Consider the following 72,089-nt stretch of genomic DNA (forward strand, 5'->3'; position numbering starts at 1 on the left):
AATACAATGACAACCTTCAATTGCACTCCTCTTCAACACACTAGACTGGTCATAGCATACATAAATATGCTTAAATATTGGGTGACACATACACATGCACTTATATCCCAAATAAGAGAGCTCATATTCTAGTGACATAAATTAGACACAATAATAAGAAAAAGACCATTCATGTCATCATTTGTTGAAGATAAATGTCAATACCTAGCAAATAGAGGAAATGGAATGGAGAAGATGCAATGGAGACAATGTGAAATGGAGAACAAAATGGAAAGTGTGCAGGCGAAGTGAAGAAGACAAAGTATGAAGGTGAAGTGGAGAAGACGAAATCCAAAGGCGAAGTGGAGAAGACAAAGTCTGAAGGCCAAATAGAAAAGATAAAGTCTGAAACTGAAATAAAGAAGAATCAGAGACACAATACAAATGAAATAATTAAAAATTAGGTGGAAAAATATTATAATAATTATCGACGGTTATATTCCAAAACCGTCAAAAATTTATCTAAAAAAAAGTTAACTATGATTTCTTCCTAAAATCGCCGGAAACTTATTTAAAAAAAACAAAACTTAATCATCGTTCCAGAATCATCAAAAATTTATTTAAAAAATAAAATATAAAAACTTTTAGTAAAATCACCAAAAATTACTGAAAATTTCTAAAACCGTCATAATGAATCTCTCCTATAGATTATTTTTGTAGTGGTTACTTATGATTCATTATCGTATAAAAAAAATCAACAATGAAAACACGTATAATTTTGTTATGATTAAAACAACCCATTTGATGAAAAACATATACTAAGCGGTGACACGTGATTAACACATTCTGAATAGATGATCAATTAATATACATAGCTACACATTTTAGGATATATTTTTTTGTTTGAGTGTGTTGTCACTCACATTCCAGAAATATATGAATGCATGCTAATTAAGAAAACACCATAACTTAGCAGTTTCAATAGATTGGTCCCTTTCCACCACACACTAATTAACTTTCATTAATAAAGAAATTTGATACTTTGATTTGTAAGCATGATTAGACTGCAGCTACCATTTTGATGGGAACATGATGAAGTGGAGGGTTAGAAAAGGGTTGTTTTCTAGTCTATGCACCCAACAAACTCATTTCTCCATCATTAACTAGCCCCAAGAACTTCTTCATCACTCACATCACATGCAATTATTCTATACTTTTCATATACTAAATATACAAATTGGTTCATCAGAAAGATATGAAGTTATTGGTTTTGAATTATTATTTTGTATATAAGTTTTTTATTTTAATTCTTAATCGAACTTCATCTCATTAGTTAAGTTTCATTGACTGAAAACCTTGTATATAGAGAGAGAAGATGAATGATTTAAAGACTCGTTTGTGAAAAAAAAAAGTTATTCATAAATCTATCATTTATCATCGGTTAAATATTTGCTCAATACTGAACTTTTTCTTTTTCTGGTATCCTTTTTCTAAAACTAGTTTTGCGTGCTAAGTAAACAGGGATGAGGAGTTTGTTGTAATTTTAGAATAAAGGTTTGTTTATTCTGTGTAAAAATCTTTTTATTAAAATAAAAAATGAAGTTAAAATAGGTTTGGTTGAAGGGTAGAATATATTTTCTTTGAAAATATTTTTAAAAATAAATTAAGATTTAAAATTGATGTTCCCTCTTTTTTCTTTCTTTTTGTGTTCTTATCAATATCATTTCTGAAGCTGTGTTCTTGGTGAAATGTATTTATAACAATAGAACTATTTTATTTATTTTTCATTTCAACATTTCTTTAAACTTTAAACTTTACTATTGTGTTGTTGGGTAAGAAAAAGTAAAATAAACATGTGACATTAAAATACGTATTACTATTATAAATGACGTCACGTAACACGATTCATCTCGGATGCATGAAAATAATATAAGGTAACATTTTTTTTAAAATAAGTTAAACTCTTTTACATCAAATTGTTCGGGTCTAATTAAAACTTAATATTTATGTCAAATGACTTAAATGTTAATTTTTATGTCGAATTTCAAAATAATATGATGTAAAACGGTTGAAGTTAAGGTTTCTACGCAATTTCTCCATTTTTTACTAGTGTAAGGAAGTTTTCTTTAAATCGTTTAAAAAAATTCTTTATATATGTTTTTGATATAGATATAGACAGTATAGAAAGTAAAAAAAATTTATACTTTTCACAATCGATATAAAAAGTATAATCTTTCTAGTTTTACAACTGATGTAGAAAGTGTCACTTTTAACTACTAAAGCCACAACTAATATAGAAAAAACACAGAAAATGAAAAATCACACATAGGAGAAGTACGAGAAAGATAAATCTAAAACCAAATTTTGTAAATAAGAAAGCAAAACCAAAAATTAAGACTACATAAATAGAAATCAACAAAATGAATGATAGAGTAGGTTGATGAGGTCTTTCATGATAATGTCATCCCTTAAGTGTTGTCGGGGCGGCTACTCAAACGAACTAGAGCTTTTCGCTAGGATTTGGGTTGGGGCTTCACACTTGATGGCATACCCCCTAACCACGGTCCAAACACATTTAAGAAGAGCTAGAAGTATCTATGTACGGTGAAGCAAAGTTCTTTCTCTTAAGCCATCATGGAGTAGCTCTAGTAAATTAAGAATATTTAGACCTTGTGTTAAGGATTAAGTAGTGTATGATTTCTTTTTAAGCCTTGTATTAAAGGCTAAGTAGTGTAGGGTTTTTTAACAATCTTGCTTAAGTTATAAGATAATATTTGCACCTAGCTTAAGCTAATCTTGGGTGATTAGTTTTGTATGTTAGGACAAAATCATATATACGTCTAAATACTGTCATGTTTTGAAGTTTAATCAAATAACATTAAACGAAATAAGAATCTGAAAATACCATAGGTAGAAACATAAGCATTAGGTTCGAAATTCCCAACAACAAAAAAGTCTTAGGAAAACACCTAGGATTGTAGAAAACACAAAAACACCTACCTAGACGCAATGCTAAAAACTAATAAGTCAAAGCGTCTAAGAGAGTTATGCTAAACGTGTAAGCTATACTGTACCCAATGAGTATTCAGTTAAACACTCAGAAAAATAGAAAAAGTGTCAAGACTATGTCTTTAACAAAAACACTATAAAAAGCTTAAACCTAAAATGTAAAAGAAAACACAAATTGCTAAACGCTTTTGCTCTAAAAATAAAAAAATATAAAAAGCGTTTACATCAGTCTAAATGATACCATGAGCTAAAACTGTTACTTCGTCCAACGATGAAGTTCTTTCTCAACGCTTAGTATCTTTAGAAGAAAAACTTAATTGTCAAACGCTACCTCTACGGTAGAAAATGAAAAGCACTTTGTTGTTCTAAGCAAACATTCAAACATTAAATTGTTAGCAAAATGATGAAGATGAAGTTTTGATGATGTCCAAATCAAGTCAAGACCAATCAAGAATCAAAATGATTTGAAGATTTGTATTGTGATGGAAAGCTTTTGTAATACTCTTAGAAATATGTATAGGACTTAGATAAGAAAAAGAAAAGTGTTTTGTAAAATTACTATAGTAAATCATTGCAACAAAACACTATAGTACTATTCACATGAATAGTAACACTATTCACGTGAATAGTGACGGTTAACGGGAAGAGTATCGCACTTAACACGGACGTTGGAGAAACTAGTCGTTGAAGAAACTAGTCGTTTATGACCATTGAAGAAACTAGTCGTTTGTGTCCGTTGGACAAACTAGCCGTTTATGGCCGTTGGAGAAACTAGCCGTTAAGTTTGTCTTTTAGTGAATGGAAGCCTATAAGTATAATGGAAGGCTTCATTTCAAAAATATCCAGAGACACAGAAACTCTTCCCTTGTGCTCAAAATACTCAGAAATTCTTGAGACTTGTGTGTTCTTGTTCGGCTTGTGAAACTCTTGTCTGTGGAGCTGGTGAAGTGCTACTACGGTGATAGAGGAAATAGCCGGTTCATCCTTGGTGTGTCTAAGGAGGTGTTCGGAAGAGAATCATCCTTCGTGAAGTATTCGGAGGAGGTGTTCATCCTTTGTGAAGACTCAAAGGAGGTGTAGTTTCATCTTTTGTGGTATCAAGAGAGGTGTTTTCTAAACTCTTACAAATTGTATCTTTGTGATTGTAGTTTGTAATTGTTTTGTGTTAGTAAAAAGGTTTATCTTGTTTGAGATAAACGACTGGACGTAGGATTGGTAAGATCCGAACCAGGATAAAATCATCTGTGCAAATTTCTCTCAACCTTACTCTTGCTTTATTTGTCTTTGTTAATTGCTAAGTAAGTTTAATTGAGTAGAAATTAAAAGGCACACGTTAGTATTAAAAACCCTCTTGGTTTGTTATTCCACGCTAACCATTCTCATCTCTTGTGGTATCAAGAGAGGTGTTTTCTAAACTCTTACAAATTGTATCTTTGTGATTGTAGTTTGTAATTGTTTTGTATTAGTAAAAAGGTTTATCTTGTTTGAGATAAACGACTGGACGTAGGATTGGTAAGATCCGAACCAGGATAAAATCATCTGTGCAAATTTCTCCCAACCTTACTCTTGCTTTATTTGTCTTTGTTAATTGCTAAGTAAGTTTAATTGAGTAGAAATTAAAAGGCACACGTTAGTATTAAAAACCCTCTTGGTTTGTTATTCCACGCTAACCATTCCGCTGCAGCCGCTCCTGACATAAATGACAATAAATGCTTAACGTTCAAAAACAACAAAAGTTATAAGAGATAAGACATATTTGGTGCATGCACAATCTACTCTATTCTTTGCAGATAACCTACTCTACACGCATCCATATGCTTTATTGAAATATCAGAAGTGGATGTCAAAGACAAAAGAGATATTCGCGGAATGTTCTATGCTTGAGAAGCAGTGCCTACAATAAAGTACAACCTACTTCAAGCAAAGTATTGAAAAAGTAAGTATGTTTTGACAAGTTGACTTTAACCAACGACTATTGTACATGAAGAAAGAGAAGACACAAGAATCAAGGCTAAGATCTCAGTCTAACGGATATTTCTCCAAGAGCCTTTAAATAGAAGAACACTCAAAGCAAGAATCAAGAGGATAGCTTACAACGAAAATATTCATAATGACAAAAGCATTCAAATGAGAAACACATAAGAGCTTAAGCAAAAGAAAACATCTAAGTAGAAAAAGGAAAAGAAGTCAAACAATACTCTTGAGCTTCATTGTGATATTTGCTTATTGTTGTAAGAAAGAGAGAAAAAGAGAAAAAACATAAACACCTGCGAGTGTTTAGATTGTATTGTATTGTACTCGTATCCTCTCTGCGAGAGTAGTAGTCTAAACGACTTGTAAGCAATCGTTGATTGCAATTTCTGAAGAGAAATAAAACACTTGTTGAACTCAGTGGAGTTAAGGAATCTAGCCAAGGTTGTTTACTACCAAGAGTGGTGCGAATACTCATATAGTTTAGGGTAATGGAAGGTTATTCGCTGACTGAGAAAACCAAGAGTGGTGCAAAAACTCATTTAGTCTAGGGTAACGGAAGGTTATTCGTTGACTGAGAAGATGAGAAGCGGTGTGAATACTCATCTAGTCTAGGGTATCGGAAGGTTATTAGCAGACTGAGAAGACCAGAAGTGGTGCGAATACTCGATTGTAATCTTGTTGAAGATTATAGTGGAACCTTCTATAGAGGAGACTAGACGTAGCTCAGTTGGAGTGAACCAGTATAAAAATGATTGTGCAATTATTGTTTACCTTTGGTCTAAATCCTTCTCTTATAAAACATGCAACTGCATTTGTTTGACAAGAAACTTCTGCATTAAACGATTCTTATTCAACTGATGAAGTTTTTATAACAATTACAGTGTACGTTCTAAATAGCACGTAAAAAGAAACTATCATATATAATCATTTACAAGGTCGAGCATTTAAGTACTTATTTGAAAAATCTAATACTCAAGAAACGTGTTACATTAAAAGGGTTGCTAAAGTGGTTTTTCGCATGATAAGCTCTTAATGGAGAGTTTTTTTACAAAGGTAGTAGTCATATGTGGAGAAACTTTTGCTAAACTGACTTTCCACGTGATGCTCTAGGAGTAAGATAGGATTTTTAGTAAGGGTTTGGTTTATTTGGAGTACCACATGTGAGGCTTAGTAAATGACGTGGCAGCCATTTTATATGACGTGGTTTCCCATGGCAGTGAAGCAATTAAGGTTTTTTGGTTTCTTATGGCAGTGAAGAAATTAAGGTTTTTTGGTTTCCAATGACAATGAAGCAATTAGGGTTTTCTAGTTTCCCATGATAGCGAAACAATTAAAGTTTTCTAATTTGGGTTTTCGGTTTGCAGGTTGTTGTTGTTTCGTGGTGGTTCATGGTGGTTATGCATTGTAGGTGCATGGAGGAGACGCGATTTTATGGTGGTCTTCCCTTGTGATGCTACGAAGCATTGAACTCGTGATTTGAGATTTTATGGTTTGGAGAAGATGAGAAATGGTGTTGTGAATGGTGAATGTAGATAAGTTTCGTCGTTGTTTGGAAAGGGAGAATTGTGGTAATGCAAACTAGCGTTGCAATTTGGGATTGCAAGTTTGGGATGTGATTCACGATTTTGGGTTCTCACGATTTTATGGTTTTATTTTCTTTTCCTGTTTGGGGCTTTCTACTGCAGGTTGGGATTCCTGTTGTAGGATGTGATTTTGAACAATGGTGGCTTGCGGTGGTTCTATGTTGCTATGTGGTGGTTGACAAAGATGGAAGGTGCAAGGATGGCGAATCACCAACGATGGTGGAAGGAACTATGGTGATCTAGTGGTGAGAGTTTGAAGATGATGAGGTGGAAAGAGACCATGGGAAGTCACGTTAGAAAAAATGGGTAGTGTCATTCATTGAGACTCATATGGACATTGTGTCATTAACGATTTAGACGCCATTAAGAAAAATGACTAAATTGAACAAAATTTAGGACCACTTTGAACACCGAAAAAGGTCAAGGACCACTTTGAATAAAAGTTACGAAAATAGAGACCAAAATAGGTATTAAGCCTAAACAAAATAAGAAACTACTTTCTATATTGGTTAAAACTAGAATTGGCATGAAAAGTTTTCTTCTTTATTATAAAACTATTACTATAATCACTTTCTATATCGGTTATAACTAGAATTGATAAAAAAAATTATTGTTTATTAAAAAAATATCAATTACCAGTTATACCTACAACCGATATAGAAAATAGTATTTTATTTACAGTTGTGTCGCTTGTCACTTATTATAATGGGTGGATTATAACTAATACAAAAAGTCATTATAAAAAGTGATTTTTTTATTAGTTATCCTTCTTCGATAGTAGCTATGTGTATGTTGGTGGATGTTTAGAATGTCGCTTTTGTGGTATGAACCAATGATTGTGGGTGTTTATAGTTGTGAGCGCTTTCCTCCAACTATATTGAAGTTTTTATAGGTCTAAGTACGTTATCAAGTTAGGTGTTTGATGAATGCATATTTATGTCCTCATTTAGCCTTTAATATTGGACTTTTAATTAGTTTTTGTACTTTAATAGAATATTTTAATTAGGATTTGCTATAATTGGGTTTATTTAGCATGGGATACAAAAATATGTTAAAATTAGCTTTTTATTGCATAATGTTCTTTGGATATTTTGAGGTGTGTTAGTGCAACTGCAATTAAGTTGAGCCCATTCAGGTGTGGAAATAAATTGGTTAAAGTTTCATAACACCTTAAAGATAAATCCAAGAATAGCATATAATCAAGACCATAAGAAGTCAATCCAAGCATAACATGAAGAAGTGAAGAAATTTGGCTAAGCTAAGAAGAGGGAACAAGTAACAAAAATTGGATCTTGCGGTTTTCTCTAGTTTTTTTTACTAAAAGGACTTTGATAATTGATAAATGTTTATGATTAAAGATAATTTGGAGAAAATGTCTTAAGATATTTTATTTGATATTATTAAATAATTACCTTATTTATATCAATAAATATCAAAAGATAATATTTACCAAATCTTTTTTAATCTAGGATATATCTTCTCAAATATTTTTAGATCTCCATAACAATCAAATATATTTTGACGATATTGGATCATTTAGAAGATAATTAGAGGATATTACATTACCATAAAGAAGATTACAACAACAAAAAAGCCTGAAACAAAGACTAATCCAATTTCTATATAAAGAGACTTAGGGAGACACATTGGGGAGCTTAGGAACCCTTTGAGGGTTCAAATTTCATCCACCCTTTCTTCTCACATGTTCTACACCATCTCTTCTTCTATTTTCATGTTATTTCAACATTTCATGGTGTGATAAGCCATTGAGATTGATTCTACTGTAATTTCTTAACTGAATTCTAAGGTTAGATGACTAAATTTGTTTGTTTTTTTTTCTTCTAATTGTGATTTATTTTTATCTATGTTTTTTGCTTCTTAATCAAGTAAAAGTAATGGTTTTTACATTATAGCAATTTATCATGGTGTCAAATCTACATAATATATCAATCATATGAGTCCAACAGTTTTTAATTTTAATTGAGAATTTACTTTGATTAAAGTTAGAAACTTTGATATGATTGAATGTGTTTTTGCCAATAATTGAGAATGTACTTTGATTATTGGTAAAAACTTTAACAATAATTAATCAAGAATGTACTTTAATTAATTAGTTTTTTACTTGATATAAGAGGTAAAAGAATAGACATGATTAATTATAGTAATATTTAATTGAGAATGTACTTTGGTTAAATTTACTATGATTAATCTACAAAGTTCTTACTTTTAATTGAGAATGTACTTTCTTTAAGAGTGAGAACACCAACAAATTAATTGAGAATTTACATTGATTAATTTGAAAATCTAATATAATAATTAATTGAACAATAATCTTTAGATAACTAATGATGAATCCTATTTTAAAAAAGGAGTGAAATCAACCTATTTTTTTTTCTTTTTAAATATCTTTATATTTCTTTCTTTCTTTTGTTACTTCGTTCTTTAATATTTTTTATCTTTATCCTTTTTATTATTTTACTAACCCTTTTGTATAGTTTTTACAAGAACTAATTCGTTAATAATCAATTATGTGTTCGTTAAGAGACAACTTATGGTTAAATTTATCCTTTCTATTTTGTTGGCTATTATCTTAGCAATACTGAAGTTGTTATAGTTTAGTAATATTAATTTGATTGCGTTAACGACAACATTATCAATGTTCTATATTCCATTATAATATAAAAACTGAATTTGTGATTGATTTTAGGATCTCTATCATGACAATATATAAATGTTTCCATTAAATTTGTTTGTTGGTGTAGTTTTTATCTTCACCAATTTAATGTTAGGAAACTTATCATTTTGTTGTATTTTTTTTTTGTGTGTTTTTACTCGATTTTGTAAAAATCATTAAAATAGCTAAATATTGATTTTAAACCTAATTTTTTGGTATTTTCTTTTTTTATATATTTGATAATAGAGTTATTGCATATGATAGAATACTCATAAATTTTGAGATAAAAAATTTGGTAAAATAATTCAAATACACATAACCTCTTACAGAGAGCTTGGATGAAGATATAATAAAAATAAAAGTTGTTGGAGAGATAATATGCTGACTACAAGTTTTTCATTATTTTTTATTATAAAAGTTGTCCATTTAATACAAGTTCTTTTTTATTTCTTTAGTAGTTTTTAGGCATTTTTTTAGATTTTACGCTTTTAGTTCACATATATATACTTTGTTAGAAAATTTTGAAATGTTTTGTAGTATTTCCTTATGCCAAATAGAGATTTATCAAACCTTTATATCTTACATTTTTATAATTTCATGTTGTTGATATTTCCCTTTTAGGTATGTTTAAATAAGATTTTATATGCTCATTTTTATAACATAAATAAGAACATAATAGTTAGTCATTATGTGTTTTGATAGTGGTATTGTATTTTTATTTGGATTATGATTTTTATAATACTTTGTTCACTCTAATTATGAAAACTAATGGTCAGACCTAACAAACAATTAGTTTTGTTAAGATAGGTTTTAGCTCATGACTTTGATATTATGTTAAAAATAAACTTTAAGTGTAACTTAATCTCACAAAATTAATTTTTAAGATAAGGTTTGCACCTATTTAAATATTTATTTATATATTGTAAATTTGTTTTATTTCTTGAAACTTCTAACAAAAATATGAATCATAATAATAATAATAAAAGAAGTTTAAAGTAAGTGGATGCATCACATGTACTTATTGTAACATCTCATTTAATAGAGTAATCTACTAAACAAAATATTATAGATTTGATAAAAACATAACATATAGACAAGAAAACATATAGTTTATCGTTACAGTTATCCAAAGTGGTAATTATATCCATAAAACACATATTTTTGGAACCTCCTAAATACAAAGTATCTCCAAAAGAGGTAAATTGTTATACAAAACGTGTAAGTATTTATATATTTGCATCTATAGACATATCTATATGCTAAAATCCAAATATCACTCGACGATATCCTCTGGCTCCTTCAACAGTAGGCTGAAACCTAGAACATCCTCTACTCACACCAAATGGTGATCATTGCCAAAGAGATTATAGTACACAAACAGACAACACAAAAACAAGGGTAAGTTAGTATACAAAGAAATCAACATATTACAATTTAATATAAGAAATCATATATCAACATTTATAACAACCCATCAAACACTTTATCATATCCCACTTAAACCTCTCCACTCGATGATCTAAATCCGATGCTGACATAGACTTCGTTGAAGGTTTGCACACATGGTAGTATTTATACTTTGCAGAGTCATAAACTAGGGTCACATGACCTACTTCCTCATGAGGTTAGTCTTCCCTTACACATCCTAAAGGGCGATCCCTTACCCAAACGATCCCTTACCCAGACAATCCTTCACCAGACAAATTTTACCCAAACAACTCCCCACCTAGCGAATCTTACCCAGATGATTTCCCAGACGACTATTACCCAGACGACTCTTACCTAGACAATCTCTTACCAAACGATCTACCAGATTTTAGTACAATAAGAGATCAACTAACCCCTAAATGACCCCAAGACAGTTCTCAAAACTGTAGATTTTTCCTTAAACTATGATCTTAGAATCTTACTTGTTAAAACCCTCATTTTTATGCCAAAAACTCACTCTTTTTTACTACTATATTCCACACCCAAGTTATGTAAAAACATATAAGCTTAAACCCACTAAATTCACATTCACAAATTCATTCAATAAACAAATTTTAACAACAACAAACTAGACACCCAACATGCATCAGTTTTCAATTCAACTCACCACCTTTCTCATGCACCAAATTATACCAAATTTCACGATTTAATTAAAATTCACAACTCAGTCATCACATCATTATATAAACATTAAATATTACATGCATACCAAATCCAAACCAAACAAACTAGCTTCCCTTATTTGGTTGTCACTTCGGTGGTGCTAAAAACTCTAAAATTTCTCTACGGCTCCAAGATCTCTACTTACTCCTACATTTCATGATAATTTGATCATAGTATACCCATAGTATCACTGATCGATAAAGAGTCTTAGAGAAGACTCATACCCCAAAATAGTGAAGAAAATCCTTACATGCAAAGATACCAAAAGTTAAGGAAAAATGGTAGAAATAAACTTACTCTATAGTTGAAACCAATCGATTAGAAATGAAGATCTCGCCTCAAGGAATCCTCAGACAGTCTCTGATCTTTCAACAGATAGGTAGGGAGTTAGGATTTCTAGAGAGAAGGAAGAGGAAATTTAAAAAAAGAAGTTTTAAAAAAATAAAGTTTCTTAGATAATGAAACTTCTGATTAAGAAATTTTATTTTTACTCTTGATATTTTTAAAATAAAATAATGAAGTATATTATTTAAAACACTCTACTACCTCTAATACCATATTTTTGAGGGTCTTACACTTATATTGTATATAAATGAATATTAATATTATTTTTACTTATTTTAGATTTTGACCTTAACTAAAATCAATTAAATTTTAAAAAAAAATTACATCACGCTTCCTATATAATTTATGTAATGTAATTAGTCTTAAATATTCTATATAAAACAAACTTTCTATACTAACGGGATTGAAAATAAAGTTTTCAAAAATAAAAAATGACTATATAATGACAAATAATTAATGAGTTTTCCTAAAAATAGTCTAACTTTTTAAAACTAATTTGATGTAATTGTTGAACTCACAGGTTGAGTGAAAACTCAAAACTCAATGAAGATAACACACACTCTTAAAATAGCATCGAATTCATGGAATTTAATGTTCATAACATAAATTAAACATCATAATTAAATTGTTAGTGTCCACATCTTATTTATTTACCATCTACCTCAATGTTAATACATTCAAATACAATACTAAAACTAAAGTTAAAAAAAGAACATAAAAATATATTTTCCTAGTATAGAATATTTAATCAAATTATCTCAATTTAAAAAGGTCTACATTAATTCTATTCATATTTCTAATTCTCCTTCTATTTCAATTTCATGATTAAAATATTTTTACTTGTAATTTTTCATAATTAAAATTAACATAATATATTAAATCACAAATTAATAACTCCAATAGTCAATGTAATATATATCAAAATTTATTTATAATTTGCCCAAAATTTAAAACAAAAAAGTTGAAATCATATATCAAACTTTAAACCCAAATAAATACCACCAGAGATCAACCAAAACACACAAATATAATCACGATATGAATCTAAAATATCAATATTTCTCTATTAAAAAATCAGTAAAAACTTTCAAGTATTTATATATGCGATCAAAATATTATGAAACATAATATTTTATATTAAATAGAAACTTCTTCAAAATAAAATATTGATAGATAAAAAAATTACTCATTTATCCAAAAAATTGAAATAGAAAAAAGTAGAAGGAAACGAAATACAATACAAAGAAAAAGAATGTTACGAAGGAAGAAAAAAAAAACGTAGATTAAAATAAAATTCATTGAGGGACCATTACATAGAGAGTAATTCAGTGTACATGATGGGAAGAAAATTTCAAACAGAATCTGCCAACATTAAATACCAGTGAATAATATCATTTAAAAAAGTGGCTTGGGACCATTGGCATTAATTCATTCTGAAAAGAAAATTATTATTTTAACATTTTTCTCATCATTATACCTTTTGAAGAGGTCTTTTATTCTATAATTTCTCATGAAATTATGAAAAAGAGACACAACTAGGTTGAATAAAAATGATTGGAAGACATCAATTTGTCGACACACGTATGGTCCATTCGTTGGAGAGAAAGGTGAAGAAATAAGAGATAAAATCAAATAAAACTATTTCATAAAATTAAGAAAAAAGAAAACCGTTCAATATATGATAAAAGTTAACAATCTTCAAAATAAATCAAAAGAAATAAATTTTCATCCTCTTAATATCAAATGTATTTTAAAAATAAAAAATTCTAAAAATAGAATTTAGATAAATATTCTAAACAAACTTTATAACAAAATTAAACACACTTAAATGATAAGAAAGAAAAAAGAAATTTGAAAAGTCATTTATTTGGAGAAGTGAGATGGTTGTGGTTGCTAAAAGGAGAAGAATGTTGGAAAAAATAGATTGTTTATTTATTATGCATATTGAAGACGAAGAATGAGTAATGAGGGAGAGTAGGTAAGTTGCATGTCAAGCACGGGATTTTTAAGTCAAAGAGAGGCATCTAAGAAAACCCCATGAAAGTGATCAAAAGGCCCATTTTTTCAAACCATTTTCATTCATCGACTCTCTTTAGTTACATTTCCAATCATCCCCTGCGTCATTGCCTTCTTATTAATTTTTCTTTTTTCTTTTTACTTTTACCTTTTTCTTTTTTTCACAAACAAACAAATTCTACTCCCTCACATTTTTCTACTCACATTACCAACGGTCCAATAACCCTTTCAAACATTTTCTTTTAATAATTCATATATATCTCACTTATTCCTCAAGGTCAACACTACTATTTATTAAGAATCATATTGTCTCTTCTAATGTATATGACTCAGTCAATATCACAAATTGAAAGAGTGCAAGCTTTTAAGTCTCAATCTCTTGGCAGCCAAATCATAATTTCTTAAGAGCTTCAAATCTAATGGTAAGGTTATGGGGTGACTCATGTTCATTCATTCCTTTACTTTTTTCTTTGAAACGCAAATTTCGGAATCTTTCTCTACGAGATCAAGGCAGAAAAAATACATCAATATGTATAATAGGGATTTAAAAATCAATAACACTTTCTTTCTTTTACTTTATATTCTTTGTTGCAAGGAGGAGCAGCAGCAGCAGGTCATCTGAAGGAATCTTCAACCCTACCATGGATGCAATATTTCAAACACCATTCAATGTTGAAACTTTGGTCATCTTTATTTCTTCAAAGAAAAAACACAAGACCCCACCATAATTAATCTTATCATTTTATCTGTGCACCAATTTATGGTGCAGACTATATGCACCATTCCTTGGGAGGAAGAACAAGGTGCTTTGGGTCCCATGCATGAATCAGAAGGGAAAATTTCTAGAATTAAAGTGCAGGATTTTTTATACTCATGTTCAAAATCTCTTCACTTCTACACTATTTTTTTCCATCTCATCATTTCTGTTTTATCTTTTTTTCCAATTTGCCATTCCTGTCTAGCATTCTTCATGTAATTTTTTCTTCACAACATTCTCACATAGAAGCATTTTAGTTATGGTAAGTTATAATATTATATATATAAACATTTCTTTTTATAGGAATTTAAGTCATTATTTTCTGTGGGAACTATTTTAATTAATTAAAATAACTATGAATTCAATTAAAAACTTTTTATGATGATATATTAAGAGTTTATAATATTTATACATTGTTAACTAATATTCATCATCATATACGTTTATACGTGTAAAAACCTAAAAAATAGAGTATTAGAGTTGATAAGTGTAATAAAATAATTAGACCGAATATTTTATTATAAAATAATCTTATAATATAAATATAATTTTCTAAATTTGTCTCATTATCTAAAATATTGTCTATCTTTCTAAACTCTTTTCTCTTTGTTTTCTCTCACTTCTCTCTACAATTTCTTACTCCTAAATCATCTGTTCGACGATTAGGAGGTGTCTAGGTGATCCTTGCGACAAGGGTTATCTTTCCAACCGATCAATTTGTTGAGTTGAGCAAGTAAGTTTCATTCCTTTTTTCTTAGTTTTTCCCTAAATTTGTGATCATGCAAAGAAGCTAATTTTGCATGTAAGGAGAGTTTCTCTTTCTTGGTTCTTAGCTCAATTTAGGTTCTAAGGTTTGTTTCCTATCATCAATCGATGATTTGTAGGTTTTTCTAGAGTTTCCTTGCAAGGGAAGCAACTGTCGGGGTTTTATAGAGTTGTGCACGTTTTATTGAGGTAAGGGAAGTTAGAGGTTGTTTTAATTGATAATTAATTGTGTATGTTGATGAGTACAAGAATATTGAGTTGTTTGAACTAAAATCCTGTTTTAGGATAGATGTATCATATTCAATTTGACTGCTTTTGGAGTGTGAAATTATGAACTGTATGGAATAATGTTTGATCTGTTATTGAATGTATAAAATGTTAGAAATATGTGATATGATTAGTTGGTTATGAGTAGGTATAGTTTATCCTTGTTTAAGAGCTAGTTTTGAGGAAGTGGAATAGTGAAAACTTGAACTAGGAGTTAGGTGATCAAATGGTCAGTTGGGATAGTCTTGGTAAGTCATTTAGGACTTGTTAGAGTCCCTAAGTTTCTTGAAATTGTACCAAAAGTGGTAGAATTCAATTTGAGTCCATAAGTTGAGGTTAGTAGATTTTGAAGTTTAATTTGGTTAATAAACACTTTAAAATGAGTTTAGAATGGTTTAAACACAATTGTTCAAGCTTAATTGATTATATAACACGATCTAGGAGAATTAAAAGTTGGGAAAAATATTTCAATTTGGTCAAGTTGGGTGTAAGTTGCAAATTCTGCAGTTTAGTGCTAAAGAATTATGTAGACTCGCTGAACGACTCGCTTAGCGAGTGGTTGAAAGGTCTGGACCACTATCTGTGGATTCGCCTAGCGAGTTGGGTCGTTGGGTGAGAGGGTTTAGGGTCTAGACCATTATCTCTAGTCCCGCTTAGGGAGTTGGGTCGCTGAGCGAGAGGGTTTAGGGTTTGGACCATTGTCTCTGGTCTCGCCTAGCGAGTTGGGTCACTAAGCGAGATGGTTGAGGGTCTGGACCACTATCTCTAGTCTCGCCTAGCGAGTTGGATCGCTGAGCGAGAGGGTTGAAGGTCTGGACCACTGTCTCTAGTCTCGCCTAACGAGTTGGGTCACTAAGCGAGAGGGTTGAGGATCTGGACCATTGTCTCTAGTTTCGCCTAGCGAGTTGGGTCACTGGGCGAATGGTTAAAGGGTCTAGACCATTGTTTCTGGTCTCGCTTGGCGAGTAGGATCGCTGAGCGAGAGCTTGAGGGGTATGTCACATTGTATATGTATTCGCACAGCGAGTAGGGTCACTGAGTGAAAGGACTCTCTGGTTGCTCAGCGAGGAGGGTTTTATTCTTTACATTCTTATTTCCTTATGGCTTGAAGTTACGTTTTGATTCATGGTGTATGATGTGTAAATGTTTATGAGATGTTGTGATTATAAATGTTATGTATTGTGATTCAAAAGGGAAAGTATATGGCTTCAATCATGGTTTCAAAATGGTGTGGAAGAGAATTTCAAGGAGGAATTTCTCAGTGGTGGTTTCAAGTATTATAAGTATGAATATGGGAAGCTCAGTCTTGGAGTTCATCTTGACATTCTAATGGTCACCTATTCTCAAGTAGAGAAGGGTGAGACATGTCGTGAGAATAGCAGGAGGTCTTAGTTTAGGGGCTTTACCTTGGCCTAAGATGAGTGATAACAAACTAACCTTGTGTGGTAGCTTGGGGTGGGCCAGCTGTTTCACCACAAGAAGTGCACAAACTGCCATAGCTACATATTCATACTAATCCGGATGGTCAAGTAAAAATGTTCGTCATGTATAACAAGTGGATGTTTGGTTTAAATATGTTATGTGTTGTTGTGTGAATGTTACCATTATGTTAATATATATATATATATATGTATATATATATATATGTATATATATATATATCTATGTATATATATATATATCTATGTGTATATATATATATATATATATCTATGTATATATATATATATATCTATGTATATATATATATATATCATAAATTGTTGTAATCTAGTTTACTCTTCTTCTTTTGTTTGTGATTGTGTTTTGTATATGGTTGTGTTCTTTTCTTTGCAATCCTGTGGGTGTGAGTAGAGGGAGATGAGGTTTCTTTGGAGCAGGCGCTCGATGGAGGAGACCCTGTGGTGTAGACTTCTTTATACTAGACTTGTGATTTGTTTTGTTAAATCAGTTGTATATAAAGTTTAAATTCTATAGTTATTTTTGGATAACTTATACTTTATACTTTAGTTAATAACTGTTCTATCATATTATATTTATGATGACTCTTTTGTATAATACTCTGTTATATTTTTGGGATGTTATAGTATTTACCTTTTGTTCCATTGCAGTTACTATGTTATTACTTAGAGTGGAGCTTCAATTTTGTTTTCTTTTAGCAAGTAAAAATCGTAGAAGAATGAGTTTTTCCTAAATTTTATAATTATTAAATATATTTTTACTTCATTACTTATTTTTGTTGAAAATTCTGAGTAAAAATACGTCCAAATATATATATATATATATATATATATATATATATATATATATATAATACTCTAAAGTTAAAGTATACAAAATAGATGTAACTATCATGTTAAAAATCATATTTATCAAACTAAATTATAGTAAATTTATTTTTTAATTATTTTAACATTAATAATAGTTCAATTTATCTATATATGTATGATTTTTTTTACCATAAACATTTTTTTTAACTTTGAGTATTTAACCCATTTGCTTATTTTTAGGTTAATATAATTACTATTTTTGGCATTGTGATTCTTATTGATTTTATTTATTGTTATAAATTAGACATTTCATGGTTAAGAATATTTGAATTTTTTTTCATTATTTAAATTTCAGTTCGGATAAAAAATTCATAATTTATAATATTAATTTATATTAAATTTTAAATATTTTTATTTCAAATTAATTTTTTTAAATATTTTATTTAGATAAGTTAATTCAAATTTATTAAGTTTTAGTTTTCTTATTTTAATTCTAATGTAAAATTTATTTAAATGTTAAAATATTTAATAATTTAAAAGATAAGGGATGATATTTGTAACATCCCAAAAATACAGCCAGAAACTATATAATTGGAATAATCACTTTTCATAATAATTCAGTACAGTTTTTCAACTAAAAGAACGAACGCGCAAGGACGAACGTCCTTACATGAGAATTACAAATTAAAGCCGAACATAAACGAAATCTGACCGAACGGTTTACACAGGAAAATACCGAACGGTCGAACATAACCAAAATAAAGGATGAGGAGGTCGAACGACCACTCAATTAAACACCTATACTACTAGCCGAACGTCCTACTGTTCGGTCTTCACTTCTACAACAACGAGGTTCTCTTCCTCTAAAATTTCTTCTTCCAGCGTCTCCTCCAGTAACGCATCATCATCTGCTCACATCCACACGGATGATCATTGCAAAGACAAGACGGACGTACAACAAGACAACACAAGGAAACACAGGGTAAGCTTATTGAATTTAATTCAAGTAACAACATGCATTTCATAGCACATCAAACATATCGAATAATTCACAACATATAATTCAATCAATTCTTTAACTCAATCAATTCCTGATACTAGACTAACTGTCCGGACCGTATGAATTCTGTGTAGCTACGACGTTCGTGCACCCAGGTGATGTAGCTGGAATTCTCATCAACTGCCACCCGAGGTTAGTCCGTTCCGTCCAAATTACATTTATGGACTAAGACCTCCTGCCGTTCCCACACATGACATACTCCCCTCTACTTGAGGACGAGCACTCACGGAACATCAGGATGAATCGCCAGCTAAGCTTTGTCCACATTCATACTTTACAAATTCCAACTTTCAAGAGTCGTTCCTCCCTGGAACGCTCGTTCAAAATCCACAACCATCATTTCACCTCATATACTGTTCATTCTTTATAATTTTTCACTTTAATATCATTTTCATCATCCGTTCCAATTACTTAAAATGACGAGCGTTCAGCCCTCTTCATAACGAGGACGAACGTTAAAACTGAGACCGAGAAACTCTCGTTTCAGAACAGAATAAAACCGACACATATCAGATGACGAACGTCATTACCACTCGAATCAGTTGAATGAACTGACTCTAGAACGATCCGATCAATACTCAGAATAAGTTAAGTACAAAGGCTCTAGGCTGAATCCAAATGGATAAAGACACCACAAGACGAGTAAATAACTATACCGAGAACAATTCAATTAGAGAGACCGACTGCCAGTCAATGACCGAACGTGGTAATACGTATTTACTGAAATTTTGGACGAACGCTATTTCCACCCGTTTGGTAATTAAAGACAAGAACGAGTGTTCGGTATAAGACCGAGCGCCACTCATAACGTATGCTCTGGGTCGAGACCCATCACTGATTTGAACTCATAATAGAAAAAGTAATAAGAGTAATATAGGATAGTGAAGATAGAATTCAGAATGACTAAATATCCAGTTATGTTTACAAGTTTCTCAATTCCTCACACAACACTCAGGGTATCTACGTTTTGGCCGAACGCTCAAACGTAGCACTTAATGCAAGAGGGCGTTCGTCCTCAACTAGAAATCTTTCCAAATGAAAGAATTCAATTCAAAGAAGTTTACTAACAGCACCGAACGGTCAAGGACCGTTAAATGACGAACATTCATTATCATAGGAAATTCATATTCAAAGTTTCATTTACATTTACTCATTTCTCAGCATATACATTTCATATTTTCAAATACTCATATCATAGTACATTTTATATTCACCATGCATCAGTTCATACTTATGATCATATATCAAAAATCAAATAACACAGATCATGCTTCATGCAACTCACAGAACGTCCATACAGCACAAATAAAACACACGAATTAAATTAAATAAGCTTCCCTTACCTGGATCTGTGAACGAACGTACTAAAACACTTTTCGTCTAACCGAGTTCCCTTCTACCCTTACGTTCCACTCTTCTTTAAACTAATTTCAAACATTCAATAACCCAACAGAGACTCAGACAGGATAACAGTATGCAACCGAAGCTGGGTTTGCATGTATCAGAAAAACGGACGGATAGGCCTAAGGAAACTTACCAGTTTTAGAACTCAGATTTGTTCGGTTCAAAGTGAAGCTTGAGACGCCGGGAGTGCTCCTACGGTCTCTGAATGAGGATCGGATAAGAGAAAGGGTGAGTTTCTTTAGAGAGAAGACATAACTCTTAGAGAGAAGAAGGAGAATTCGAAAGATCAGGATTTTGGAGAAGATGAGTGCATGCATAGAGTGTGAGAAGAAGGCTTCAGAAAATCATTTTTCTTCCCATGTAAAACGAACGTCCGCTCTCCTGCTGACACCTGCATTCCACTATCTGATTTCAGATTCTCGTTTCTTGACACTTGGCGTCAGCGCAGAGGGGTTTTGAGTGCGTTTTAATGAGATTAGACAGGTGGGTTCTGGGTGCATATTTACGAGGTCTGACAGGGTTCTTCAGAAACGAGAAAGGAAGGTGCGAGCAGAGAGTGGAGCGTTTTCTGAAACTTCAGTTTTGCTTCCCCCCGCCGAACGCACGTCCACTCTGCAGTCGACACCTGCTTCCCACTACCGATTCCCGACTCTCCTCGGCATGACACCTGGCGTCCGCTAATGAAGTGTCTCGACCTGCGGTCGCCACGTGCGTTGCTGAGGTGTCTCGCTCTCCGACTGCCACGCGGACTCCAGCGAATGTGTGTCATTTTCCAGGGTCTTACAATATTTGTGAATAAATATTAGTTGATGTTATTTTTTTTAAGATATAGACGATGACATTTTAGAATTGATAGTGATTTAAAAATAATGAAACTCAATTATTTTAATATTAAAAAAAAATTAATATAAATAGTTTTTAATAAAAGAGTTTTATCATTTTAAAACACATAATCTCTTTAGAAACTACTTATTTTAGAGTACTCTGACTTTTCCTTCTAGCTCCTTGTTCATCTCATTGAAGATCAGAGACCATAGGAGTGATCTTCACGATGAAGTCTTCAATTAAAATCGATCGGTTTCTTCAATCGTGTAAGTTGAGTTTTATGTCTTTCTCTGATGTCTAATTTGTTTCATCTTGCATGTGAGCTTTTTATGCCTGTATGTGCTTTTTGAATCGTCAATATAAGTCCTTATTGATTAGTGATCATAACGGTATGACACAATCATTTATGTGATATTTCGATATGTAGATAAAGCATCCTGTGAAACTAGATGTGTTTTGGTTGTCTAAATTTGTTTGAGGTATTCTCTTAAGTAAAAGAAGCTAATTATGTTATTTTCTTGTTCGAATTATGAAATGGAATACATATTGCATGTTTAATGTGGTTGAAGATTTGAGTTGAGGGATAAATGTTCATGCTGAAATTAGTTATTTTATTTTTAGTGGTGAAAATAAGTGAGAAATTTGTACTATGGAGACAAATTGATTTTATTTGATATCTTGGTATTTTGGTGTTTCATCATTTTATACTATGAATATGTTTTTAGAAGTGATGTGTGAATTTTGGTCATGTAGAACTATAACTTTAAGTGTTGTTGATGTAATTATGGTGTTTGTTGATCAAGTGTGGATTGGTGGTATTGAGTTGATAGGGGTTGAATGAGAAATATTGGTTGTTGAAATTGGTTAGTTTGATATCATTTAGAACGCATTTTGGAATGAGTTTGAGTTGAGAAAAGTGAAGGATACCAAATTGAGTAGTTGAACAAGTTAAAATCTCACTTTTTCATGAAACATCTGATGTGGTGCTGAGCGATGGAAATGCTAGCTTAAAAAATCCAAAGTTAGTGGTAAATTTCGTAACAATTGAGTGGTGGTTTTTGTTATTGAACGACTCAAGTTTGTGAGCTCCAATGGTCCTAAAGTTGAGTGTTGGTTTTAACCTATAAGTGCTTTCAAGTTAGAGAGCTCCATGGGTTGTCAGTGTTGAGCGTCAGTTTGTGCCACTAAGCACTCATTAAATAGTGAGCCTTTGCATGCTAAGCATGCCCTGGTACAACTAAGCGTCAGTCTGTATTGTGTTATGGTTTGATGTTTTTCATCATCTATGGTTATGTGATCTTTTGATTTATGCTTTTCACGTGATTATTGGTGTGGTTCAAGGTTGAAATTGTATGATTGGTGATAATATGGGGATTCTCAGGGAAGGAAATCCCATTTGATGTAATTAGTAGTGTGTGCATTGATGTAAGGAGTTAGTACTAAAAGTTTATCTTGATACTCTAATAACCATTCAGATTCGTATAAAGTAAAATAGATTATGTGGTGAAAGTGATAAGAGGTCATAGTCTAGGGCCTTCTCCTTGACCTAAGATGCGAATGAGACTAACCTTATGTGTGGTATGTTGAAACTCATTGACAATGACTCTCTAAAGCATTAGAATCCACCACAAGTGTCAAAATCACTGAGAATCATACATCAATGTCTGTATCGGGATCATTGAGTCTAAAGATGTCTCTATGTGAATGATTATATTATATTTTCTGGTGTGGAGTGTGTTTGAATTATTGAATTGGTTTTTTTTTATTGATTATATATATTACTTTCGTGCTGCAAATTAGATTATCCTTTTCGTGTGTTATTTTCTCTTTGTTTATGGTTGTCTTTTTCTTTTGCAATGATCATCTTATCAGTGTAAGCAAATGATGCAAGTATAAAGACACCTCTAAAAGATTATGAGTCAAAAGTTAGAGTTCTAAGATGTTTTGAGAGAAAATGTGGTTAGTTTTGGTATAAGGTTTTTGTTGGTTTAGTGTAGTTATATAAATTTCATATTTCTATAGTTCTATTTCTTGGAAGCCGAGAAAATATATATGAGCAGAGTTCTTTATGCTTCTGTGGTGGGTAGTTTGATGTATGCAATGGTATGTACAAGGCTTGATATTTCATATGTTGTTAGTACAATCAGTATATTTCTATCAAATCCAAGTAAAGAGCATTGAAATGTTGTGAAATGGGTTTTGAGGTACCTTCGTGGTACTGGTGGTTTGAGGCTTTGTTTTGGAGGTGATAAGCCTACTTTGGTGGGATACTTAGATTCAAATATGGTTGGAGACCTTGATTCCAGAAAGTTCACTTCAAGTTATTTAGTTTAGTTTGCAGGGGGAGCTGTGGTTTGGCAAACAAAGTTGAAAAAGTGTGTAGTGTTGTCTACTACTAAGGCATAATTCATTGCATTTATCAAAGCTTGTAAGGATTTTTTATGGGTGAAGAAATTCTTGCAGGAGCTTGGTTTTGTGCAAAGCAAATACTTGTTGTATTGTGATAGTCAAAGTACTATCCATCTTGGTAAGAATCCAACTTTTTTATTCTAAATCCAAACATATTGATGTGGATATATGGTGTTTTGGATACTAAGCTGTTGTAGTTAGCTAAAGTTCATACAGATGATAATGATGTTGATATGATGACCAAGACATTGCCAAGAAGAAAGTTTGAAGCTTGTTGTGAGATTGTCGGTTTGACGGATATCTCCACACAGTGGTGAAGTGGAGTTTTGTTGGGTTTGGGCTCCCTTCCTATGTGGAGAATAGGCTCAAATAATGTAGACCATTATGTCTCGATTTATTTTAGTGGAGAGATGTCAGATTAGTAAGGAGTTGAAGAGTCATTTGAAGAGAGAGAAAAGAAGAGAAAAAGTCTTTTGTGCATAACACAAAGTCTACACTAGTGTTTTCATCATTGTGATATCGTTCATCGTTGGATCAGACTGATTTTTGGACAGTGGGTTCCAGACGTTTGGTTCTTCATTTTGACTGTTCGGATCGTCAATCGGATATCTAGTTTAGGAGAAAACAACAACGTATTAGCAATTCTATTTTGGAGAATTTTCATCTTCTTTGTTTTCATTTGTAAACACTTATGCTTAGTTAGTTTGATTGATTGAAAACATCATTTGGTAAAACCCTTTTGTACCATATTATTAATCATAATAATTTTTTTTTTGTCTAGACGACTTGTGATTTTTATACTTGGATTGAGGAGTTTTTTACGTTAAAATTTTTAATGTCTTTTTGTACTTTAGATTTTGTTTTTGCTCTATTTATGTGTTGCTCTTCACATATTGTCATAAGAAGAGAAATTAAATTTTAGTGCACTATTACTTTTTTTTTATGTTGTTATAACTTTGGACCCATTTTTCCATCATATTCTAATAAAATAAAATTTATTTACATAAAAATTATAATAATATAAAAGAAATCAAAATAATGCATCAAAGCATTACTACATAAAATTATATTTGACATACTTATTTACACGGATGATCTTGCCGCATGGATAATTTGTAGGTGATTGGCCTACACTTAACTTTACTGTTAAAAAGATAAAAAGAAATTGAATGAACACTAATTAACAATACTTAGATTAAAGTTGTGTTTCTTATTAATGTGGCTAGTGACCCTTCGTTTCAATGTAACTCAAATATTGTTTACATATATTTCATATTAGAGAACACGTATGTGCATGATATAATAATAGTAATGAACGATTTTATCAGTGATAAGTCTAATAAATATGTATGTAAACTTGTTTCTATTTGGTTTATGGCGGCCAAAGATAAAGAAAAAAAAGAGGATGAAATAGAAATTATATACAAAAAAATAAAAAAAAAATTATACACATAATATTTCATACAACAATTTATACACATATATATTTTTTATAAAAGAATGTATTTTTCCAGTGTTGGTAATCACTTCGAAATTTAAGGGTTTTCATGGAAGAAAACCAGAAACATATGGTGTTGGAAGGATTTCAAAAATGGAGTGGGTCCTTATTCCTTGAATGGTAGAATAGAATAGACGAGAGAATTAGTAGAAAGTTGGAATATATATTTATGATAAATAAATAAATAAATAAATAATAGGTGTTGTTGTTCATTGATGTGTATGGAAAGAATAGTAACATGATATGCACTAAAAGCATAGGATGATGTCCCACTTGCAGAAACCCACTCAAACCCTTTCTCATTGGTCTCTCTGCTCATCATGGGGCCATCGCGTGGGTCGGTGTGTCCCATACTCCATCCCTTTCTACATATATTTTACTACTATTATTATTATTATTATCCTTATTAAATGCAGATGAGAAATGTTATATGCTCTACGTATCTATAAAAAAAAGTGTAACTGAAATTCTGTAAAAAATAAAATCTAACTTAATCAGTTTAATTATGAGTGAATTGTTAAATTTTTTTAGAATCTGCAAACAATTCCATGGATTACATTACTAGCTTAGAATAACCCCGTTATTGTGTAGGCGAAGCTTGTAACTAAGCATTGTAGTTTCGTTGATTTTACAGAACTAAACATCATAGTTGTAAACTAAAAACATGCGGATATTTTATACTAAAAAAAATGCAATTTTGTCTATGCGCGTCAGTGGTGTGCCATATATACTCTTCCACATACACACTATTCGGCGACCATGTTCCCTACACGGATCCATACACTCCCACGGGCTCCCGAAACACATTTGTCATTCTTACAAGCAGTCACCAACATCACTTTCCTTTCTACAACACATCAAAGTTCACAGCTTTTTTGTTCTTTCTAAATCACCACCTCGATTCACGAACTGGGTCATCCTTTGATTGTGGATTGAAATTCATTTGGAGCCACACCCCTAAATTTCTCTTACTTTGACTTTCCACCCAAGACAGGTAAAATATAAAAGCTCATCATCTTCTGTATCTGCATCCGTCTTTCTTTATTTATTTATGCACTTTCCATCCCTCTCTCTCTCTGAATTGTAGTTTGTTTTTTAGTGCTGTTGTGTGATTTGAAGGATAATTTTTAAAGGGGTGGTTTTAGAATTCTGTGACTGACGTGTCCTGGGTCACCGTGCCCTCCCTCGGATTCCGCTGGTAGTGTTTGTGTGCAGGAAAACAGTAAAGTTGGTTGCTTTATTGGAATACGATGAAACTTGGCGCTGCCCTTTATTCCTCTTGTTAGTTTTTAAGCTTGGCCTATTCTGGGTATGTGAGTACTTCACCGGAAAGTTTCAATTTTGGGGGCTTCCGCTTCTGGTTTTGTTAATTCCCAGTTGCCTTTTGAGTGAACTCAAGTTGTCAAGCCCAGGCTTCCTACTTCTCTCTCACGTTTTGGGGTAGAGTGTTGCCTTTCTTTTGTTCTTTTATTCCTTCCTATGTTGGTTTACGTGCAGTGAAGTTTGTTTCTATTTTTGGATCTGCTTCTGCCTAGGCTTTCGGGGTTGTTTGTCCGTGTTTGTGTTTTGCTGAGCTAGGTTCTGGATTAGAGAGTTGTGTTCTTCTGCTGGTACTAGGTTGTTTAGCACAAGTTTCTTGCTGGGGGATTTAACTTCTAAGTGTCATTTGTGTCTTCTTTCTTGGTTTGCTTGGACTTGGGGTGAATTGACTTTCTTGTAGCTTTGTTGTCTGCCAGGGTCCTGGTTACTTTGATATATCATCATGGATTCCCCACAATCTGTTGTATCACCCTTCAGAAGCTCAGTTTTGGGTGAGGGTGAGAAGCACAAGTCTGAAGTTTTCTCGGGAAACTCTAGTCCCTTGTCCAAGGACATTGAAGTGAATGGGAAGGAAGTTATCATGTCAAATGTAGAGGAATGTCTTGGAGTTCTTGATGTTTACATACATCAGGCCAGGGACATTCAGAACATTTGCATATACCACAAGCAAGATGTTTACGCTAGGATATGCCTGACCAGTAATCCGGAGAACACTGTGTCTACCAAAACCATCAATGGAGGAGGAAGGAACCCTGTGTTTAATGAGAATCTTCAAGTCAATATTAAAACTGTTGATGCTTCTCTCAAGTGTGAGATATGGATGCTTAGCAGGGTGAAGAATTATCTCGAAGACCAGCTGCTTGGTTTTGCCTTGGTGCCTTTGTCTGAAGTTCTAGTCCAGAATGGGAAACTGGAGAAAGAGTTCTCTCTTTCTTCAACTGATCTATTCCATTCTCCTTCAGGTTTTGTTCAGTTGACACTGTCTTACAATGGTGCTTCACCTGATGTTATGGCAATTTCTGCAATGCCAAGCAAGGTGGCCACAGATGCCCCTGTGAAGGATTCGGAAACATCCGAATCACTGGCCCGGGAATTAGACAAAATTGAGTTCCCGGATCCGAAGATTGTGAATGAAGACCGCTTGATGGTTTCAGAATACTTTGGCATTCCATGTGAGGAGACTAGGTGCTCTGATAGCCTGGCTACTTCTGATGCCGAAAATCGCAGTTGCGAAGCGGGTGTTCGCCTTGTGGAAAGTTTCTCAGCATGCAGTGGTGAATCTTTTCAGCCACCTAAGGTTGATTCCCCACCCAGCAGTGTGTCAACAAATGGGGTTTCTTCCCCTTCTGTGCCTGCAAGCTCAGAATCATCTGATGCTGCTGCTTCGAAGTCTCCTATTCAGGAGCAGGCTTCAGGCACCAAAGAGGGAAAAAATGTGGATGTGAAAGATGGTGACAGTGATTCCTCAAGTGGGGTTCCTAGTGACTCATTCCCTAAGCCTGTTGTGACTGTGAACATTGAGCCTGAGCCTAAGGTGGTGCAGCAGGATATAGTGGACATGTACATGAAAAGCATGCAGCAATTTACTGAGTCACTTGCAAAAATGAAGCTCCCTATGGACTTCGAAAGTGAACCAACTAGTTCAGGAAATTCATCCACTGAGCAAAAGCTACAGCCATCAAAGAGCAACAATTCCCGTGTGTTTTATGGTAGCAGAGCTTTCTTCTGATCTTTTGCTTTCCTTGTTCAAGGGAATTCGGGCAGTCACTGTAGATTTTAGAAGAAAACTGATGTTAGTAGTGAAGTGAAATAATGTACTATTCTGTGTGGTTTCCCCTTCTGTATTTCATCACATGTTGGTTGTAGGTTACAGGGAATATAACTTTGTACTCTCACAAGCTTGTTGCTATCTTAACTGCTACATGAACTTTTATGTTACCTTCTTCCTTTGTCATCGTTCTTTTGTTTTGAATGTCAATAATTGTGAAATCGGATTTCATCTCACCACACATTAATCATGTGTATAATCAGTAAGCAATAGTAATAATGTGGTCCCACTGTCACATGGTGAAAAAGCAAAGTGTAGATGAAGCAAAATCTACAAGACTTTCCTCTCTTCCATTTCGCATGAAAAAGCTCATATATGCAGCATCTTGGATCTTTATCTTTTTTACCCGTATTTCCCTGTCCTAGTTCAAAAACTTCTGTTGAACAGTCATGTTTATTCATTCAAGCACTCTAATTGTGTACAAGTATTTTAAATTGTCTAAAAAAATTGCTTCTTTGTTCGTTCCTACAAACTCTAATAGTTATTTTTATTTACGATTACAATGCATAAAAATTTTCAGTGAAAACTACACTCTTGCAATGGTGGTAATTCGAACTTTGCGTTGAGAAAATGTAGTTGGAAGAAAAAAAAAAATCTACTAAAGATGGCCAGATAGGTTCATACTCAGTATGAATAACATGTTACTTAAGAAACATATTAAAATTTACATGTTCGACACATGTGCCACTTTAAATGTATTGTAGAACATCATTACATTACATGCCATATTTATAATGGAAATATAAACACACAAAAACAATGAAGAGAAGAAACTTGGAAACTAAGGTTCTTATTTCCTAGTGTTGTTACATAAGGATTTCAACTGTTTCAAATTGGTACTTCAATTATCTCTGCAGATCTTGCATATATGTGCCTCCTGCATATCCATGCAATTTCACCGTTGTCCCTGTACCTGACTCGCCACAGTCCAAACTTTTCTGCAATATCCTTCCCTGAGGAACACTTTCTCTCCCTTAAGAAATCAACCACCCATTGCTGTGCTGCTCTTAAGTCTTGTTGAATGTCCCTTGAACCTTCCACGGACCTGTTTCTACGACCCATAGCGGCAGCACCTAAAACGCCTGCTGCACTTGCCCCAGCTGCACCACAGAGAACTGAAGAGCCAGCCAAGTGAGCCACCTCCTTACTCAAGTCAGGTATCATTTGCCCCATTCCAGCTGCAAGATGAGCTCCTATTTTAAGAGCTAAAGTTACCAATGTCATGAACTTCTTCATGTATGGAGCCAAAGACTTCACAGCAGCATTATCAACTTGCATGATTTCACACCCCATCTGATCTTCAACAACATGCATTTGTCCTCGGAACTCGCATAACATGTGAAGCCGGAGAGCATTCATGCCAGAAAGCATGGTGGTGACCAGTCTTCTTGTGTAGTTTTCTGTCCTTACAAAATATATCATGTTGGGGACTTTCCTCTCCTCAACCTGCACATTAAAGGTTGCAAGGTGGTTCACTTTGCGGTGAAGTTCAAGGAGAAGTCTATGTTCATAATATCTAAGCCCCTGGATTTCCTGTTTCAAGTCTCTGATTTCTTGCTCAATAATCTTGAGTCTATGCAAAACTTCTTCAACCCCTTTTGCAATGCCACCAAAAGTTGGTTCAACCCTTGCAGCTTCATCTCTTAAGGTTATAGATTGACCTTGCCCTTCAGGGTTATTTTCAGGTGGAACTTGCAGCTCTTGTGCAAGATTGTAAAGGTCATTATACCTTCTATGAAGAACTTCCCGGAAGTCATCATCAGATAAAAGGTCTCGTGCAAAATCAAATCCGTCTTGGAGGATAGGCTTACCAGAGTCTAGGACTGGACTCCATGTGTGTTGATAATCATACATGCTTTCTGCTGGAAGTGAAAGTAGTGCTTGTTTCAGCTGCTGCAGAGGAGCAAATTGAGTTTTTCTGTATCTAGGAGGTGTCAGTTTTCTCACACATTCAGGTCTTAAGACATTCTCAGTCAAGGTGATCCCTTGGCAAACACTTTGGATTGCGGGGATTACAATTTGATGAATGACTCTTAAAGTTTCTGTCAGGTTTTTGGTGGAGCATGCAAGGACATCAATATAGTAACCCAACTCTCCTCCAAGTTCTACTCTTATGTAGATTCCGTTAATGCTGATTGAAATAAGGTACTTCTCAAGACTGTAAGTTGCACCATGCTGATCCTTAACAGCCTTTATTCTGTTGTGAAGGTGCACCTGCAACACCAAAGCAGAGAAATAAAATAAAATCCAAAATCCTAGATATTGTAGCTTTAGAGATTTAGGAGTGAAGATTAAAAAAAATAAGCAGTTTGAAGTCACAGTAAATAGTTTGCATATAACTACGTTTTTCCAAACTACTTTTTATACGCTTTTGCATTCTATGAACCCATTCGAGTGAGATCATCCACCATCAGAAAGTAATCAACACTATATATATCAAGTGAATGAAATAGTTTCAGGAAAACGAAGTTGCAAGAAACAATTGGAAACAGTTTAACTTAGGAAAAGAGGTGTGGTAGAGCAATTCTTGCCTGCAAACGAGGGAAGAAACCTGGAGTTAGAAACATGTGGCTTGAATCATCACACTCAAGATGACGTCCTGTGTAAATGCAGTCTGGCATGCTTAGCTGCCACCTCTGAGGCTTTCCTCTGCCTTCTTCAAGAATGGAAGGAATCAATAGCAGGGAATTTGGATCTGATGGATCTTCCTCATAACAAAGTTCAAGTTTTAGCATCATCCTTACAAGGTCACTAGCGTCTAAATTCTCAAAAATCTTTGAACCCATACCAGGAATAGGGCTCTGCAAACTTCCTCTTAAGATTTTTTCTAATTCCTTCCTGCTAATAAATCCATTGTTTTCAGAGTGTTGCTTCTTAACATTCAACTTTATGAGCTGACCAAGGACTTCGCCACAGAACCACTCAAAATCTAAGATTAGAAAATCCAACTCATCAAAATAAATCACCTCACCAATGTGATGAAGACAGGTAGCAATAGCTCTTCTCTTCATCTCTACCTTCTCTTTGTTGTCATGTCTTGATCGAATTCTCAAAAGTGGAACTTTCACTTGGCATAGCTCACCAAATTCCTTCCACTTCATGGCTGGCTTGTTGTAGTTCTCAGATCTCCAGTCTGATAAAATCTGTATCAGATCATTGCAAAGTTGATAGACCCGTGGCACTCTTTGAAGAATTGTCTTGCTCGTCTTTCGGATGTGATGAGTGAGTTTACTAACTGATGCTGATGATCTTGCATCAACTGTGAAAACAGTTGGGTAAAAATCAACAAAGCCTTGAAACTTGTCTCTAAGTCTCTGAATTGACTCTACTGCGAGCTGAAAATTTTGTGATGGTTGATTGATTTTGTCAGAGTGTGTGAGAACAACAGCAACACTTGGTAGCATGCATTGTTGTATTGCTCTTTTAGAATTGGAAACTATGAACCTGAGCCAATACTGCAGGTCCTCTTCAATTTCTGTTGAGCTTTTTGGTTCTTTGTTACTTGGTTTCCTGAATAAACTTGATATGATGAGGAAAAATGATGCACTCCCATGCCCTGGGAACATAAGATCATGGAGAGATAAAAACTCGTGATGACCAGAAAGGTTCCATATTGAAATCCTTGTATCCTCATCCTTGAAAGTTTTTATCTTCATTCCTACTGATTTGACTGCCTGCTCCACTGGGTTCACTATTGTTCTGACTTGATCCAAGTAGGGAAGCGGCGAAGCAGAGAAATTTTGTGATATTGAATGACAAAGTGAGGTTTTGCCTGAAAAGTATGAATTTAAACTATCAACAATGCTTCAAGTTGACTCGTTATTAGCTTATGTTGATATGAAAAGAATGCATCTTAAATTGGTTGCATGGACTTATCTTTCTTAGATAGTTTTGAGATGGTGTGCCATGAAATTAGTCAATAGTTTTAACATCCATATATATGAAATGATTTTCACTTTTAATAACTTAAACTTTTAGTATTTAAAATTATACAGTTTTACTTTGCACTATAACTATTTAAAGATGAAAAGTTATACTAAACCTTACCTGCACATTCTTGGCCACAAAAGAAAACTCTGCAACTCTTGGGTTCTGTTAAAGGCATATCCTTGACAGAATCCATATCTGGTTCAGTCTTTTCATTCTGGCCTAACCTCTGATAAATTCGCTGAGTATTTCCAGAGTTTTGTAAAGGTGTTCTGGAGAGATCAATATCTTCAATCCAAGGATTTATCTGCAGTGTCTCCACAATTGTCTGCAGCAGTATCTCTCCCTCCACACGTTTGCATCCTTGAAGAGACAAGCATTTCAAGCTAGCATTCTTCTCCAAACTCTTGAAGATTTTAACAAAGTCATCTGATCTCAAACTCTCATCATCATGAATTCCCAACTTCCGCACTGTTTCATTTGTTGTAAGAAACTGTATAACGGCAGCTAGCCCATCTCTTCCTATTCTTGTTCTTTCTCCTCCAAAAGTAATACATGTCAAAGTAATGTTGGCTTGCCTTTGAAGTGATGAAAATCTACTCAAAGGGCATAATAGATGTTCCACGCCCATGCCACTGAACCAATTTCCACTCAGGTGTAAGGTTTGCAGAGTTTTGTTCTTGAAGAGGCCTGCTGCAATATACACAATGCCCTTGTCTTTAAGGTATGTTCTAGACAAATTGACCTCTTTGAGGGTCTGGTTTTGTTCCAAAACCAACCTAAATTCCTTGGCACACCGGGATTTTAGCCTTACTCCTGTCATGTCAAGGGACTTCACAGTGAAGTTCATGCCTAAAGAGCAGGTAACTCTACAAGTCCCTGAGAGGTTAAGCTTGTAAATTCTAAGTGTGCCGTTCTCAGGTTCAAACTCAACTATCTTGGAACTCTTTTCTCTATTCTCCCCACTCCAAACATGAACTTCCATTCTTCTGTTCCTTGCCAAAACTGCAGATATAAGAGGTGTAGCTGTGATGGCATTTGAGTCAAAAATTGTCAACAGTTTAAGAGTTGAGTTAACTTCAATCATCTTCGAAAGCTCCTCGGCACCTCTTGATCCTATTGAGTCTTCCCATATCTGAAGCTCCTCCAAACTGTCATTCACCATAAGAGCAGAAGCAATCAGTCCAGCTCCAACAGACCCTATGCCTGATTCTGAAAGCATGATCTCTTTGATCACTTTATTTGCCTTCAGAATGTCAGAAAGGTCTGATAGGCTTTTTCCATTGAATCTGTTTCTTCTAAAATCCAAATGCTGTACATTTTGGTTATTCCCCAGCAAGGTGCCAAGATGTCTTACCTGTTGTGAGTCCCATTCAACTCTGTGGAACTCCAAGTTTCTCAAGGAGGAGTTGTGTCTCCCAGGTGCTGCAAGAGTAGTCAAGAGAGGGGAAAAGAATGGAAGGTTTTCCTTGGAAATGTTTATGCTTATGGAGTTGTCTGTTTCTTGATAACAACCTGAAGTTGGTTGAGAGAGGTAGAAGGAAATACTGTGCAGATTTAGGCCCTCTGATTTGATGGCTTGCTGAGCCCATTGTAGTTCTCTCAGGATCTGGTTTGTTGCCATCACTTCACAAACTCTTCAAAGTTGAACGAACCTGTGCCCTTACCAGAACATCTACAGTAATCTCAAATGCTTCTTTGGAAGACAATGTACATACATTTAACAATGAAGTTCTCCGAAGGAAAAATATACAAGAGCACAATGTTATAACACATTCTTTAGATCAAATACGTTTTCAATAAATTTTAAACAATAAATAGTATGTCAGGAAAAAGTATTAGACAGTTTTGGACTATGATCTGACCAATTTTTATATGGAAAATATTCAAGTTTTTTTTTGCTTCCTTTAGAAAATAATATGTAAGACTCTTTGTGCAAGAATGCTTGTATAAAACTGATTCTTAACTTGTCTTGAGGGCATTCCTTTAGCTAAAACTGTTCCCACTGGAATTAATTCTTCACGTAAGCTATTGCCTTTGCACCATGGTGCATCACATCCCACTAAAGAATTCAACATTGCCAATGTGAAAAGCCTCTTTATGCATGTTTGTACAAAACCTGGTCATGTTAGCGAAGAAGTCACACCCTTGACATAATTTTTCATCCCAACATGAAGAAATGAGAACTTAACCTAAAAGATGAGAACTTTACCTAAAAGTTTTCTGTTGTTGAATTCTGCCATGACTCTCTGCCTTGAGTGATGTAGGCCCACTTCATGATTTGTGGGGTATATGCTTTTTGACCTTTTAGACAAAGTGAAAAATTTGATCTTTCTTTTTCTTCTTTTCTTGCGCATTCCCATTAGAATAAACATAGAATCCTATGAGGTTAGAGGGCAAGTTAAGCTCTTTTCAAGGGTCCTAACGGTGAAGAAATCCTGTGTTTATCTTTTTTACATCAAACTTGCTTTTGGATTATCCATGGGGGCTTTCATAAATGTAAACTGATCACTAATTCAAAGTTGGCAATCATGCAGTGAGAAAAAACAAACATACAAAAAAATGAACTATTTATCAACGGATATTGTGGAGCAATGTGCTTTGTGCGTGAGAAATTGTTTTTGTTGTTGTGGACCCCAAGAACGAATTCTTTATGTTATAGAAGTAAAGTTTTTATCAGAAATTTCGTGACTTTTGTCCTAAATACAAAAAATTAAATTAATAAAACAAATTTAAGTTGATGACAGTGAGAATGAGTAGCATGAAGTCTTAGAAAAGGAGCGCACTGGTGGATCCTTATTCATTACCGTTGGATATATTTATATTTTATTTAAACGGCTGAGATGTTGAATGGAAACAAGTTGTTTCATTCTATTAAAATTGCAATTTAATATATTCACGGTGAAAGCGATGCGGTGGACATTCATTGATTGAAGTGTTGTTTTCTCAAATCTAGTGTTTTTTTTTATGGACTTTGCCACTAATAAAATTAGATACGAGACACTAACTTTTTTTACATTAATAATTTTTAGTTCATAAATTAATATTTAAATTAATTTCTATATTCTTTATTTTTTGTCTTTATAATAATTTTTATTTAATAATAATAATTTTCTTATAGTGACATTTTTGTTTGTCATGATATTTTTTTTAAAGAAGACTCAATTTAATAAAAAATTTTGTTTTAGAATACTTGAAAACCTTGAATATATTTTTAATTTTTAAACTTTGATATAAAATTTAAATTAGTTTATGTTTTAAGTTTTTTTATATTTTAATTTTTAAAATTTAAAGATAAATGAAATAATTTTTTTAATTTAATTAAAAACTATGCATATAATGTATTTTTTATATTTGAGGGGAAGCCCAATGGTTATTGGGAGCATGTTCATGATATTCACTGCCAACTATGAGGTTTAATTTGTCAATGCATTATAATCTTGATGTATGATTTTTTTCAGTATACTTTTTAAAATCAAACATCAACCAAATTAGATTACTAAATAATTTATGCTATATTATATCATATACATGAGAATGGTTATTTTTAAATGATTATTTATTATATAATATAATTATATTATTAATTTTTTGAATACTCTAAAATTAGTAACACTATTAATATCATTTTCTAAAATAATTTTAAATAAAACTGATAATTAAAATATTGGTGATAAAATTAATAAAAAATAATAAATATTTTTTTTTGGAATTTTAAAATTTTAAAGTATTATTTATTTCAAATATTTTTTACGGTTTTAAACATTCAATAAGTGTTAAATGACATATATTGTGGCGATTTTTAAATGTTATTATGTTTTTTCCTATTCTAGTAATAATACTAGTGGTTAAAATATTTGTTATAAAATGCTTTGGACATGTGTAATTCTGATAATTATTTTAATTGTTAGAAATTTTGTTAAAGTTTTTATTTGTGATGATTTATTTGTAGACCTCTATAGTTCCAATCTTTATTTTTATAAGGTGTTGAAAAACCAAACAGCTCCTCTTCCAGCAGTTTTTCCTTTCTCGTCATTGTCATCTCCTTCTCACAAAAACAAAATATTTTTCATGTTACAATTTTTTTTATATGTGTATAAAAATTTGAGAGTATCAAATATATAAAATATATTAAAATTAAAAAAAAAACTTTTTTATATGTTTGAAAAAAAATTGAGGAATTAAGGTTCCTTCAACGTAAAAAAGTTCCATAATTTGATGAACTTAAAAGAAAAAAATCTTTCAAATTATATAATCTAAATCTTATTTTTTGTATAAAAAAGTTTTTAGATTATATAATCCAAATTATTTTCTCAGATTATGCATTGTAGAAGATACTTACTGATTACACAATTAAAAGTTAAAAAAAAAATATTACATATTATACAATTCAAAAGTTACTTTTTAATTATGTGTTGTTCAATTTGAGAGCTTTTCTCGTTTATGCAAGAAAATGACTCCTGGTAAAAACTTTGTATTTATAAGAGTGCAGAAGAAATAAAAATATGTGGTGCAGGAAGAAATGACTCATTTGTAACCTTTTATAGTGCTTGGTTTCTTCTTTTGCAACCCTCTAATTTATTGCGGTTCTATAGAATTCTAGGGTTGCTTTTTTCTGCACCTCCATAGTTTTGTCTTGTACCCCTATATATTTGAAAATTCCAATTTTATCTTTTAGTTAAGGAATTTTGTTTTTACTTTCTGAATGCACAATTTAAAGTATAAAATTCGTACTTTAGAATGTTCAGTTTGAAATAAAAAATGTCTATTTTAGAATACAAAATAAAAAATATTTTTTAAATTATACAATTTAATATTTCTAATAAAAATAAGGTGAAAACTTAAAAAAAAAGAAAACATGGAGGGACAAGTTGGTCATTTCATAAGTATATAGGATGAAATGTGCCGAGATCCAAGATGAAATTATGTTATTTTAGTTCTTTTAACTTGTTATTGTTGGTTTTGTTTTTATTGATATAAGTCAATTCACTTGAAATTACGGATATAGGTTTCTTTTTTAAAAAATTATGGACAAAAGAAATCATATTAAGTGGATAACACTTAGTTGTAACGAAATTGTCACCATATCCAATAACTTTTAAACAAATATCTTATAATTAAAAAAAATATGATTCTATAAAACTTTTAAAAATATTTAAAAATTTTAAAAATCAATTAATCAAATTATTAAAAAATAGTTTAACAAATATTTGTATACCACAATTTTAGAAAATGTAAAAAAAAAAAAGTTAAAAAAATTGAAATGAGAAAAAGAGAAGTCGTGCTACTCGTACATGACTTTTATAAAAACAAAATAAGAAATGATAAGTCAGACGTTTTCCACTTTTGATTCAAAATATATTAAATGGGAAGTTGTATGTTATAAGCATGAGTTTAAATTAGGCACGTGTCTATTGGAGTGGTGTAAGCTTTGCACGACTTTAATTTAGTGTAATTAATTAAAATTGAAGTTGTTGTTAACCTTAATTACTTTTACATATCAAAAGTAATTTAATGTGATGATGACTTCTTCACAATGAAGTCATACGTACTTGGCATGACTTCTCTTTCTCAGTAACTTTTTTTTATTTTTAAAAAACTCTTTTATAATTTTGAAAGCGGATTTACCCGTAGAAAAAAAAACAAAAAATTTGTTATTACTTTGGTATAAAAATATGGTTGGTAAGATTATATTGATGAAACTTTTCCCAAATCTTGATAAGGAAGAATTGGGAACATGGGAAGTAAATAAGCAAAATAACATTACTTGATCAATAATTTTATAACAACATTCAATTTCAAGTACAAAATATGTATTTATTTTTCAGTTTCACAAAAAAAATAAAAGAATATTATAGTTTCTATTTTTTAACTATATTAATAGTGTTATTAAAAATACAAGGTGCGTAAAAGTATAAAAAAAATAATTGTAATGTTTATATATAAATATATGCTTTACTGTAAAGGTAAAAAAAATTATTCTTTTTATTCTAAGTTTAATCACCTTTTTTTTTCCTGTTAAGACCTAGAAAATAGTTAAAAATAGTAGTAGTCTTAAAAGATAACACCTTATTATTTTAGTATTAAAAATTAGTGTACAAATGAAATTTTTTATTTAATCCAATTTCATTTTATAAGAATTTTACATAAGAATTCTAACGTTAAGATATACAATCCTACCTAATCAGAATCTCAAACAAACTAAATTTATCTTTAATCTTCCTTTTTGGTCTTTTAAGAAATTTGTTGCATGTAGGAGTTTAGGGGATTGCATCATATGTTAAAGGGCTCAAACTGAATCTTTGTCTAGTTAAAATTGTAAAGGTGTATTTTAGAGTTTTCTGTGTGTAGGTAGAGCAACCTATGAGAAATAGAGCTCTAAGGAGTAACTATGAGATAAAGAGTTGTTTAACCAAGGTAAGAAAAACTAATATTATTTTTCACTATTTGATTTATCTTCTCTTAATACTATGTGTGAGAATCTGTGATTGGATGGTTAAATTGGTATATCTGTAATTGTTGAATTGGTATGGTGAAATTAATGAATGATTTGAATGTAGAATTTAAGTGATTGATGATTTGTGTATGAATGATTGAACTGGTAATTTAAGTTCTGAATTAGGGTTAAATCTATGTGGTGGTATTTTTGGCTTCTAAGGAGTCATTTTAAATGTCTTGGCAATGTTCTTGACTTGAATAAAGGATGAGAACACTCCTTAGAACCAAAGATACCATTTGTTGTGTTGATTTGTGAGTCTATGTTATGCAGACTCGTTTAACGAGCTCATCTGCCACTAGACGAATGCTAAACTTGATTCTGGTATAGAGGTAGGGGACACTTTCTCAATGGGTGATCTAACCTCTTGTTGGGCGAGTTGTGTCTTCTTGTTCCAAATCATCTCAACAAAAAATAGGGATTCTCGATTCATTAACTAATCGAGCTAAAATTTTGCCAGTTGGTCCTAGACAGAGGAATCTTCACTTAAACAATTGAGATCTTTGATTTAAGGTATGTAGTTAGAAAAGTCAATCACTTACGATTACTCTATTATTACATATCTCTTTTGTGAAGAACATTTCTAGTTGATGTGTTAATGAGTTGTTATGTCCTTATTTGTGGTATTGGTTTGATCTTGGAATAAAAGAATGCATATTGGGAATATGCTAATGTGATTATACATATATATATATATATATATATATATTATACATTGATGTATGAAGTTTATTTGAATAGATTAAATATGGTTTAAATATGAAATACAAAGAATACAGATGAGAATGAGGGTTTTATGGATATGTGATATGAATGAGGAGAAAATGATAAGGTGTATGATAAGAAATTATATCAGAGGATTTGTATATTCTAATTGTGTATATTGTAGTATTGTGGTATTTCAAGGAGGAATGCCATAATAGTTATGGTAGTGTTATGCATTGAGTAAGGGAATCCATATTTGAAGTCATCCTAACTCTACTAGACCCACAAACTCATATAGAGAACACGGTCTAGGTAGTGAAGAGTGAAGGAGATTCTTATTGACGATTCTAGGATTGAGGACCCTTTTCTATTAAGTTATAAGTGAACTTACCCTATTACGAGGGAAGAGAAACCATATACAATTATTGGATTGTAACATTTTAGGATTTCATTTTACATGATAAGTGCATGACTTCATGATATCCAGTTCAATGTATAAATTTGGATATCGAGTCTAGAATACGTATATTTGGAGTCTAGAATTGTAGTATGTGATTACTTGAGAATAGTTAATATATATGTAATATGTGAATTGATTTTTCTGTTTGAAGTATTATGATCTTATAACTTAGAGTAAGGGGTTGGGACTGAATTGGGGAGTTTAAGGTTTTGTGTTTAAGTCATTTAGGACTTGTTTAGGCCTTTAGTTTGCTGAAATTGGTGTATGAAATGATAAAAGTGAGTTTAGGTAGTCTAGAAAGGTCAATTTGGGTTTGAAATGATCAATTCAAGTTAAAGGCCTATTTTTAGATGGTTCTCAGTGCGTAAGAGTGTTTAGGAATCATTTAAACTTATGTAGAGGGTCACTAAATTCAAAATATGAGAGTTTTAGAACTTCATGCAGCATTGGGCACCCCTCCCCCCCCCCCCCCCCCCCCCCCCCCCCCCCCCCCCCCCCCCCCCCCCCTCCTCCCACCCCCATGCATCCCCTCGGAGCCTTTTTTCTAAGAAGATCACGCAGACGCCCCTGAGCGCCCCTTAGCTAGTTTTGGATTTTTTAGGTTTTGGAAATCTCAAATTTTGGGTTATGGATATCAGTTTTGGATGTTCTTTAGGTCGTTCTGGGTTTTTAGACCCTTCCGGAGCTATTAGTGAGGTCTCTAAGTTGTTTTCCTTACCTAGTGTTGGTATCAAGATGCTATGAAGAAAATTGTGTTATTGTGTGATTTTTTGATGACTTGTAGGTGTGTTTCTAGTTCTTTAATGTATGATCAGTAGTCTCATGTATTTGTATACTATGTGAATGTGAAGTGATCTTAATGGTTTCAAAGGTATGGAAATGAGTTTCAAGGAGGAACTTCTTGGTGTTGGTTTCAAGTATCATTAGTATGAAGGCATGAAACTCAGTCTTAGGGATTATCTTGATACTCTAATGGTCTTTCATTCTCAAGTAGAGAAGATTGACACATGTGGTGAGAGTAGCATGAGGTCTTAGTCTAGGCGCTTTCAGTATGGCCTACGACGCGGTACAAACTAACTTTGTGAGTGTGGTAGGGTGAAACCCATTGGAAATGACTTTACAAAGTAGTAAAGGCTACCACAAGTGTACAACTTGTCATAGCTTGAGATTCATTCTAAGTCCGGACAATCTAGTCTAGGTCATTGTATGTTAAGATGTTTGGTTTGATCTATATTCCGTTTGATTCATGTATTAAACATTTTTAAGTTTATGATTAATTGTTTTGTATCTAGCTTACTCTTTTACTTGTGATTATGTTTTATGTTTCTTTGCTTCTTTGCTGATTATGATCATTCGGTGGATGTGAACAGAGGGTAATGAGATCTCTTTGAAAGAGACATTAGATGAAGATGTTGTGGATGTTTAGTTTCTATAATTATATATCATGTATCTAGTTTTAGTCACCAAATTTGTACTATAGTTATTTAGATATTTTTGTTTATTAAATTTGTGATAGATCTTATATATTTAAATGCTATATTTTAATATGTTATGTATAATACCTGTTCCAAAAATTACATAAATTCTATTCATATTTCCAAATCCCTTTCTACTTGAATATTTAATTCCATATCATATAACTTCGGGAAATAAAATTTCTTATTATAATTTCTTAATCCAAAATCAATCCAACTTATCAATATACAAACTTAAAAATTTCAATATTAATAACATTTAACTGTCATTCCTATATTATAATGAAATTCATTTATAAATAAAATGCTTTCTCATATCTTTTATAATTATTTGTGATTGAAACAATAAACAAATACAGTTAAAAACCATCAAGCATTCATGAATATTATTAGTAAAAGAACTAAAAATACAATCAGAGGACGGGCCAACATTTTTTTTTAAAAGAAACAAATTCTAAAAACACTCATAAATAAAATAAAATAAAATAAAAATATAAAGCTTTTAGAAAACATGAAATTAAATTCCGATTAAAAAAAATATAGGCTACCTTTTAGTTGGTAGAGGGTCTATGTGGGTAAAATGAAAAGAAATATAAGAAATAGAAAGAGAAATATGAGGGAGGTGTTAGAATGATAGAGAAGTTGAAAATAAAAGAAAAAGCAAGAAAAGAAAACTAAATCGAGCTTTCTCAGAACAGAATTTGTGACTAAATTAAAAGTGTTTATGAAAGAGTCACAATCAAAGGCATCTCAATCTGCAATTTGCTGGTGCCACAAATACAAGTAGTGAGTGAAGTTAATTTATATTTATTTGATTAATTTTGGTATGTATATGTTATCTCCACGTGTCATATTGATATGGTCCCATCCCCATAAACATCATATAATTATTATATACTTGTACTACAATTCGAATAAAACCCAGAATTAGTTCTAATCAACATTGTGGACCACACTTAAGAACGAATAAATAAAGCCAAAATTTAAATAAAAAAAGTTATTTCAACTTTTTCATCTTTTCAACTTTCTTGTAACAAAGTTCTGTTTTCAAACATAAACAAGTCAACCTTTGAAGTTACAAATAATTTCTTTTTCTGGGTGATTTCCCATCTCCGATTTCAAATTTGTTACATTTTCAGACTATCACAAGAGAGGGAAAAATAATTCCCTACGAGATCTCATTCGCAGACATATTTTCGTTGCTTTTATATTAATTCATAGTTCTAATATGATTCTTTTTTTCTCATTTTAAAATTCTCTTTTATCTATATTATTATACAAAAGATTCTGTCGTTTGGCGTATTGTTTTTTAATTTTATCTTTTAAATAATTATTTTTTAATTAAAATAATTACTTTATTCATTTTATTTTTAAGCCGTTTTTTTTTTTAAAAATTTAACAATTTTTTATTTCACTATTTTTAATTTAACTCTATTTTAAATTAAAGTAATTATTTATAATAAAAAATACTTACAAAATAAATAAAAATTATCTATAATAAATTATAAATTATTTATATTACTTTTAGTTTCACAAATAATAATTTAATATTTTTTTTATGATAAAAAAAATTAACACATGTTTCCAGTGGTTTGTATAAGAGTTTTCTCATTTAATCCAGATCTTATATTTGATTATTACTTTATTTATAAAGAAAAAGCTATCAAGATTGAAAAAAAGGAGTAAACTAATCAGATACATTTACAGCATAAAAAATATATTAAAACCATACCCTGCTTTTTTTGGTAATAATAATAATAATAATAATAATATACTTTATTTTTTGTTTCAACCAATCCCAACGAAACAAACTATTATCACATAAATTCCCTCTTTATTCTTCTTTTGAGAAAATTATGAACCCTAAAACATTTCTAAAAAACAAGTTCTGATAACCACTTTTCCAGAAACCAATAAAGCTTGACTTGGGCTTTTGAGAAGAGAAATATTTGTGTGTATTTAATCAAGAACAAGAAACCAAACCTAGACTAATATCATTTTCCGTAGACTTCAACTCCACAAAAAGTAACATTTTTATGTGTAAGTTGTGATTATGATGTCCAAAATTGAATTGAAGATTAAAGCTTTAAAAGAAAAATCCTAATCCATTTACGAGGATAAGATAAAAGTATGGCCACACGCAAGTTTCAATTGAAGATCCAAATATTAATTCTTATTAGGATGGAATCCCATGAAAGGAACAAGCAGAATGCTAAATAGCCATAAAAGTTGATACTGATAAGCATAAGCTACACAAAAATAAACAATTATATAAGCAAAAAAAGTTTCTATATTGGGTTATGCATACCCACTAGTTGCATGCAACCAATCAACTCTATTCCAAGCAATTCAACTTCGGTTATGTTATTTTCATCAAACAGTAGCCACAACAGCACATCATCATCATACACAGGAATTGGCCAGTCTTGAAAATCAAGAGCACTTCAATAATAGACCAAATGCAAAGTTGTATAACAAAAGTGTAACAAAGACTAATGAAACTGTTCAGAAACTTGATTATTTGATGGGGATCCTACATAGGCATCCCACTCATGTTTCACACTTGATAAATCAAACCTCACTTACAATTTGATCAGAGTTACATATACCATAAAAAAAAAAAAGATGGTGACAAGAACCATTGAACCAACATCTTTGCATGCCAGGCATTACAGTGGCAAAAGAAAGAAGAAATTCAAAAATTAATACTCTATCATTAAACCGACTAACCACAACGTGCCTCTCTGGAGATGTACTATTACACTATCATGGAACAAATCTTTCCTGAGTATATCCCGCAAATCTCATTTTACACCTCAATCCAATTCCAAGAAAGGAACCTAAGTCTTGAAAGATGAAAAAGAGGACCAAAACAAGGATGGAAAAGAAAAAAAAAATAAAAAACAAGCCTTACACAAAATCACTTGTAAACTGCTTTGTCTTTGAATATGTATACTTCAAATGAAAGAAGAAAGAACACCGTTAGCTATATATGACGTTTCCTTATGAGCTGTATCTCTTAGGTGACGGAGATGTATTAATTCACAATACCTCATTAACTTTAACCAGTTTTCCTTCATCTACTGCTACCATGACAAATCCAACTATCATATCTCCTAGGCAGCGATTCCTGAAAATACATCATGTATATATGTGTAAGAATCTGCTGCTAAATAGTCAATCCTCTAAAAATAATAATTGAAAAACTTGTTCTTTATAATAATCAATGTGTGCTGATTCTAGATAATAATGAATATAAATGAGTAGAAAGATTTGAGGTTTTAGTCTTTTCTCATTATAAATTGAACTACTTCAACAGACTAAGTAACACAGAAATGCAACCCTTTATTTCATGACAATATAGCCATCAACATTCAACTTACTGTGGTCTGTCCACATATAAGCATCTTTAAGATAATGGTCTAGTTTGCAAAAACATCTCAACAAATACTCGTAGAAAAAGAAAATAAGAAAGTAAAATGAAATTCGTTTTGAAAGTTAAAATTAGTTTACGTATGTATTTTGACTTTTATAGAAGCTTTGAGTGTGGTCCTTATTCACATTTAAGCATCTTTGAAGTTAATATCCGGTTAGGACAAACATCTTATTAATTACCAAGAGGAAAAGAAAATAAGAAGGTAAAATAAAACTTTGGATATAATGATCTACTTTGGATAAATTTTATTATGTACTTAGAGGACAATAACAAAGTTTATGGGCCCTCTAACTAAATTCCCCCAAAGTTAGGATGCATAAGTTGATTTTTTAACTTATGAAAGAAGTTTGATTCATTTATTGTTCTATGTTCTTCTTAATACAAGTGCTTATTGAAAATTTATCCCAATTGACCCAATATAACTTACAAATAGAATCAAATTTAAATGAAAATGATAACGAAACCTACACATAAGTACAGGAAGTTGCAAGGAATAATTCTACTTGGATTGCAGTAAACACTTGTGAGAACGCTCATGAATCTGAAGATATAAAATTAGAAGACATGCATAGCAAAAGTCAGAAACCAAGAAGTATTCAGCATAACTAAAAGAAGACATTAACAAAGCGACCGTGATATCTTTATCACAATTAAAAATCCATTTGTCTTGAGCTTAAAGATGGGCGTAAATGAAAATTTCCTTTCCAAAACTCCTTGAGAAAAAATTCATCTTCTGAAGTATAGAAACAACATCATTGGAAATCAAAAGCTAAAGAAATATAAACAATAATTTGATTTTCTTTTGGAGACAAGACTGTAGCTTAAAGTCTTACCTCTATTCGGTTGTCTACTGGTAACATTGTAGTTTCCAATATAACCCTCAGAATTCTTTACTGGGTCATCTGAAGCTATACCACCAAGAACATAACTAAATGAACCAGAACCATCAATCTCAGACACAGCAGAACGCCAAGCAGAGTCATTGTAAACCGAACCACTGCCAGTACGGTACAAGTCCCCGTATGATCCTTCATAACCACCAGTTGACACATTAAATGTAGAGGCTGGAGTCACACCTGAACTGCTGTTTCTTCCGTACCCTGCTCCACCTAAACCAAAGCTGCTATCTCCACCTTCATAAACATTATTCCCAGTACCATAACCAGAAGCAGCACCTCCACCCTGGGCTGGAATGGATGGACCCCAGCCTGTGCCACTATTTCCAATGGAAACACCAAAAGCTCCACTTCCAGATCCTAGGAAAGGGCTGGGGCTGACAGGATTATTGGCATTATTGAGGCCCCCATTTCCCCATAAATTACGAGATGGTGAGTTCATAACAGTATCGCTTCTCCCATTAACCCCACTATAGCCTATAGGAGTGGTGTATCTGCCAGAGTTGCCACTGTAGAAAGGATTCAATAGTCGACCATATCCTAGATTGCTCCCATAATTGGAAGTCCCTCCAAAGGTTGGGCTCAATCCTGAATCCAAATTCACTCCCATTCCATAACCAGTGTTGCCAAAGGGAGTAAATCCACTTCTACCACCAGTAAGAGGACTGAACCTACCATCCATCCTCACTCCATATCCTCCTATTGGACTCATACTATAACCCTGAGCATAACTGTTTAGGTAGTTACTGGCCCTATTCAAACCATAGTTAAATCCTATCAATGGGCTTCGGCTGGGACCGGGGGAAAGCTCTTTGGGAACTGCCCTCTTGACTTCAACCATCTTACCATTGAGTTCATGAAAAGTTTTATAAAGAACTCTATCCACAGCTTCTTCAGAATCATAGGTAATGAAGCCAAAACCTCTTGGCCTCTGGGTATTATGATCATACATAACTACAACATCTGTAATTGTACCAAACTGATCAAAATACTTCTTAAAATCACTTTCGGTGATTGTTGATGGTAAACCTCCAACAAAGATTTTTTTGGTGCGTCCAGGACCAGGAGATGCGTGGGCACTGCCAGACTGCCTACTTATATTGAGCTGATCATCCCTAGGAACAGCTTTCTTTGCTTCAACCTGGAATTCAAGAGAACATTATATAGATCAAAATCAGCATGCCATTTTCACTTTATTGATTTATAAACTTAAAAGGGTCAGGTTTGATCCAATGTGCAGACAAAAGAGAACACAGATGAGTGAAAAGATGATTTTTTAGTCATCAATGAAGTCGAAAATTAAAGCATAGGAGGCAATGATCTCCTTTATGGACACAAATTTAGCAGCACAGCTAAACACAAAATATTGACACAATGCCAAGTACATCTACAAAGAAACAACTCACTGTTCGCCCATCAATTATGTGCTTATCCATGATTACTCTTTCTGCAACAGAAGGATCAGCAAAGACAACAAAACCAAAGCCACGAGCACGACCTGTTACGCGATCCCTCATGATCACAGCCTCTATCACCTCCCCATATTTCCCAAAATATTCCTTAAGCCGTTCCTCATCAGTGTCCCAAGATATTCCCCCAATGAAGAGCTTGCCAAGATCCGATTCCATCTGTTTCAACACCAACCATGACTAGTTAACAACCAATCACTGGTTCCAAATTTCCAATATTGCGATTGAACAAAATTCAAAACAAACACACATTATGAGTCAAAATTCTCATCTGAAAAGCCACAACAAAGAAGAAAAAACCCACAATTCAATAATCCATATCCAAATCACTCAATGATAGCCTAAATTAAAGCCAAGGAACCAATCTAAACGCACAATTTTCCATATTAACAGATAAATCCAACCTTTCCACCAAAGCAAAAACCGATCAGAAATGCAGATGAGAAGAATAGACTCACCTTATCTCAAAATTCAGACAGAACCCAGTTGTTGCTTCGATCAGAGACGAAGTGGGTTTTGTCAAATTCGATCTAGGAGCATCGGATCTTCCGAGCATCAATCAAAACCCGAACTAGAAAATCTAATCTCACCCCCCCATCAAGGAAAAAGAACAAGTAACTGGATCAGCGAAGGAAATTCAAAAACTTTACAGAGATCGGTGAAGGTTGGAGCGACCCAGATGAGAAAAACTTACCATGCGTTGATGACGGTGGAAGAATGATAGGCATGTGAAAAATGCTTCAATGGGAGGAAGGGAATGGGAGAAAACTGGGAATGGAAACAGAGGATGTGCTCATCATCATCCTCTATCTATTCTCTCTCTCTTGCTTTTTTTTATTTTTTTTCTTTTTCTTTTTTTAAATCTCTTGTTCTTGGTTATTCCACTTCCTTAATCTAGATGAAAGGAAAAGGAATTTGTAGCTAAGATGTGAAGAGACATTATATATAAATAGAGAGAGAGACTGCAAATCCTCTGGTGCAAGAAAATTTGGAGGAGCCAAGAGATGACAGCAGATGTTTTTTTATTTTATATATTATTATTATTATTATTTGAAAAGTGTGAGGAATAATGATTAAACCCGTTTTTATAAATAAATAGAAGTTTTTTTTTTACTTCGGATTGAAGTTTTGTTAATTATAACTATTTTTATAATTAAGAGAAGAATAAATTATATATGCGGTTAAAGTTAATATATACATGCATTAAGAGTTTGAAGATTTTTTCATTTAATTGTAAACAGTTACTTTTTTAATATTTTATGGGTAAATATCTCTTGAAATACCAAATTTGACTAAGATTGAATATTTTCCAAGGAAAAAATGTTAATAAAGTGCATTTAGAAGAAATTCAAATGCAACATTAAAATATAACTAGTGAGATTTTTTTCATAAAATTTATCAATAAAATTATGAATACTTCATTGATAATATAGTAGGGAAGAAAAATTTTTTTTGTGCATAATATTTATTGAAAACCATGAAAAAAATAATTAAATAAAAAGTTATAAAATATGTGAGCTTATCATGAAAGTAAACATGATTAATATTTGTTTATAGTTTTTCTCAATGTAATAATGTTTATTTTATAAAGTTGGAAATCATGAAAATAGATTTTGATCATGTTTAGATTTTTAAGTATCATTAAACTAGGTTTAGTGTGAGATGGACTATTCTTAAACATACACAAATGTTTCACACGTTTAAAATTACTTATTTGATATATACATTGATGTGGAAAGTATTCAACATATACATTCGCAAATATTAAGTTTACTTGTAATTCAGTATTGATTAAGAATTTGAAATAATATACATATATATATATTGTTATTTTTCTTAGAATATTTATTTTATTTAATCATATGAACTTAGTTTATATTTGCCTTTTATTTTATTTTACTAAGTGGCGAGTTCCAAATTTTTTTATGTAATTTTCGAAAACTTCAATTAACTAAAAAAATATGCCTAAAAATATATATTCTAAAATGCGGTTTTACCATTTCGGGATGATTTTATTTTATTCGTTAAAATTTCTCATTATATAATTAAGGAACAATAACAGACACGAAAAACAATATCGTATCATCTATTTTGTGTAACTTTTATTATGTTATTTTATCTTGATAAGTTAAAATTAATATTTATACTAATTTTAGTTTTATAAAACATGAATTGCGTTTTAAAATTTGAAATTAAAAAAAAAACACATCACATGTCAACATGGATGTGGGTTCCACTTAGCACAAATGTATTTTCACCTTGTCAAACTTAATCTCTTCCATCAGACTATACAGTTATTATAAAAGTATATAAAATTACATTAACAGGACATATGTATTAACCTCTTAAATGAGAAATGAAAAACAAAATCATCTATTATATAAATCAAGTAAAGTTGCAATATTAATTAATTAGAAAACACCTTAGATGAAACTTTTAATATCATTCTTATATGGAAAAAACTAACCAATCTCCTAAAGCTACTAACTTAGGTATAATTAATAATTATTGATTTCATTACATTTATATTAAAATCTAGAATAATTAATTTTATTCATTAAAATAATATATATTTATAATTAATTTCACTAATGTCTTTATAATTAATAATTTTATATATTAAAATATTGTTTGTTTTTAACATGAATGTTACAAAAAGTTTTCAAGAAGTCACAGAAATAAAAAGTTTCAAATTCATATTTTAATTTCTTTTTTTATAAATTTTTAGATGTTTGACACACTTTATTACTTGAGAGTTGATATAGTGGGTTGTTTAATTATTTTATTTTCGTTTGTTACTTTCTGTTAATTTAAGTTTTTTTTTTTTACATTTAATTATATTTTAATTTATAACAACATTAAAATGAAAAACGGTTAGAAAGAAAGAGAAACGGCAGAACAATTACATTTATTTTATTATTTAATTACTTTTTAACTTTGTTTTAATGTGTATCAAATAACACTTATGAAATTTTTATCTATTAAATAAAATAAAACTAGTTAATGATTATTTTGGTCAGAATTCATATAACGTCATACTTAATTATAAACTTTTGCAAAATTCAATTTTTATTTAATTGTTCTTAACTAGTGACCTTAATTAGACCACTCCTTAGCAAGACTTTTCTTATAAAAGCAAAATCGCATTTTATTTGTGAACGATTGAATACTACACAAAAAAAGCTTTATATTATTAATTTTGATTTTGATTTTTTTTTTTTAATTTTGTTGTTACATGTAAGGTGGTGACATGTTATTCTGCCACACATACATACATATATATATATATATATATATATATATATATATATATATATATATATATATATATATATAATTCAATTTAGATTCAATTATTTTCAAAATGTCACAATATTATCTCTTTTTAAATTAAGATAAAATTTATTATTTATGTAAATGTTTTATTAATATTTTTATTAAAAATTATTTTTTAATTTATTATATTATTATATATTATTAACCCATATTTTGTTAATAATGACTTTAGTTTAATATAAATGTTATTTATATTAAATACTTGTTAGTATAACCTTTATATGAATAATAATTTTGGTCCGGATTATAAGATATGAGAAATTTATTATTTGTATAAATGGTATTAACTAATTTATTACTATAAAAATGGATTAGTAATATTGTAAGACCCATGAAAAATATTTACTTTAATAATAATAATTTTATTACTAGTAGTAATAAATTTCTTTGTGAATGGAAAATATATAAGTTTATAAAATGTGGAAAGATTATTAAGAAATTTTGGTAAACTTAATTTGTAAGACCCATGAAAAAAAAATATTTATAATAGTAAATTTTAGCATTTTATTAGTAATAATAATTTTAATGGATAGAAAAATGTAGATTTTTGGATATAAAATTATAGTAATTCTAGAGGGAGAGCTTCAAATTTTTGATAACTTATTTAGGATTTTTTTTAAGAAAAATGAATAGTGAATAGTAAATAGTAAATAGTAAATAGTGAATAGTGAATAGTAAATAGTTAAAAAAAAATATTAAAATAAATTGTGGAAGAAAACACTCCACGTAAAATTAATGATTCAGAAATAAGAATGGTGAATAAAAAAATAATTTTTGAATAGTAAAAATGAATAGCAAAAGTTAATAGTAAAAATGAATAGTAAATTTTTTTTGGCTATAAATAGCCAAGGGGGGAGGCTGAAGATTTACACCAAAATTCTAGTGAGATTGTGAGAGAAGAGAGTTGGAGGAAATTCTAGTTGAAGAGAGGAAATTCTGGAAATTTCCGGAGAACGGTTTGAGAAGAGGAAACTAAGTCTGGAATAGAGGTAAGGGGAGCTAACTTTGAGTATTTCCTTTTGTGTTATCTTGAGTTTTGAATATGCTATATTTTGCTTTTGTCTGATCTTAAATCTTGAATATGGAGTATTTTGTTTCTGTATGATCTTGAATTTAACTGAGTGTATGCTTTTGTGTTGATATCCAAGTGTGATAGTTGTAAAATGTGATGTTGATTATGTTATGCCATTTGTATGTTATTAGTTGTTTATTTTTGTATTTGGAAGGATTAGAAATTGTCTAACCGGCTCTGCCAGATTCAATTTCTTGTTTCCCCAAACATTTTATTGTTTTCCTTATTTATTTTTATTATATTTTGGAAGGATTAGAAATTGTCTAACCGGCTCTGCCAGATTCAATTTCTTGTTTCCCCAAACATTTTATTGTTTTCCTTATTTTTTTTATTGTATTTTGGAAGGATTAGAAATTGTCTAACCGGCTCTGCCAGATTCAATTTCTTGTTTCCCCAAACTTTTTATTTCTTTCCTTACTTATTTTTATTACATTTTTGGAAGGATTAGAAGTTGTCTAACCGGCTCTGCCAGATTCAACTTCTTGTTTCCCCAAACTATTTATTGTTTTACTTATTTATTTTATTGCATTTTTGGAAGGATTAGAAGTTGTCTAACCGGCTCTGCCAGAGTCAACTTCTTATTTCCCCAGACATGTATTGTTCTTGTTATTTAATTATATTGTATTTTTGGATGGATTAGAAGTTGTCTAACCGGCTCTGCCAGATTCAACTTCTTGTTTCCCCATAAATTTTTATATTAAGATTATTTTTATGATTATCAAATATTGTATTCTTATATGACCATTTACAGTAATATTTTATTATTGTTAATTGTTTATAATTATCTTGTACGAATTCTATTATGAATGTTTATTGTGATGATTGATATGAAATTATGCATTTGAAATATAGTATGAGTCTCTGGGAGAGACTCTAAATTGGCATGGTATTAGTGTATATGTTGATGTTGAGGGTCCTGTTGTTGGTGGTGATCCTAAAACTCTAATAATTTTCCAGTCTCAATTAGAGAAGGATGTGTTATGTGGTGAGAGTAGTAGGAGGTCCTAGTCTATGTTTATAGACATTAATGGATTAACCTTGTGGGTGATATGATATATTCTATTTGGCCAAAAATGTTGTTGTTGAAATCACCACAAGTGCATGACCACCCGAGACTTCCATCAACATTATATCCGGATAATAGAGTCTAGTATGATAATTGCATCTTACAAGAATTTATGGTGAATGTCTTATGTATATTAATAGTGTCATGCTTTTCTTTGAATTGTACATGGTAGCTCACCCTTACTTGTTTGTTTGTGCCGAAAAAATCTTATTTTTGCGATGATCGTATAATGTTTTTGTTATACGGGAGCAGATGAGGGAACGACATCTGAGCCAAATCAAGTGAAGGAGGAAGCAGCAGAAAAATGAAGAATATTTTAAGAAGAAAAATAAAATAAAATAAAATTAAGAGTGTTTTATTTATGTGTGAAAATATAATGTATTTCTAGTGTGAACTATGTAACTCCTAAATGGAGGATTGTAATATTGTACGATGTTTTCGTTATTAATGAAATAATTGGTGTGTGAGATGTTTTATAATTTGGGGTGTTACATTAATGGTATCAGAGCAGTTCGTCCTTAAGATGACCTGCGGGTTGTACATTTAAGTTTCCTTTCAGTGAAGAGGGCTAAGTGACATGATTTGTCATGTGTTTCTTAAGTTTAAATCGTAGAGTGAGTGCAACCCACTTAAGGTTTTAATAACAGAAAAACGTTTTGATAAGAGTAATGAGGGTGCACACTCATGACTTTATCAGAGACGAATTTCCTTTCTTAATTCTTAAGGTTTTGGAAGGGGAGAGTTATGATTTGAGTTCTTTTTGTGTTGTGTGCTTTATAAGTGGTAGAGAGTTACAGATTCAAGGATCACTTGACCTGTATACCTTTATTAGATTTAAACAAAACCTTTTGAGACAAGTTTTTCTTTTTCTCGAAGATAGGTAGATATCGTGTGTTAGAGCTTAGAAGTCAAAACATCGGAGTTTTGTTCTTGAAGTATAGAATCATCGTTTTTATTTGGAATCGTTTCAAGAACCGAGCAAGAGGATTAGATATCAATGGTTGTACAAAAAAAAAAGTTGAGTTCAAAGGTTTAAATGAGAGGAGTTTTGGGTAAACATTAGTGTGGCAAGGTTTGATAAATCAACTTATCTCTTCTTATAGGTGATGCTTGAAGATTGGAAGAAAGAAAATGGTGGAAGATTTGAAGATAAAGCTAACAAAAAAAAAAGGGATAGGAATACTGAAGTAGATTAAGGATAAATCAAATATTAAACGAAGAAGAGTAGAGGAGAAGTTGTATAAGGCGCAAAGTGGATTAAGAGAAAGTTTAATAGGAGGAGAAAGTTATAAGTTGAAAGAACACGATGTCTTTAGAAAAGAATAAAGTATTGAAAGGATTCTAAGCTAAATGGATGATTAAAAGGAGATTGTTAGATATATTTTTTGTAAATGTATTGGATATTGTTGATGTACTGACGTATGGGTGGGAATCCGTGTGAGACTCTTATTTACCCTTTCCCGAAAAGTTCAAATGAACTTCTGTTGGATGTTGGCGATGCATGGTGTGTTATGCTTTTCTTCTTTGGACACCTATGATGATGCATGCATGCATGATGCTGAATGCATGAATGTATGGACCTACAATGAAAAACCTCGTTTCCATCATTGCTTGGTAGAAGACCGATATAGAAAGACCTGACTAACTTGAAAGAGGAAACCTATATGCATGTTGATCTTTTTGTATTTTTGAATGAAAGAGGTTTGCTAACCATTCATAAAGTATCTTATTGACAAAGATATACATGATACTTATTTATGCATATAATTTGTCCATGATGCAATACTATGCAACTAGGTGTTTTGATTTTTTTTTAAACTTTGATTGATTTTTTATTACTTTGTTTCTTTGAAATCATCAAGTTCATGTATGTCTTTCATTTTTTTTAAAACAATGGATGTCAAAATTTTTGAAGTCGGATATTCAAAACATTGCTTCACATTTTCTTTTGAAACATTAGTATGTGCAAGCTTGAATTCACAGGAAAGTTAAAAACGATAAATATTTAAAAGGATTTAAAGGACATGTAAATATCAATATGAGATACGACATACTAAAAAGATGTTGGTGTTTGGATAAAAAGTATGAGGATATAGATCCATGAATGTCAAAGCTGCGCCAGTTTTAGGCATGAGTTTTGTTCAAGATAGGGAATAAGTATGGAAAGGATTTACCGAAAAAGGATTGTTCCAAATGGTTTGATTTTCTTTTGCATGCTTTTCGCTAGTTAGGGAGTTCCCAAATAGCACAAGCGAGAATAACTTTGGCAAGACCAATATGCTCTAGTCTAAGGATTTGTGTTTATTATTATGGATAGTATTAGTGTTTGTTAGAGAAAATCTCCTTTTTTTCTCTTTTGGGGGAAGGTTGGAGGATGAGTGTTTTTAAGTAATGCACACACACAAATCTCAATAGAAAATGCTATTAGTTATTTAAAATCTTTGACCACAAAAACATATGATAATACATTACTCAAAATGTAATGATTTCCTTTTTTTATTTTTTTTTGGCGAAATGAAAATGATAAAATTTTTTTGAGAAATATTTTTTCTTGCATTTTCCTTTTTTTGCATTCACTCGTTTTTTTTAAACTATGTATGACAACTGGGCCTAATGGGATTAAAATTTTTTCTTGTTATAGTGAATGAAAATCTTCAAAAATTAAGTTTCTCATTTTCAATTTTCCTTTGTGTTTTGAAATTTTGATTTTTTTTTTCAAAAGCATTTATTTCTTATTCATATAAAAAAATATATTTTATTGATGAATTATGTCAACTTGACTTGTTCAAGGGAAATTGAAAGAATTTTTTATTTCTAAGACTCAAAATAGGTTATAAAGGATGATAATTTTTTGATGAAGAAATATGTCCACATATTAAATTACAATCGTTTTATTTTTGAAACTCTTAACATAGAAGAAAAACAAAATTCAAAATGCAATAAGTTGCCCCTATTTTTTTTATTCATTTTTCCTTTTGTGCTAAAATGATTGCTTACTATTACTTTAAGATAGTGCCCCTTATAAATTAATTTCTTATGGATAAAATGAATGATGCAAAATGATGAAGAGGGAAATTATTTTCGTGACTTCATGTCATAAATGCTTCAAAATAATGATGAAGGTTTTATAAATTTATTCTATTATTTTATTAGACTAAATAGTTTTCATTTTGCCTTATTTATTTATTTTCCTTTTGATCATAAGAATAATTCCATGGGCAAATATGAATTCATTAAACCATGACATTTTTGTTTTTGTTTTTTTTTTAAAAAAACATGACACATTTATTTTTATGTATAAAGAAAATAAAGAGAAAATGATAAAAATGTTGCTAATGCATGAAGATGCATGTGCCAAATAATGATTAAAAGACAACATTTTTTTTATGCTTTTAAGGTAGGTCTAATGTCTTAAGGCCTAAGCATTGTATATGCAATCTCACAGAAATGGATTCCTAAACCTAAATCAAGGCCACCAGAGCTATGGTCATTTTCACAGCATTTTCCACGACAGTTGAAACGCAACTAGGTGTGAAATTGCATGTGAAGAGAACAGACACTGACTGGGGTTCTCACGATAGTCAAATTGGAAATAGTCCAAACGTGACACCGCTACGCAACCCCTCTAATTCTATGTTACACTCAGACCCGGGTATAGGGTCCCCCTCATTATATGCATAGTAATAATTATTCCAATAATAATAAAAAAGCATATAAATAAATTACCAAAATGAAAAAAAAACCCAACCATATAGACAAATAAAGGGAAAAGAAATATATAATTGAGAAACCACGACAATTTTCACATTTAATTAACAAGGCCTGATTCTCTAGCGTCCCTAGTGAAGTCGCCATCTGTCGCAATCGGGATCATAACGGGACGACGAACCGAAAACAAATGGGTTTAAGAAAAATATTTTGGGAGTCACCACCATAATTTATTATGGAAAAACTATGGAAAACCATAAAATAAGACATGGTCTACGAAAACTAGAGTTTAGGTTCGGGAATCGGTTACGCATAAGGAAGGTGTTAGCACCCTACTACGTCTGCCCAAAGGTAGTACCTTTAATTAAATGTATAAAGTTGACGTGGTTTTTCAAAATATTTAATTTTCCCTAAACATGATTATATAAAGAAACTAATAAGAAACAAAAAAAAATATTTTTTGTTTTATGAACCCGACAAGGATTGACCTTTATCCTACGTATATCCATTTATAATGAAAAATCAGGGATCACGTAGTTCTTTATCTAGAAAAATGTTTGTGAGGTTTTTTGAAAATTATTATGGATTATTTTTGATTTTTGAAAAGTGAACCTGACAAGGATTGACCTTGATCCTACGTATCTCCATTCATGATAGAAAATAAGGAATCACGTAGTTATGGTAAAAAAAGGTTTAGTTTAACAAAATTGACATTTTTTGGTTTTAAATATTTTGTGTTTTTTATTTATTTTAAGAATAGTAGGAAAAAGAAAGAAACCGGCCATAGGACGACGCGTACCCTTTAATTTATGATTTTAAAAAAAAGGTATTTGTGTGTAGTAAAAAATAATACCTTTTAGAAAAAACTTCAAAGTACAATAAAAAGGGAAAAAAGAATGGTGTAGAGGAGACATATCTTTTTAGCTTTCGGTACTCTCCTAGTTCTGCCTTGGTGGTTGCCGTTTGACAGAACCCTTATGTGTGAGAACCTATTTTCCTCTATACTATATTTCTCTCTTTCTATTTATATTATTTCTGCAGCTCTCTCTATTTTTTTCCCTCTTCTATGACATGCACTAGTAAAAATATGGGTTTTTAACGCGCCTATTATGCTTCAGTTGAAAAGAAACCGAAGCATAAGCTGGCGCGGTGGCATTTTTGAAATTTTCACTAACGTATATGCCGCGGTTCTATTTTAACTGCGACCATAAGTGATATACGGCTTCGGTTGCCTTCATAACCGAGGCCATAAATTCTGCAAGAACTGACAATAAAAGACTTTTCACCTACCAAATATCTGTGCAGAGGATTTGGCCGCGGTTGTCCACAGAACCGAGGCCAAAAACCCCCTGGCCCTACTAACATTCCCGCCTGCACTCTGACGTTTTAAATGCTGAAAGGGTATATGGCCTCGGTTGCTTGCAGAACCGAGGCCATAGACTCACTTCCTAATGTCTTTTCAGATTTCCTAACTTGGTAAAATAATTAAAATATATATTTTTTTATTGGTTTTTGACCGCGGGTGAGCGCGTAACTGAGGTAAAATCCCTAGTCAAAATTTGAAAAATGCCATTTAAAATGAATTTTGAATATTTTTCGGGACTATAGACTGCGGTTGTTTGGAGAATCGAGGTAGTAGCCCCTGTCCAATGTAAAAATTCGCGAAAGTGCGAACAGTTCTTCTTCTTCAGCGTTTTCTCTCTACAACTTCTTCTTCTTCTACGCCGCCGTGACCTTTCTCCCTTCTTCCTTACGCCATCGTTGTGTCGTCGTCGTCACTGTAGAAGGACTTCCTTCCTCATTTTTCATCACCTACGTTTGTATCCGATCAAATTTGGCTTTGGTCGCTAGAGTTTTTTCGTTTTTTTTTAGTTTTTGGTTTGGTTTGATACGTTTTTTTATTGATTTGGATTATCAAACTTACGTTTTGTTGTAATTTTTTTTGTAGGTATTGTGTTTTTTGCTTAGAAATTTGTTCCGTTTCAGACTGCGGGTTGTTCCATCTTCTCCATTATTGGGTGGTTTTTCACGCTCCCAGGTTCGTATTATTCTGTTTATTAATTTTCATTTTGTTAATTTTTAATTTTTTGTAGGTTGAATATGAATAACTATGTATGATTGAATTTTGAATTGATAATTTGAATGCTTATTAATTGTTTGATTATATGATTGTATTATTCTGTTTATTAATTTTCATTTTGTTAATTTTTAATTTTTTGTGTGTTGAATATGAATAATTATGTATGATTGAATGTTGGAATTGATAATTTGAATGTTTATTGATTGTTTGATTGTATGATTGAATTGATTGTATGATTGAATTGATTGTATGTTGAAAATATTGTATAATTGTATGATTGTAATTTTGTAGAATATTTACGTATGGATCGAAATTGGATTAATTTATCACTCATTAGTGCTTAGTACAAGAGAGGGGTAGAGGACTTTATACACTTTGCGCAACATAATGAGGGTAGAAGTAATGATGAAGTGAAGTTTAGATGTCCTTGTGTGAACTGTTTGAATGCGAGAAAGTTGAACACAGCCCAAATTAGAGAACATCTTATTTGTGATGGTTTCATAAGATGTTATACAACATGGATATGGCACGGCGAAGAAATGCACTTTCCGACTAACTCCCAAACTGAAAATGTTATTGATTCCACCATGGAAGAAGATCGACCGGATGAAGACAAATTAGAGGACATGATCTGTGATGTTGGCGCAAAATTTTTTGCCAAAGCTTATGTGTATGAGACAATGTCGACTGATGCGGAAACACCTTTGTATGTCGGTTCAACTAAGTTCACACGTTTGTCAGCGGTGTTAAGGCTCATGAATTTGAAGGCATCCAATGGATGGACTGATAAGAGTTTCACAGAATTATTGACGTTGTTGAATGAAAAGCTGTCAGATGGAAATACACTACCCACTCGTAATTATGATGGAAAGAAAATTCTTTGTTCGATGGGTATGAAGTATAAAAGTATACATGCTTGTCCCAATGACTGCATTTTATATAGGAAAGAGTTTGAATTTTTGACAAAGTGTCCAAAATGTGGGTTATCACGATACAAGTAAAAAAAAATAGTGAAGATAATGGTCAGATAGAAAAAAATGGATCTACTTTGAAAGTAGTTTGGTACCTTCCAATTGTGCCCAAACTTAAGCGTTTGTTTGCGAATCCAAAAGATGCTGAAAACCTTAGATGACATGCAGATGAGAGAAAAATTGGCGGGCTGCTTCGTCATCCAGCCGATTCAAAGTTATGGAAAAATATTGATCAACAATTCTCCCAATTTGGTCAAGAATGTATAAATCTTAGGCTTGATTTAGCCACTGATGGAATGAAACCATTTGGTAATCTAAGTACCAATCACAGTTGTTGGCCAGTTATATTGATAATTTATAACTTATCTCCTGCATTGTGCATGAAGAAGAAGTACATGATGTTGTCTATGATGATATTTGGTCCAAAGCAGCTTGGAAATGACATAGATGTTTATCTAAGCCCACTAGTTGAAGACTTGAAGTTGTTCTGGGTTGATGGAGTTGAAATATTTGATGCATTCTCTTATGAAACTTTTATGATGCGTGCAATGTTATTTTGCACCATTAATGACTTTCCAGCTTATGATAATTTGTTAAGATACAATGTCAAGGGTCATAAAGCATGTCCTATATGTGAAGAAAACACTGTAGCTCATCAATTGAAACACGGAAGAAGGACGGTGTATCGGCATCATCAGAGATTTCTAAAATGTAATCATCCACATCGAAGGTTAAGAAAAGCATTCATTGGATATCAAGAGAGGGACAAAGCACAAAATTCACTTACTGACCTTCAAATACTTGAAAAAGTTAATAAAATACCTCATGTTTTTGGGAAAACATCCAAGAAGTCATCTGTAACGACCCCTTGGAAGAAGAAATCAATATTCTTTGATCTTCCATACTGGTCAAAGTTAGATGTTAGACATTGCATAGATGTGATGCATGTAGAGAAGAATGTGTGTGATAGCTTGATTGATACACTACTCAACATTCAGGGAAAGACAAAAGATGAAGTGAATGCTCGTTTGGATTTGGTTGACATGAATATCCGAGAAGAGTTGGCACCCAGGGGGATTGGGAAACATACTTATTTTCACCCTGCATGTTACACAATGTCTAGAAAAGAGAAGATAAGTTTTTGCCTTTGTTTAAAGAGTATCAAAGTACGACAAGGATACTCTTCAAATATGAAGAGTTTAGTGTCGATGCAGGACTTAAAGCTTGTTGGCATGAAGTCTCACGATTGTCACGTCTTAATACAACAATTGTTACCGGTGACTATTCGTGGAATTTTGCCTAAAAATGTTAGGCAGACCATAAATAGGTTGTGTTCATTTTTCTCGTCAAATTGTAGTAAAGCCATCGATTCTACAAAGTTAGATGAACTTCAAGGCGAGATTGTTATCATCTTATGTCAACTACAGATGTTTTTCCCTCCATCTTATTTTAACATCATGGTACATTTACTTGTTCATTTGGTTAGAGAAATCAAGTTGTGCAAACCGATATACTTAAGATGGATGTATCCTATTAAGTGTTATATGAAGATTTTGAAAGGGTACGTTAAAAATCCATATCGTCCCGAAGGTTCAATGATTGAAAGGTATATTACATGACATCAACAAATCCAATAGGAGTTCCTCGCACATCATGGTTGAATAAATGTTCTACAAGTAAAAGCATCCGAGGTGTGAATGTGGTGACAAAAGATCGCGAAGAATTATTGCAAGCACATATTTATATATTGAACAACACAGATGAGGTGATTCCTTTTTTGCAAGCACACAAAGCCATTGTGAAGAATAAAAATCCAAGACAATCAAAGAAATGGCAGTTGATGGAGCATAACACAACATTTATGTCTAGGTTCAAATCTGAAATTGACAAAGAGCCAAATTCTTCTCAAACTTTATTGTGGCTTGCAAATGGTTTAAAGTTTGATGTCGTATGTTGTACAGGTTATGAAGTCAATAATTGCATATTCTATACGAAGACTTTGGATGATAAAAGTACAATACAAAATAATGGACTCAATTTGGAAGCTGAGTCGCTTCAATTTTCCACATCAAAAGATCAATCTCCTGTACTTGGATCAATGAGATATTATGGTATAATAGAAGAGATATGGGAGGTTGATTACACCAAGTTTTTTGTTCCATTGTTCAAATGTAAGTGGTTTGACAATAAGAGTGGTGTGAAAATAGATGAATTGGGTACGACACTAGTTGATTTTCGAAAGGTGGGTTATCGAGACGAATCGTTTATCATGGTACATCAAGCATCTAAGGTTTTTTATGTCAAAGATCATGCGTCTGACCATTGATATATCGCTCTTCAAGGAAAAAAACAAATTGAAGTTAACGAAGACAATCTAATTAATATTCATATTGCTGACAACCATTCATTTCAAACTACGATAAATTTGGATGACCAACCTCTAGTTGATGATGTACATGCAATTCGGTCAGATCATAATGAGGGAATATACATATGATGAATCCATATCTTTATGTATGAATTTCAAATTTGTGTATAAGTTTTTTATTAATATTACATAAGTCTTTTATTAATATTTCCTATGACTATTATTACATGTTTTGTTAAATTATATGATATTACATAAGTCTTTTATTAATATTACATGTTATTTATTTTGACAGATATATGGCTGACCATGCACATTAATTAGGGGATGAGGCTCCCCCATCCAGACCTACTAGAGGACCCACCAGAATGAAACAACTTTTGGTAAAAAAAAAATAGTGGTGAAAGAACACCCGTGAATGTTAATGTGATCAAGGGTGTGGCATCTGGCCCAAATGCATATGACTTCCGATCATACCTTGGAGTAGTGGCGTGTGATATGATTAATATTCTTACTCCATCTTTTGACCATGTGTCCGAGGTTGATCAAAACATTATATGGAACGATATATTGGTAAGTTAATTAATATCATTTGAATTATAATTTGTTTATATTGATAATTTTGTACTGATACAACTTTATTATGTTTATTTCAGATGACATTTGACATTCCAAATGTCACAACACTTAAAAATAAGTGTTTATCAACTGTTGTTGAAAACTTCCGGGGTTTTAAGAGTAAGTTGACCTCGAGATATATATTTGGAAGCAAAAAAATAAGTCTCCATGTCAAACATATAAGGTCATTGATGAGGAGACTTGGCGCCTCTTTGTACAGAGTCAGACATCAGAGGAATGACAGGTTAGTATAGTTGATATTATTCAATTCCTCATTAATAAATATATATCATATGAACTAATTAATTAAACATATGTGACAAGCAAAAAGAAGCAAAGCACAAGGAATAAGTGCTCAAAATAAAACCCTCACCTATTATCTCGTGGTGAGTATAGGAAGCTTGAGGAGAAAATCCTCAAGCAAAAGGAAGAAGCTAGACCATCATCTGAGGATGGTAGTCCCTAGCCTCCTTCTCCACCTTCTCGGCATGAGAAATGGAAGTTGGCTCGTTTAAGATCATCGGGCGCCTACTCTTTTGACACTACACGGGAAATATCTGAAAGAATTGTAAGTTATCACTGCTCCTAAAATAATAATAATTTCATTATACATACTACCTTGAACTTTTTTAAGAATAATGGTGTTTTGTTATGTTATAGGACTCCTTGGTTAAGCAGAGCTCCCAAGGTCAATTCACTCCAGAGGGTCGCTATGATATTCTTACCACTGCATTTGGACGACCTGAGAACCCTGGACGTGTGAGTGCTGCTGGAACTGGAGTAGGCATTCAAGATTATTTTGGGAGTTCTTCTCGTCAGACTTCATATGCATACAACAAAACACAAGAACAAAGGCTAACACAAGAGATAAAAAAAATCTTCGAGCGGACCTTAGGGAGGAGCTTAGGACGAAGCTTAGGACATAGCTTAGGGAGGAATTGTATAATGAGGTCACTACAGAAGTGACTGATAGAGTTATGCGTCAGTTCCAGCAGTAGTTTGAGAGTTATGGCATGCGCCCCCTGCCATCTCCTGTAGAGGAACATGAACATGTTGTGCCTCCCATAGGTAAAATTAATAAACATTTATGTTCAATAATTTCTATGTTTTGTATAATCTAACATTTACTCTGACAGGGAGAAGCGATAAAGGAAGTTGTTCAGCATCAGCCATCCTAGGGGATGACATGGACGATGCTAGTCCATGCCTACTATACACTTTAGATGGTATTGGGACGATGCTAGTAGCTCGTAGAACAGTGTTTAAGGTAGCGACTGTTGTTCATGGTATGGAGCTATCAGAGGATGAGGTGAAGGTCTTAGTAGGCGACATTATTATACCAGATGGCTCAGTTCCTCTGCCCACAAATGAGAATTTCACTGTGGCACAATCATTCCAGTCTTTTATCGCTTAGCCTAAACACTTGGTTGGTTCGGTTTCTGACCCACTGGTATGGAATTCTACTTTACACTTCTCAATTTTAAAATTTTCATGTTATTGATGTCAAAACTTATCTTATTTTTCCATGTAACAACAGACGCATGCATAGGAGAAGATTCGTTTATCTAAGGACAATCCTCTTAGTGCATTGCAACAACTTGTTGACATCATTGCAAATAAGCCTTTGGAGGTTGAATATGATGCTAATGTATTTAGGAGAGGCTCTAAGATCCCAATATACCTGCATAGCCAAGATGTCAGAGAGCTTGCGTCGAGAACAGAAGAGTTGAATATTACATTAGTTCAGCTATGGATGATGTAAGTCTATGAGCAATTATTTATATAAAATTGATTTATATATCAAGTATACTTATATCAAAGGTAATTTTTGATTTCAGGTATATGTTTGATGTCAGTAACAACTTGGGGTACAATGATGTCTATAGGTTCATTGATCCCCAAGTCATTCACGAAACAAATGATTTTGATGAGATCACAACATGTCTTACAAGCAGATTTGCAAGCGGGAAGAACATACATTTTATTCCTTATATATCTGGGTAAGTGAACTTTGTTAACATAATAAAGTTCCATATGTGATTTTAATATATAATAATTAAGTTATTATGAATTTCAGGCGCCATTGGCAGCTACTTGTTATTTCTGTACATGAGAACTATGCTTTGTGGTTATGCTCATTGCACAAGTCTCCTCCCAAAAATCTCAGACAAGCAGTTGATTGGTAAGAACCTCAATGTTTGGACTTTCTTTGTTATATAAATGAATGCTAAAACCTTTTTTTTTATATATAGTTCTATTTCAGCAAGTATGATGTTGGTTGGGAGATCAATTGCTAATAGTAGAAAGCTTGCATGGATTACTCTCAAGGTTTGACATATGCTAAAGCCATACTTTCTTGTAGTTGTTTTGTTTTAATGATTTTCACTAACTATTTACAACTGTGATGATATATTATAGTGTAACAGACAAAGTGAGTCATATGAGTGCGAATACTACGTAATGGATTGGATGAGCGCGATACCCTCTTCTCTGCTCAAACTTTTCTGGAACGAAGTTTGACGACCATCACATGTAATCTTTCTTTCATTTGTTACAAATGCATGTTAATTAACTACTTTAGGTATAATTTTCATTTGTTTTGACTGATTATTTTCGTGTTATTTTCCTTCATAGGTGCATTCTGCTTTCTCTCTCACTGGTCGCAACATTTTATTTCGACGAACTCACCTTTTGAAGGTTAGTTTTCGTTTTGAAGAACTTATTTGTTGAACTTGTTTGTTGTTTTTTTTTATTGAACTTGTTTTTTGTTGTTGTTTGATTGAACCTGTTTGTTGTTGTTGTTTGATTGAAATTGTTTGTTATTGTTGTTTGTTATTGATACTACATTACACGTTCATAGTTCATGCTTTATAAAATACCAAAAATTGAAATTTGTTGTTTTTCTGCTTTTCAAGTCTCGTAGAGTTGTTAAAACGGATCACAATTAACTAAAAATACAAAAAAATTGATTAATGTGGAATATTGAATAAATTCGACATTAATTTGCTTTATTGTGAACGTCAAATTATTCTATGTTCGACATCAATTTAACGTCTCCCGATTTGACGTCGACTTCGAATTCGACGTGAAAGGCCAAAAAACACCGACGTTATACAGTGTTTTTGTACTAGTGAGATTAAGGAAGAAGTGCCAATAGACCATGAATGAGCCTGGTAACCTTGATATGAAGATTTTCTCCGGCCATAATCATTAGCAGGAGAGGGTTTACCTTTGCCATTAAAGGTAGAAAAAGAAGGTTTAGATTGAGAAACTTGTGCTGCCATGACTAGAGGTTGAGGAAGAATTCTTGATTGTAATTGTCGCTCATGTTGAATTATCATTGTAGTTTTTTTGGGTAAAGAAGGCAAGGGATCAGTGAGAAGGATCTAAGAGCAGACAATAGAGTAATTGATGGAACTCTCTCCTAGCATTAAGCACGCAAGAAGAAGCTCCAAAACAGATGCACAGCGGAATGAGATTTGGTGCAGTGAAATGGATGCATAGAAGGTGTTTGATGAAAGTTTGGATGAAGGTGCGGTGTGTGTATGATGCCTCCAAGCTTAGAAGGCCTTCCCACTAAGGAAGGAAGTTAGAGGAGAGTGAGAAAATTCGGAATTCTCATGTGACTGAAGAGTATAAGAGGCTGGAACAAATTCTACAACATTTCATTACACTCGAAAGTGAGAAATTACCTAGACATGGATTTTTTATTTATAGGTAATGATGAGTCATGTTTCTAACCTAAATTCCCTCCCAAATTCAAATTAAGTTCGTGCAAGAAGGTCCAACTAATTAGCTCATGCAAGCCATGCCTTGATCCAGGTCAAAATTAAACATGTGCAAAATGCATCTTGTAGTGGTTGGGCGTGCAGTGGATTTGGCTGGGCGAAATTCCAATCCGGAAGCCATTTTTCTTCACAAGTCCAATCCGGAAGGTAAACTCCCAATCCGGAATTCCACCTATTTCTTCCTAACTTTTGCTCCTTTGCTTCCCTTGACTTCTCATGCTTCTTGGGTGGTTAAACCATGATCTCCAAGCCTTATTAGACCTTACAAAAAAATAATATAAGTATTTTAGAGAATCCTTCTAAGACTTAGAGAAAGAAAATTAAGAAAGAGTCTTTAAAAGTCCTTCTTCACTTCCCTTTCTTAGCCTTAGATTAAGTTGATACTCCTTTGAATGAAATTCCCTAAATGGGTTTCCATCAGTAATTATCATTCAGGCCTCTAAGAAAACAAAGAACACAATCATTTTCACGATATTCCTTCATTGTCCTAGAAACAACACAACAAGAAGCAGAAGATTGACATTCATGAATTGGGAGAAAATTGCAAAGTTCATGCTAGATAATCTTCCTTTTAGTGTAATATGTAGTAACACTTAAGTTAGATTGATGCATTGAATAAAGATCTTGATGCAATTTTGAAATTCGAACATAATCACCTTGGGAGAAACGATCTTTGAGATCCTTCCTTGCTGCAGCTGTAGAGTCAACCCAGATAATACTTGTAGCAATCTCATGAGAAACAAAATGATTGATCCAAGATAAAACCAGATTATTGCAACGCTTCCATGCGAGAACCATGGGATTTGTATTAGTTGGATAAGGATTGGAACCATCAACAAAGCCAAATTTATTCTTCATTTGTAGTGCCATAGACATCGAGCGAGCCCATCCATGATAATTGTGACCTTCAAGAATCGGAGAAACAAGCACCAGTAAAGGATTCTCGTTAGGGTTGAATGTAATAGTCGTGTGTTGTATCTTGCAACGATGCGAGAGTAACAGAGGGAGTAGCCATAGTAGGAGAAGAAAAGGCAGGAAAGCTAAGAACGAAAGGTAGAAGATGAAGATCTGGGCAGTAACAAAATTGGGTTGCGGAAGAACGTGATGAATAATTAATTTTCTCCTGATACCATGTTATGAGAAAAGAAAGGATGAAAATTGTGTATTCAATGATAAGGAGAGAGTACAATTTATATACAGCTGTTTAAAACAATATAAAAACAGAATATAAATATAAAAACAGAATATAAATATATGAACATAAATGCACATATATGAACGGAAAATAAATTAAATCCAATAATCCTCTGAGTAATTAAGCCAAAAAAATATGTATAAATGGGTGAAAAAGATTTTAACCTTTATAAAAAAAGTTATATTAATTCTTCTTATAAAACTTAGATATAGGAGTCTAATCTACATGTTCACTTAATAAGTCTAAGTTGTGTTTTCTTCCTACAAAATTGAGATATCGTTAGGTTTGAAGACACTCTATGCTTAAACTAGTTATGTATAATAATCATACCTCGTGGATAATGTCTTTTTATACTAGTGTTGATAAGGAATATTTTAAGTGATATGAATTTCAAGACAAATCCTCTTCAAGAAAAATGTATGATAGAGGACTATATCCTAAACATGTATGAGAAGAAATTGAGGAATAACATTTGTAATTCAAAGAATCTATGACAATATTAAAGATCAAAAGTATCTTTGAATCTTATAATGTTTTAAGAAAGAAGGAACTTGGAGAACATGAAAATCAGGAGCATTGAAGAATAATTTAAGAAATTAAATAAATTGTATTTTTATTTTAGTTTTACAAAATGTTAAATTTGTTAGACGAGCCCGTTTGTGTTCTTTAGGCGGGCAAGTCTCGGTAGGTGAAAGTTTGTTTTTTTAATTTTTATTTTCTGTTATTTTTATGTGTTTTGGGCTTGGGTTTTATTTTATGATTTTTAGGTTTTTTTGAACTTATGTGCATATATACAGAGATACCAAAAGATGATGTAAATACTTTTGAGTTATATTATATGTATTTGCATTCTTTGAGTATCTTAGTTCTTGGATTAAAACTTTTTCTAAATATTCACCTCATTATCAATATGTTAAATTGTAACATCTTCATCTGAGTGTTATTTTGCATTCTTCTCTTATTTAATTTTATGGTATCTCTTGAATATTTAAATTCATAAACGGTCAGATTTTTTTTAAAGAAAATTATATCATCTATTATGAATCCTTACTCGGTATAAATAAAGTAAGACCTTACTTAAGGTTTTCTAATTTATCATATGTCCCTTAATTTGCTACTAAGTGTGGTAACCTTACATGTATGTAATGAGACGATGTAATTTCGGACATCTTCTTACATTATTTAGATTTTGTCCTGTACATTATACATTAATGTATTGAAAATCTCTTGAATATTGTCTCTAAATGATACATACGTTGAGGAAAAAATGGTAAAATGAAATTAAAATAATGAATTGAAAAATTAGAGTATGTAGACTACATACTATACAGATGATTTTGATTACCCTGCATTACAGCGTAAAATATTGCATTACAGCGTAAAATATTTTACCTGTAAAAAAAACAGTTATTATAAATGCGCATTTTAAGATACTTTATATATTAATTTTTTTCTGTAGAAATAGCGTGATTAGATAATTATGTAAAACATTTATTCAAATAATGTGTAAAATATTTTACCACTAAAAAGTTGCAATCGGTTTTACTTTAAACGTAATTAATTTTTATTCAAATTAACAAATTTATCATACTCATTATTAGAGTTATCAGTCGCAACTCAAAAATTCTTTATTCGTTTATATAAAAATTAAATTTAGTCTTAATTTTAAAAAAATAAAACTGTTTTATTTTAACAAAAATTGAAACTGTAATTAATCAAAATAATGATAATGAATACTGAATTAAATAAAAGGAAAGATATAATCGTGAAATGACACGTGACATTGACATAACATGTGACACGATATTAACTTGACACATGTGGTATGTGTTTCCAAGTGTTAACTATTCGCTAGTAAAAAAAAGTGATCAAATTAACAAAATTTGATGAAAATTAAGACTTAATTGAATGCGCAAAAATAAAGAAAGAATCATATAAATGCGATGAAAATAAGGACAAAAATGTATTTAAGCCTATAAATTATATAATTTAAAAGAACACAAATTTGCTTAGTAAGATGAAGTATAAATCTTTCAATGTATTTAAATTAGAAATTAAGTCATTACTCTTGAAATAATATTCATTAGATGAATTCATAAAATTCACTATATTATGCACCAAAATAGATAAATAATTAATAAACAATTAAAATTCTTATTTAATTGAGCAATCTTTAATACCTCATAGAACAATATGTGGAAGCATGCTGTTATTGACCATTGAGAACAAGGTAAATGGAAATGTACTTAATCTCCAAAGGTACAGCACCTTAAGTTCCTTTATTATTTTCTCTTTTGATGGATGAAAAGAAAGAAATAGGAATATTTGTAGGTGCTTACATATTAGAACCATAACTCTTTTATGTACTATTAGTTACTTTTTTAATTTCAATATTTGTAAGTTGACCCCTCATCAAATTAGAATATTGTTTATGATCTCTATATAGTTAATATATCATGACATATATGTCCTTAACCATAACTTTATCTTAAATAAGAACATTTTAATATTTTGGCTAATAATATATATATATATATATATATATATATATATATATATATATATATATATATAATTACAATCCTTATAAATGTGTTAGACTTTATGAACTAAAATTTTTTATTATATTTCAAAAGATCTTGTCTATTGATTACATCCACATATAAAACAGAAAAAAAATCATTACATTGATCGCAACTAAACCCGATAATAATCACTAATTTGCATAACCAAATGATATGAAGTCATAATGAAATCTGTAGCATGAACATTATTACATGAAGGTAACATGTACACGTGTATTTTCAACTGGTCATTACTTTATCTTAATGAGATCAATATAGTAATCTTAATGTACAAAGTGTAATATGTGAATAAAAAAAACCATATATATATATATATATATATATATGACTAAAATATGTTTAAACAACAATATATGCATACATAAAATCAAACATAGATCACAAAACACATAAAAGTGACTAACTCCTACTAAACCAAAGATTTCTCAAACAGTAAAACATCCATATGAGCAACATGCTCATGAAAGACCTTGTGTGGAAGTCTTTTAATAAGAGGATCTACTATCATGGAGTTTTTTCCAAAGTATTTCATAGAAATCTATATACTCTATGCTCTTTCTTCAATAACTAGGAACTTGATGTTAATGTGTTTTGACTTGCTCGAACTCCTATTATTATTAATACTGTTGACAAAATCAGTTGGGTTTGAAAAAAATGTAGTCTTTCTATACGAGCCAATTTTCAAGACCCAACTCACCCAGGTTGAACCCGTGGTGAGCCGGTGGCTCACCATTCCACCTAATTTAATTTAATTATTTATTACTTTGTGTTTCAATATTATTATAGTTAACACCTTTTTTTATTGTATTGTAGATGGAATAAAGAAAAAAATTATTCAAGAGAAAAATATTATAGATTTATCCATTCAAGACTCTAATCATATAAATAGATAAGTGACATAAAAATAATTAATATTAGAAACTTATTTGTTCACTTTTTGTGCTTGCTTTTGCATTACATTTGGACTGTATGGTATTTTTTTTATTTTGAATTATCTTTGGAGTTTAACATCATTTTAGAGTGAAATTTATTTAGATTTGAATTACAAAAACTTTGTTATTTTTTTTGGATTTGAAAAAAAAACTTGTAATTAAGTGAGTCAGTGAGCCATCTAGTTTAACCCACAAACTCGTGGTGGGACGAGCCGAGTTCAAATTTTTTTTGGCTCGCTAATAAATGTGTTGGGCTGGGTTGACTCACTGAGTGGCCAACCTGTGGTGGACCGAGCCGGGTTACCCATTTTGACAACACTAATTGTTAGAATATAATACAGTCAATTTGTTGTCACAATGTAACTTACGTGGTATTCCAATTCCTTTCACAATGTGCAGCTTTGTTACAAAATTTATCATCCATATTCCTTGATTTGATGTCTCATAATACATTATAGATTCTACAACCATATGTAAGGGTTTTCTTTGCACTACACCAAGAAACCACACCATTAGCTAACATGAAAATGTAAAACTTAAAGTGGATATCAAACTATCTTAGCCTCATGAAAAATCAAAGTCAAAATACCTAGTGATCTTCAACTGGTTTGACCTCCTGTATGTGAGCATATAACCCTTTGTTTTCTATAAATACTTCATCACTCTTTTCGTTGTTTTCCAATTATCAATTCCTAGATTGCTTAAATATATGCCTAATACTCCAACTATGTATGCTATATCCAAATGCATACATACTTGGACATATATCAAATCCTTACAACCGATGCATAGGGAATAATCTACATTTCCTTAATTCCCAAATTTCTTTTTGGACATTGATTGAGACTGAACTTGTCTTCCTTAACAACTAGAGTATCCCTAGATTTACATTCATGTATGTCAAACCTTTTCAACATAGCTCCTTTGTAGTAATCCTATAATACCTCAAGATAGATCTTGGTATATCTAAATTCCTAATACAAAGGAATATCTTGGTTCCGTGCAACATGTCTATATTGTTGGTAGCAAGCAATATGTCATTAGCATACAAGACCAGGAAAAAATACTTATTCCCACTGAATTTGTGATACACACAATAATCAACAACATTAATTTCGAAACCAAATGAAAGAATCACTTGATGAAATTTGTGGTACCATTGATGAGATGTCTATTTTAGTCCATAAATGGATTTTGTCAATTTGCACCATATAAATCATCATGTCAATATTGTTATTGAGAAACACCATCTTGACATCCATTTGATGAATTTCGAAATCATAATGTGTAACAAGAGTCATGATTATTCTAAAAAAGTCTTTCAGTGAAACTAGAGAGAATCTTTTGAATATAGCCCTTCACTACAAGATGA

The 72,089-nt window shown here is 31.9% G+C and overlaps 3 protein-coding genes across 11 annotated transcripts; 1 reads left to right on the plus strand and 2 right to left on the minus strand.

The window, feature by feature from the left end:
• Window positions 1-25,722: 25,722 nt before the first annotated feature.
• Window positions 25,723-28,244, plus strand: LOC108321540 (uncharacterized). 5 transcript variants are annotated; one of them, XM_017553315.2, is made up of 3 exons: window positions 25,723-25,980; window positions 26,189-26,426; window positions 26,723-28,244. In XM_017553315.2, the coding sequence occupies exon 3, from the start codon at window positions 26,749-26,751 to the stop codon at window positions 28,033-28,035; it is 1,287 nt and encodes a 428-aa protein (XP_017408804.1). In that variant the 5' UTR covers window positions 25,723-25,980; window positions 26,189-26,426; window positions 26,723-26,748; the 3' UTR covers window positions 28,036-28,244. The 5 variants fall into 5 exon arrangements, with proteins under 5 accessions (XP_017408804.1, XP_052734703.1, XP_017408800.1 ...); XM_052878743.1 differs by having other exon boundaries at window positions 26,189-28,244; XM_017553311.2 differs by lacking the exon at window positions 26,189-26,426 and having other exon boundaries at window positions 26,707-28,244.
• A 535-nt stretch (window positions 28,245-28,779) lies between these two features.
• Window positions 28,780-34,566, minus strand: LOC108321541 (protein TORNADO 1). Of its 2 annotated transcripts, none has more exons than XM_017553317.2 (4): window positions 34,274-34,566; window positions 32,182-34,180; window positions 30,666-31,906; window positions 28,780-30,348 (listed from the first exon to the last, which is right to left on the minus strand). In XM_017553317.2, the coding sequence occupies exons 2-4, from the start codon at window positions 33,683-33,685 to the stop codon at window positions 28,963-28,965; spliced, it is 4,131 nt and encodes a 1,376-aa protein (XP_017408806.1). In that variant the 5' UTR covers window positions 33,686-34,180; window positions 34,274-34,566; the 3' UTR covers window positions 28,780-28,962. The 2 variants fall into 2 exon arrangements, with proteins under 2 accessions (XP_017408806.1, XP_017408807.1); XM_017553318.2 differs by lacking the exon at window positions 34,274-34,566 and having other exon boundaries at window positions 32,182-33,212; window positions 33,419-33,505.
• Window positions 34,567-43,690: 9,124 nt separating this feature from the next.
• Window positions 43,691-47,974, minus strand: LOC108321539 (heterogeneous nuclear ribonucleoprotein 1). Of its 4 annotated transcripts, XR_008249760.1 has the most exons (7): window positions 47,693-47,974; window positions 47,457-47,578; window positions 46,936-47,157; window positions 45,467-46,670; window positions 45,102-45,174; window positions 44,249-44,327; window positions 43,691-44,152 (listed from the first exon to the last, which is right to left on the minus strand). XR_008249760.1 is itself a non-coding variant. In XM_017553310.2 (5 exons), exons 3-5 carry the CDS (start codon window positions 47,155-47,157, stop codon window positions 44,314-44,316), a joined length of 1,440 nt encoding a protein of 479 aa, XP_017408799.1. In that variant the 5' UTR covers window positions 47,457-47,578; window positions 47,693-47,973; the 3' UTR covers window positions 43,691-44,313. The 4 variants fall into 4 exon arrangements, 1 of the variants encoding a protein (XP_017408799.1); XR_001831500.2 differs by having other exon boundaries at window positions 43,691-44,327; XR_001831499.2 differs by lacking the exon at window positions 45,102-45,174 and having other exon boundaries at window positions 47,693-47,973.
• Window positions 47,975-72,089: the final 24,115 nt, after the last annotated feature.

This window comes from Vigna angularis, chromosome 6 (genome assembly GCF_016808095.1).
Source record: "Vigna angularis cultivar LongXiaoDou No.4 chromosome 6, ASM1680809v1, whole genome shotgun sequence".
NCBI classification, from domain to species: domain Eukaryota; kingdom Viridiplantae; phylum Streptophyta; class Magnoliopsida; order Fabales; family Fabaceae; genus Vigna; species Vigna angularis.

Excerpts from the sequence above, each read along its gene's own strand:
- LOC108321539 (XM_017553310.2), bottom strand. The coding sequence starts at position 47,157 with ATGGAATCGGATCTTGGCAAGCTCTTCATTGGGGGAATATCTTGGGAC. Across the intron at positions 46,671-46,935 it reads ACATAATTGATGGGCGAACA|GTTGAAGCAAAGAAAGCTGT; the intron begins GTGAGTTGTTTC and ends CTTGAATTCCAG.
- LOC108321540 (XM_052878743.1), top strand. The coding sequence starts at position 26,749 with ATGGATTCCCCACAATCTGTTGTATCACCCTTCAGAAGCTCAGTTTTG.
- LOC108321541 (XM_017553317.2), bottom strand. The coding sequence starts at position 33,685 with ATGGCAACAAACCAGATCCTGAGAGAACTACAATGGGCTCAGCAAGCC. Across the intron at positions 31,907-32,181 it reads TTGTGGCCAAGAATGTGCAG|GCAAAACCTCACTTTGTCAT; the intron begins GTAAGGTTTAGT and ends CATACTTTTCAG. Across the intron at positions 30,349-30,665 it reads GTTTCTTCCCTCGTTTGCAG|GTGCACCTTCACAACAGAAT; the intron begins GCAAGAATTGCT and ends TTGGTGTTGCAG.